The following is a 72089-nucleotide window of genomic DNA, read 5'->3' on the forward strand; positions in this document are numbered from 1 at the left end:
TATTTTACTCTTATTATTGTTGACATTAAATTGTCAATGATAACTAATTGTTTTTATTAAATAATTTTAATTCGTCGAAGAACTAAAATAATTTCTATAATGACTTAATCACACAAAATAAAAGTACAAGCAAGACTAAAAATTTATGAGGTATAAATTCAGAACCTATTCGAAGATAACTTTCTTTCACCTCGCTTTAGTGAGGTGAAAAGTTGTGTGTTTTGCTCAGCAGCAAAGTTACTTAGCGTCTCGTGCCTTGAAACCCTCACTACGCTCAGGAATCTTAGCCTCCTTCGCTTGCTCAGGTGTCAATACAAGCACTCGCGTCAAACAACAACTTTGCAGCGTTGCATAACAAGTAACTATTGTTTACCTCGACGTTTAGGACGTATTGCAACGTATATCGAAGGGATTCCCTAAACAAAAGTTTCTTATACACGATTAAGTCCCGAATTTAAAATCAAATAGAATCTCTGTGGTGTTAGTTAATATATCGAAAACGAACTCCATTGTGAGATCTTAATTAACTATGAATACAGATTGTTGATCTCGGTACCAATATTTTAAACTATTATACACATATTATTGTATATTGTGTTGTGAGTTTTTGAACGTTTTTTCGAATAAGGAATGTAGTTATTTGATTATTCCTTTCATATTCAAAATAGGCAAAAGCTTTTAACCTTTAAAAAGGGTGTTCAAATTTGTTACATAGGCATCTTCTTGCTAAGCATGTCCCAACTCGACTTCACCTCGTTACATTCCATCTGGTGAGATTGTTGTCAAGGGTTTTCCTAAATAAAAATGGAATAGTATTTTAAGTATATAAAATTAATAGTTCAAAATATCATGTTTTAGCCTCGTTATTATTACTAACCTTGAACTACATTTATATGCTAACTAAATTAGTTATATTATATTGGATGTTGATATTTAGTATTGGATGATCGATACTATAAACTTAGAATATACACTTACACCAGTTGTTGTTTAGAATAAGGCTGCATGGACGACCTAGATGTAAGTACACATGTTACTCTTATTTCAAACGAACATGTGTTGGAATAAATAAGTTTTCTTTCGGATTTCGTTTGTAATTGTGCATCTATAATTATATATTTTTTATAAAAGCAAACCGACCTCGAAAGGTGTGGAATTACATCTATGTGCCAAGTTTTATTGCAATTGGTTAACGGGGCAAATACGATGAATCGGATTCGTTCTGTAGTTGCCACCCTTACAGGTGGAATATTTTATTCAAATGTAAATGGGATCAATACTGAGGTACCATATTTCAAAACAAAAAAAAAATCATCAAGATTGGTTCACAAATGTCTACTATCGCGAACATACAAAAAAATACAGTCAAATTGAGTCCTCCTCGTTTTTTTCTAGTCGGTTAAACGTGGTAACACTTTTGAACTTAAGAATCACTTAAGAGTCGATACAACCTCAAATGGCTTTGGTTGATTCCTCAAAGCCATGAATGTGTTAAATGAATCACTAAAAAAATATATGTAGTAAAATTGAGGGTATTCACTGATTACTCTATATATACAGGGTGTAAATTTGAGTAAAAACGGTACTAGAAGAGTATCCATGTCTAGAACTTACTCAAGTCCTTCTTCAGGATGGGCTTAGTGAAACAGATGATCCAATAGAAATAAATTAAACTTCATCTCCGCCACCCACATCATCATCGCAACCAGCACGTGCAACGTATGCCAGCTTTGCTGCAGGAAAACGTATCTGCTCCACTACAACTGTTGAAGTTGGACACAGTCAACGGTCAACCAAGACTATTAGAACTCCTACCAGGCCATCTAGAAGAATGGTAGTTTTTTCTGATAAAATAGGCGAAGGACTAGGCCACCACCTAAGTAACCACTTAACCGCTCACGCGATACATGCAGCCGTAGACGCATACCACACCTAGAGGTGCCGGTGATGATTTTATACCGATTTATCGGATATCGAAGTTATAACAGGTAAAAGAACTAATATTAATTGCTATTTCGGTAACTACTCTAGCAAATCATAAAGTTTTTAATGCCTGGGTCTGTCATTTAAAAAGAATAAACAACTTCAAAAATACGTCACGACAATCGTGTGTGTTATTATTGTTTGGGCTGGTGATTTAGGTGTTTATTTATTAAAAACATACCGTAAGTAGCGTTTTTTAAGTTTACCCTGAAAATAAATGTTTATAAACTATACTTTAAGGAGTAATTCCATGGTAAACGTTAGAACCACTCAAACGGAATATTATCATATTTATCCAAGTACACCAAAAATTTAATTAGTGCTTTTTAAGTGCAGGATTTGCGGTGTATTACTGCATTTTATTTGAGATGTTTTTGTTGGTAGTACGGAGGGTATTTATTTAGCAATGCAGAATAATAATTTTTATTTATAAAAACTTGTATTTAAACTGAATGCTTTTCTAATTTACGAAACCAAATAGTCGCCATTTTGTGGTAGGAGAAGGGCATCGCGTGAGCGGATAAAACAAAGGGTAGTCACTTATTACTATCCAGGAGCTACTTTTCGTCAAATTATTACACTGTTAAGTGATTGCAACTTTGATAAATATATCACAGTAATTCTTATAATAGGTGATAGTAACAACATAAGTAAAAAAGAAGTAAATAGTAGCATTGACGTGTTGTTGAGAATTCGTGAGAAGTGTGGTTGTAAATTCATACTAAGTGCATTCCCTTACTGCTCTAACCTAGGCATCGCTCATAATAAGTATACAGGGTGGAAATTTGTAATGCCACCTGGAGGGAAAGTGCTCTAAATATTGGAGATAGAAATTTTTGCTTAAAGGAAACATTCCTTTATTTTTTTAAAGAAATAAAACTGCATTCATATATTTTCGAAAATTTCTAGCAACACGCGGCTGTCGAACCCGCTTTAATCTGAAAAAAATGCACCCTGCACTTTTATTGCAACGATCGATAGGAATAATTATAAGAATAAAATCTCTGTCACAAAATTGGTTAATTAAATGAAAAAAGAACCATGAAATCTTAACGTATTTTAATAAAACGAAAAAAATGGTAATCTAACTAATTAGTTGCTCGAAATGAGGAGCTCGGAATACGATTTGTAATACAATTCATCACAACACGTTATTAAAAGTTACTCAAAATGAATTCGTTAAAAGATTAAATTTGTGTATCCAAGAAAATGGAGCTCATTTCTAGCAACAGATTAGTTAGATTACCATTTTTTTGTTTTCTTAAAATACATTAAGATTTCATGGTTTTTTTTTTATTTAATTAACCAATTTTGTGAGGGAGATTTTATTCTTTTTAGCGATAGGTTTCTATTTAGCGATAGGTTAGCGCTACTAAAACACATCTTTGATGCTTGGGGAAAACCCCAGAACGCTATTGGTGTTTTCTGTGGCCTCTCATAGGCATTTGATTGCGTTGACCATATTACTCTTATTAGGAAGCTGGAACATTACGGTGTAAATGGCAAGGCGTCGGAACTTGTCTCGTCATATCTCAACGGTAGAATTCAGAAAGTAGACATAAATGGAGTGACTTCTTGGGTTCTCCGGTAAAAATGGGTGTTCTGCAGGGCTCAATACTTGGACATTTCTTATTTCTGACTTATATGATTGATCTGCCATTCTTTGTTAAGGACCATTGCGAAATAGTATTGTTTGCTGATGACACATCCTTGACTTTTAAAACAGACAGACATGACATTAAGTATGACCATATTAATGATACCCTCTCTAAGGTAGTTTATTGGTTTAATCTTAGAATAATAACGCATAGAAACCTAGCCCGCACACGCTAAGTGAGGCAAGTTAGAGGGTTCCAAACGCGTCCCAGGAGCGCGCGGGCTGTTAGTGCTCAAGGTCATATTGCACCGCGAACAGCTCCAAAATTTTTTGCTAAAAATGACGAAATGTGCGGTAAATGGGTGTAAAAATACAACAGACAAACAAAATAGACACTAACATTGCATTCCACAAGTAAGTAATGCGTTTCAACTCATATTTTTATGTAAATATTCACTAAAACAGAAAAATAATTTCGCGGCAACAAGATACGAAAGTGTTGCAAAGTAACGAATTTTTTTTCTCCCCATTTTGCTATTCTGTATCAAAATAATTATATTACGTAAATTTTAGTGGTGCCTGTAATTTCGATTTATTTGCGCATTTTGAACTAATATTTACTCGAATAAACATTAAATGTTTTCGTTAACTCCTGTAAGTGATTGGGACACTTAATTATTTTATAATACTTTTAACGGCTCTGCGTTCATGCTTTATTGAATAATTATTTATTTTAATTTTATTTGAATTGGAGCACATATTGCAACAAATTTACAGTATATATTTGTTTCTACTATAGTGTTGGCACCACCAGTACAACTTTGATAGCTTAATATATGTCTTTCTTTTCGTAACTCAAGCGAAATATTTTATATTAAAATATTTTATTTTCTTAAAAGGGGAGCATTCTTAAGCGATTTTTTAATCTATTTTAACAGTTATTTTCTTTAATGTTTGCTTATGGCATTTTCGGTTTTAGGTTTCGAATATGGCACTTATTTCTAAATCCAAGATGGCGGGCGCGATTTTTCGAATAATGGCAAGTTGGGTATCGTTTTCGAGATGTTTGGGAATGTTCAATACAAATATGGGACTCATTTCTAAATCCAAGATGGCAAACACGACAGTTCAAATAAAAGCAATATTCGTAATGAGCACCCCCAAATACCTCGAAAACGATACCCAACTTGCCATTATTTGAAAAATCGTGCCCGCCATCTTGGATTTACAAATAGTGCCATATTCGCATTGTGCATCCCCAAATACCTCGAAAATGATACCCACATAGCATTTTTTTGAAAAAATCGTGCCCGCCATCTTGGATTTAGGAATGAGTGCCATATTCGTAATGAGCACCCCCAAGTACCTCGAAAATGATACCCATATTGCATTTTTTTGAAAAATCGTGCCCGCCATCTTGGATGTAGAAATGAGTGCCATATTCGTAATGAGCACCCCCAAGTACCTCGAAAATGATACCCATATTGCATTTATTTCAAAACTCGTGTCCGCCATCTTGGATTTAGAAATGAGTGCCATATTCGTAATGAGCATCCCCAAATACCTCGAAAAGGATACCCATATAGCATATTTTGAAAAATCGTGTCCGCCATCTTGGATTTACAAATAAGTGCTATATTCGTTTTTCATCGACAAAACCGAGCATATCTGTAGGCACCTGATCGACAATGTCGGGCAAATCTGTAGGCACCTTTAACTTAATGATGAGTTAAGCAAGATACAATTTCCCCACTTTTGAGGGAAATGTTATTCCATGGCATCATTATTTGTATATTTGTGTGCGTGCCGACGAGCGTAGTTACAAGTTGCTTACGCCTACATGAATTTGGTTTTTGCCTCACTTGTGACAGTTCGTTTGATATGAAACTATCATTCTATGCGTTATTATTCTAAGGGTTTAATGCTAACCTAAAAATTTATTGCTCAATGTCAAGAAAACAAAATGTGTTAAATTTGAATTACCTAACGTAAAATCGACTACTAGTTTACTTTAGTTACTTCCATAGTATAATGTCCTACGGGATTCTCATGTGGAGTAAAGCGGCAGATATTCAAACTATATTTGTATTGCAAAAACGAGCATTTCGTTCTGTGTACCGTCTAGGCTCTCGGGTTTCTCTCTGAGAAAAGTTTAAGGAGACTGGTATCATGACTGTGGCATCACAGTACATTTACTCAAATATTTTATATGCCTGTAAAAATATACATAATTTCAATAAGAAGGAAGATATCCATAATATTAACCTTAGAGCTAAGTCCAAACTCATGGTACCACGATTTCGTTTTACCAAGGTAAACGACTCTTTTATGGGGAACTGTATATGCTTTTACAATAAGATTCCGGAGCATATATTAAGTTTATCATTTCCTAAGTTTAAAAACTACATTAAAAATATTTTAAAATTTGAAAGTGACAATTCTCTATTAACAAAACAAAACAAGGCTGTTCCAAATTTAAAAATAGTGATATGATTCTAAATTAGTTTTACTTAAGTGTTATTTGTAGAGTAGTGGCCAGTTTCGTTTCTAACAAAAACTTTTGATTTAAAATGTGTGGTAAAAGATTTTTAGCGATTTCTGACATTTAGAGTACTCTTACCTCAGTTGATCCCATAGAGACTATTGGTCCTTATCAGAGACCGAATTGAATGGCATAAAAAAAAGTTTTGTAAAAATTGCCTTTTATCTTGCTGACTGTACCATTTTTTCAGAATCAGTGAATGCAATTGGCATTCAAAATATAAAAGTGTCTTCAAAATTCATGGATAGTCTTCTAGAAGCGTTTTCCTGTAACTACAACGATTAAGGAAGCTGGCCTTGCTGCCCCGTCTCAAATTTACACCATGCATACGGTGTGAAAATACAATTCTTAAAAATTGTCACGATAGAAAAAAAAAACAGAAAAACTTGTCTCGAAATTTTACAAGAATACCGCTGCATTGAACAGGTACTTTACATATACAAATGATTTTTTTTTTATATCAACTTAACTAAATGCAACACGTATAGTATATGACATACATCTTTCAAATGGCTTCAATTTGATTTGTAAAACAAAAACTGAAATAAAGCCACTGGTCCTGCCACTCGACTCGAGCAAAATGAACCGTATTAATACGGGAAAAAATTGAATTCGAGCTGAGGTAGTATCGACTCTTAAACATTATCACTCGGCTTTCAAAGATCATGAAAAACAAGAGTATAACTTCAGGTTACTTGAATTAAAACTGACAGAGATGATGAATTGTCAATAATAGCGTATCTCGTAACCTACGTTTTTATATACGGAGACCTATCGAGTTGTTAAGTGTTCGGGATTGTTACATATCGGAAATGAAACAATTTTTTCGGATCTAAATCCGATACACTTGTTTTTTGATCAGCCGTGACCATGGGACCTGTGAAAAGCACGAAACGTTAGTTTTGTTTGAAAAACAAATATGGATACGTGAAAGAATACGGAGACATTTCGTAACGAAAGGCAGTCAATTAAACGAATTAAAGCATTCTTGTTATGGATTAAAACATCAATTTCAATTTCTTTAAATTTAATGTTACACAACTTGATACACTTAACTAATTAGCGAGTATGGGATCAATTTATACATTTCGCCTACAATGGCACACACTCTTTGCAGATAAGTTTCAATTACCCGAAAGAGTGTTCAATTATACTATATTTCACATTTCGTATTAACTAGTGACATGTTGACGAGTATTATTCGATTTCAATAAATTGACCGATGATTTTCAAGAAATAAGTGCGGCACGATATCAATATCACAATTAAATAAAATGAGTGTTATTGCGGCGTCCACTTATTGAAGCGTATCGAAATTGACGTCTTCGCGAAAGCATTTCATGTATTGCTGAACGCAATACTGAAATTATCAGTCAGTCTTTAATAAATAACCCACTTTATGAACAATGGAAATCCTACGTACCTTAACATTAAAATGAGCAAATAGGTTTAGGATCGACAAGTCAAATTTGAGTTTACTTCAGTTGTAGGAACTTCATAAGGGCATCGTATATGAGACGAGGGCTAGCGTCGCTGTCAGCTGTATATCTTACACCTCTCAACGCCCCATCTTCATTTCTTACAACGCCGTACTCTCCTACTATATAACCATCAGATGTTCTTTCTTCCACTCTGTACTTCCTGTACTGACGACCTTCAACAACGTAACCAACTTTACAATTATCTTGCTTACAGCTTTCATTACTGGATTCCTGTACTCCGTGGCTACGCCCATCGGTCAGAACACTTATTTTCTCGTCTATTTCGTAATTCTTTTCCGGTTGATGCTCTGCAATGTGCTGTGTGGTAGGCACTATTGAAGGATTGGTTATCATTGTGACTGGCGTGGTGTTCACAACTGTGCCTGTGAATAAAGGTCTTTGAGATGGATGGTGCCATGATGTGTAATCTGAGTTGCCGTTAGGAGACAGATGCAACGAAGCAGGTTGACTGTAAAACTTTGCTGGTTCGCTGTAAATTTTCGCAGGTTCACTATATATTTTGGCTGGCTCGCTGTATATTTTGGAAGGTTCGCTGTATATTTTAGCCGGTTCACTGTAAAATTTGGCAGGTTCGCTGTACACTTGCGCTGGCTGACTATACACTTTAGCTGGTTCGTTATAGAACTTAGGTGGTTCGTTATAGAACTTCTGAGTACTAGGTTGTGCTTGAGTCGGGTTTACATACGCATCTCCAGGTTCATTGAAATTAGTATCCATTGTGGGGGTGTCATGTAGTATGTTGAAATTTACAGTTGTTAGTCTTTGATTGTTCCCCCTTTGGCTAAACGATTTATGTGTTAGACCTGGAATGTAATTTTTTGACGACGGTGATAGTGGGACTGAGCGTGCCATTGGAATATTGTCATCTGGAGTTTCAATGTTTTTATTATCTATTTCCAGAATTGATGTCATAGACTCTGCTTTGGAATCATGGCTTTCATTGGAGTATTTATTTTCAACATGTGATGGAAACGTAGGAATGACTTCTAAGTTTTGGAGACCTCTTGCTTCCTTACGGGAATTTAGTTGTTTGATGAATTCTATATTAGCACCTGCTAGATTGGGAAGTTCTGTTGTGCCTTTCTCCTCATTTGTAACATCAAGTGTCTTTGTAACAGCAAAGGTCTGTGGAGTTTCGCTTACAGTGGTTCCGTATTTATTTTCTAAAACTTTATTGGGTCTGGATTTTCCTCTACCAACGGCGACGGATGAAGTTATTCTTACAGATATGACTTGTTCGTGGTCGGAGCTGGAAGTGTCTTGTTGCTTTGGTAAGTTGTGAGCGTAGTTGAAGGCAGCAGCTTCACGTGTGTCATCGCCGCCTTTAAGATGAGGCTGCACTGGCTTTCCCGACACCAACATGCATGGCACCATCTGCGGAGAAGTTACCGGTGTAAGCAATATCGTCTTAAACGCAATATACGAGAAAGTGGATACAGTAAACTGCTAAAACAAACATCTGGTAACGGATCGGTCTACTATCAGCTAACATCAGATCATGCGAATGCAAAGTGGTCAATTTTTAAAAGGTTCAGATTGCTTGAAATGAGGTGCACCAAAGTAGCCTCCACATGACGTACCATTCCTTTCCTGTACATCTGGCGCACTCTGGGCAACAATCGGCGAATACCTTACGCCAGTTGGCAAATAGGCGATTGCATCGATGCAAACGCGCGACTGCATCGATACAATCGCATATAAATCACAAGTGTAGCGATGCAATCGTGCGTTTGTATCTATGCATACACGCGTTTGCATCGCTGCTTAAAGTCGCGCGTGTGTGTAAAGGTACTGCATCCTTAACTTACTGCATACATAAACAATGTTTGTTACGTTATCTAATAAATAACTAAAGTAATACCTATACGACATTACTTAGTTATAATAACGATAGCCTCAATATTTTTTTATACCAACGTCATATAATTACTTTCGATTAAAGTGTAAGGTTATATGAGAATAAAGAAACATGGAAGTTACGATCAAAGATCGAGAAATATGTATCTAATAACATTGTAAACTGTTTCCAGGTAAATATTTGTTTTTTTGTTTTAAAGTAGTTCAGTGTCTACGTTTATTATTAGTACCGCGATTAGTATGATTTAGTATCTACGTAACATTCCGCAACTAGTACATACGTGAGTAATTTATAGATACCGTCTTGACAGGTTCCGGCTCGGGCGCACACTTCAACTGTCAATGTAAAAAGTTAATACGCCTGTTTGACCTATGAAACATGTGGAACTGGTCGATTAAGTGGACCAGGGTACTATTTACAAACGATAAAAACCTTTGTTCACATGTGAACACTGTTCATTGTTCCGCATACAAAGAATACCAACAATAAGTATTTTTACACCTTAAAATGTAATCCGTCAGATCTCTTTGATGAATCGTGTTTAATTGCAATGAATTGCTTATAATAAGTGTTGATTCCTTTAAAGTGTTACTGAATTAATTAATTTAATTTGTTTGTAATTTATTTAAAAATCTATATTGAATTTAATTACGATTGCTATTTTAACAAACGCGGTAGTCTCTTTAGTAACGTTGTTTACTTACTTTGTTTTCGCTAACGATCATTACACTTAATCTGGCGAATATGTAATGGTTATGTAATTAATTTTGATTTTTTCCTGTGTGGTATTCCTTGTCTTGTAGATGTAGATTATTCGTAATTGATAGTTTGGCTATGATTTATAGAACCGGTAGCTGCACAAACCGCTAATTATGACATTGGCCATTTATTAACCATTGACAAAATATATGAACGCTTGAATTGAATGAGATTGAATTATTAAAATAATTATTATATTTGATGTTGTTTTATTTATGAAGCAATATTAAGTAATTATCTTACAGGTTCGTATATCCTTCTAGGTTTCAAACAAAGATATCTTTGTTTGAAACCTAGAAGGAATTGATCGGAAGTAGAGCTGATTGCGATAGAAACTAATTAAAGATTAAAATGATCTGGATTAACCGTATCGACACGTCGTCGGTAAATTTTAACCCCTTGAAGCTAAATTGGCCTGGTCTCAAACTAGAAAATTCCATATAGGTAGTATGAGTACCAGAGCAGCGAATCAATTTTCAGAACACCTAGACCAGAACCAATTTATTCATAAAAGTTCATTTCCCAATTTATTCCTACCGGGAATCGAACCCAGGACCTATTCGCCAAGCGTCCACAGTATAGACCTTTGGGATACCGAACTTGAAGTCTTGTGAAGAACTGTGTGTCTGTCTGTAGCCTCGGAGCTCCCGAGGGTGGAAAGATCCAAGAGCGTTTTTTAGGAAATAGAGCTTATAAAAATTATCCCCCCTCTATTGCCGATATAACTACGTCACTAATGTTTACGAAAAACGATGGCATGATTTGAAACTCATTAATGCTCGTCGCATAAAACAATTATAAAATCGGGTAAACTTTTCTCATGGTCGGTTTTTGAGTAACATCCAACTTTGGAATATATTGTTATCAGATAAACATAACTTTAGTGCAAGAATGAATCCTCTTAAAATTCAACCACGAGGCACTTGTACACATGTACAAGTGCCTCGTAAGTGCCTCAATATAGACACATTTCCAATTAGGTACGTGTTCCAGACTTCGGTCAGAAGAAACAATCATTTAATGCAAATCATTTTAAAAATGATTTGCATTAATTTTCTTGTCACAATTGCTTGTATGCCATTAAAAACAAAGATTTACATAAAGTTGTATCTCTTGCTGACATCTTTTGATCGCGCTGATGCTCTACCCATTAATCAGATGAGTACCCTACAACAAGTAAAAATAATTCGACTGTGCACTTCTCGGCGCCCAGTGAGTCACCATTTTTCAATTACACCGTTTAAAGTTGGTTTAAAGTACCGGCATTTTGCAATTAATAATTACAGCGTGTTAAAACCTTACTACTCCCGGCAAATAAGCACTCGTCGTCGTCAGGTTTAAAAGAAAAAGAGTGCCATAAGGCAATTGCAATTTTTTTGTGCATATGTATTAAAATACGATATACTTGTATTACTTAGTCATTTCTTATTTAAAATTAATCGAGGTAGTTTATATATATGATTTTTATTAAAATTAAATATATGTATCTGCAATAAATATCTATATTATTTTACGATAATACATAGAATAAACTTTCTAAATAACACTAAATAATTACAACATAAATAAAATAATGGATTCACACACACACACACACACACACACAAACAACGCATACACACACTTACTTCCATTTCGTCTCATATTTTACTTTTACCTTATATTTTATTTGTATGTTATTTCACTTCGTTGTACTTGACATTAATTTTCTATTTACAATCTCAATCTTGTAAAACTGTAATATTGAAAGTGACATATTTACTTTGTAATGCTGCCTTTCTAAACATCGTAATTATCCGGATGGGTGAGAGCCTGGAGATCCGTCACACAAGTTAATTCCTAGTATGGACTGCAGTCTCTTAGAAAGGTATCTAAATATTTAGGCACTTCATGTACATTGACGGCAATTATGTCGCGGTATCCTTAAACATGCCACAGTGTCCTTAAGCATGCCAGGGCATCTCTAGGTATGCTGAAGCATACCGTCGCTACATCGTTGCATGACGTTTATAGAATGCTATAGTTGCATGGCGTCAAGCTAATGGTGACCAATGGCGACGCGGAGCGTGCGTCTTGAAACCTATCGATGCATCCTTAAGACTGCCGAGGCATTCATAATTCTGCCGAGGCCTCCATAAGGCTGCCGAGGATCTATAAGGCTGCTGAGGCATCCTAAAACTGGCGAGGCATCCCTAAGTTTACCGAGGTATACGTGAGGCTGCTGAGGCATTCCGGAGGTTGCCTAGGCATTCCGGAGGTTGCCTAGGCATTCCGGAGGCTGAAGGCTCGGCATGCCTAAGCATATAGCAGTTTCATTTTGCAGCTACGATAATTATCACTAAAATTGCAACTATAAAGTCATAATCATACATTACTATTACATTACTATTCGTCACCTAAAAATCCCTTGTCGTCCCGTCCCCTCAGTAGGTACTGGGACTAACTTTATTACGTAGAGGCATTGCCTTACAAAGTCAATGCGTAGAGGAGTTTCTTTTATAATTAAAACGGCTTTTTAATAACATCTTGCTTAGCTGGTGAAAATGAAAAAGGCTTACTTTTTTATTAGGTCAAATGCCAACAAAAAAGCTCAGTAAGTAGTGACCTTATAGTAGTTAGTGTTTTGTAAATTACATTTTATTTAAATTGTTAAACTGTTTTCAATGTTATAAAGCTGAATATTTCATCATTATTTTACTATGGACCATGATAGACTAACAAGGCCATTGCCTTTAGTACTTCAAGAGTAAAAATTGGATAATATGAAAATGTCACAACATCGTAACTTATTTTGCATTTTCCCAAAAAGTAAACAGATTGTGTTGACCACTTTCATTCTAAAGATGCGAGTAAAGTGTTAAGTAAATAATATTAATTATAAAAACTATTATTAGACATAATGGTACCCATGTGACCTGATATTAAAAACCGAATAGAAGACTGTGTTAGCGTTCCAAAAAAAAATTAATAATATAGAAATAGGAAATGAAACTATTTTTCCGGATTTAAATCGCGTATATTTGTTTTTTCAAACAAACCGACGTTTCGGGCCCTTTACAGGTCCCATGGTCACGGTTGACTGTCACGGTCATATATATGTGTAACAATCGCGAAAACCTAAGAACTCGATAATAATATAGAATTTACATAATTGAATATACCTATGTGGCGGCTTTAGACGCCGTCTATTATCACCGGCTGGCTGTGGCAGTCTCTTTGGACGAGAGTCGCCAAGGAGAGTGTCACACTTGCCGTAAATGTTTGACAGTTTTTAGTTACGTAAATGGTCATGTCAGCGATTGCAAATTGTTTGCCCGGTTGGATAAAAAAGCTATTTGTAAAAACCAGGAAACATTATAATTATATCGTCATTCACAAAGTTCACGAGGCCGTTTTATTGTTCGTTAGGGGAGCGATAAATTCCCCAAACTTAATACTTTAAAAAGCTTAAAATTTAATCAATATCTAGCTGTTTACGTAAATAAAGATAATTAAGTTAAAAATACGTTTTATTCTACAGTAAACCTTCTAAACTAAATGCCTCATTAAAATTAATCTAAAATGTCATTACCATGGACTTGTGTTACTTCCATGGAGGCGTGTTTTCTTATTTCCTTTTTTTCATGAAAACTACAGTGATAATAGCTAGGTTCTTAAACACATTGTAGGATACGGTACCTTTCATTTGAGACTACTTTGAATCATATAAAAAAACATAGTTTTTTTATTATTTTAAGTCCGTTTTAGAGAAAGGCCGTTTTATGCATTAACCTACCAACAAATGGACGTCGGGATCGCGCTTAAAATTGTTCGAACCAGAAGGGCATCCATCACAAAAACAGCGTGAATAGTGCTTTCATTGTGTTTCGCTAGGTTTTTTTATTACAAAACTAACCTACGCTAACTTAATCTTTTCCTTGTGACAAGCATCCGAAATTGTCTGCAAGTGTATTATTCTGAGTCTGTATTTGTATGCATATATATTTGCACAACCTTTACTATTTCTTTCAGAAAATTTATACAATATGTAAAAATTAATTAATATTGACAGTAAATTATTCTATTCCATTATTCTTGTCTTCAAGTAGTTTTCACTAGACGCTAAATAAGGTGCATTTTGTTAAGTTTCCAGTAGCAGCTGAGTATGGTGAATTTTTGGGCCTTCCAATTGTTGCAAACAAAACTAAACAGCACCGCAAATTACTTTGCAATTCAAATTAAATGTGTCAGTTTTTTATATTCCTTCGCATGTCACTACGTTATCTCCGGACATTTTTTGAGGTTTTTGTTTCAGTTATGATTATTACATGATAATAACTCACGCGTATAATTTAAGTAGTATTTTATAAAGGTGTCCATATAAATAATTTTTGAATGGTAATTATAACATTGAGCGCTCGGCAGAGCATTCATAAGTCAGCGGAAGCGGGTTTGTTTACTGTACAGGGTCGATGTTAGGTGCTAATTTTTTGACATGTCAAAATAGAGCTTACCTTTTCTAGATTCATTGCTTTAATATTATGTAGATAATAAAGGTAATATAATAGAATGCGATAGTCGACAACTTTAATCCTAAAATGTAATTTAATGGATTTTTTTATTCGACCTGGTGTTGACTATGTGTTCGATTTAGAGGAATTATTTCACAAAAAATCTCCAATATATTTGATCAAAAAGCGACATCTATATCAGTTGAGGCATCTGTAAAGATACCGGGTGCGGTGAGGTTTTTCAAAAATCTCTCACTAGATGTCACTAGTGGCGACTAATGCCGAAACCCAAATTAATCATGTTAGCAGACTGTCCTCTCTCTATGGCTGTTTTTTTATGATAACACGACACGGGGCGAACAAGCCGTGGACCTGGTGGTAAGCGACAGGTCTATCCATAACAGTTGTAGTGCCAAACCTTTAAATTGCAAACATCTGCATACTGCCCATGTACCCGTCACCTTTAGACAAAAAGTTGACAAGTCCAGTGTGCCTATAGTTACACCAGCACTTACACACTTCAAAACAGGAACGCAGCAATGGTCAATGGACATAAGTATGTTGGCAGTACTTCCCTGGTCGAACTCTTTTACAAAGAATTATTTTACTGCTACTAAATATTAATATGTTGGACGAGGTACCTGCTCCAGGGGTCTCCCAGAATGGGTTTAAAAGTATATATATATCTCCACGTAACGATTTATGCTATTTTGAGAAATAAATAAAGGTGCTCAAATGTCAACTTAAACGCACTGAAAAAAAAAACTAAAATGCATAGAACAAAACCATTGGTAAAGCAGCTTGAGACTTAAAACAATTTGCTACTTTTTCCTATAATAAATTGAATTCATCTTGTATACTTTACATTACTAATGACCAAGTAATGGACCCTATAGAACATTTGCTACATAAGTTTTGAATGATTATATATTACACTTATTGTTTCTTGGTACTTACAAAGTCTCTTGAAGGCTGAGACTTAATAATGTTCAAGAAGAATATAAAGGTCCGATTGCAAACTGAGTACCAGTCGCTATGTTATTCATTTAAAAAAAAGATGTTCTGCATATTTTTTTATATTCGGGGATAAACTTTAGACGTTATTTCCAAAGAGAACGATAATCATAAACTTAAGGAAGAAAAGAGAAATCTATTGTGTTTATTAATTTGAACTGTATATTTAACATATATTATTATCCTTTGATTTTATTTATTTTAATACTAATAATGATGTGACACCCAAACATGCCTTGTCTCCGACTAGGGAATTTTCTGGGCATCCGGAACACCCAGATCAGAACCAATTGAGAAAACATAACTATTTTTCGGATCTAAATCGCGTATACTTTTGTATACTTAGTCTTCATACTCTTAACAACTCGCTAGGGCTGTCTCATGAATGTGCTTGCATAGGGAACTATGTGGAAATCCTGTTTAAAAAATATCACCAAATTACTTATATCACCAATATGCCTTCCCTTACTAACCTATATCTGTTTTTGAAAAACAAGCCAACGTAATGGGCCCTTTACAGGTTATGGTTACGGGTGGTTGAGACGGTAAAGTCATCAACCAGTCATTCTCGGACAAGTGTTCACTACCCAATTTCCGTGGCAATTTTTATTATTTAAATATTCAAGTATATTGTCGTGTAATTATTAAATAATATTGTAACAATCGCGAAAACCTGAGAACTCGATACAATTTAGAAAAGTTAATTTCGCAAATCGATCCTACCGGGTTTCGAACCCAGGACCTCCTCATCCAGCGCCCACACTGCGAAGCATTGTGTCACCGAGGTTGTCAATAACTTACTACTAGACATGGTTCTCTGTGGACAGAGTTTACCACGCTGACTTAATGCACGTTGACTCCTGTGTTTTACAACAACGTGTATTTTAATGAATAATTATAAGAGCCCAAAAGTGGCCCTGGCAAAAGCCGCCATCGTCGTTCTGTCAGTGACCGGAGCGGCCTTGCGCCTGTGCCGCCTGCTGCCTAAGCACTCGTGTCTTTATTACGCGAGAGCGCAATAAGCGGAACTAATATATATATATGCGATACCTCCAATGAATAATATGCTAGCTTTATTTTTTGGACATTTACTGTTATTTTTGTAAACAGCCATATTTATTTACTAATATTATGTTCCCCGAATTTTGAGAAAAAAAAATAAAGAAACAAAATTCGAAGAAAAAAAACAAAATAAACGAATTTTGTGAAAAAATAAATGTTCGTTGAAGGTATTGAATTATTGTAGTTTGGATGTTTTTGTTAATTATTGGTACTGAGATGTTTTATTGTCTCTCTGCTTTACCTTTTACTTTTGGCGCACCTGATATTTTAAAGTATTCCTAATATCCATCTAATATCAGACATTTTTGCGAACATGCGCATAATAACTTACGAAAGTTTTATAGCAATTGAATGATTAATTAATCGAAAGCCTACGGACAAATATACAAACAAATATTTATTTTCATATGTCGTAACCCTAGGCCACATGAAGCCACAATGTACTTGTACGTCAAAAGTGGTTATATCACATGAAACTCATAAAAATATTACGAACTCCATGAAACAAATTTTTTAATCTAATTTTCATTTCATTTCTAAACAATTTGTTTGCCTTACGCTGTAAGTTCACTGTTAACTTTAAAATAAATAAATAAAATGAAATTTTATAACTCTCCTATTTAATCATAAAAAAGTTATCGTCTAATTAAGTTTGTAGAATCTTTAAATTTTTAAAAAGTTTTCTGAAAAGTTATCATTTTACAGATGAGGCCTTATTTACATGAAGGGTGTGCGTGTGGCGTACTATAAGTTTCCGGAATGAATAAGAAAAAAATACTGTAAATGGTCAGAAATGAATTCATTGTTTCTCAAAATATTATCCGTTAGCGTTAATGCACTTTTTCATACGAATGAACCAATTTTGAAAACATTTATGCCACTCCTCCGTGACAATCTCTGAAACATATTTTTCACACTCTTCGACAGCCTCTTCAGGTGATAAAATCGTTGATCGCGTAACTGGTTCTTAATTTTTGGAAATCAACGAAAGTCACAAGGTGCCAGGTCGGAACTGTACGCGGGATGGCTCATAAGGTCAACGTTCACCTTCGAAAATTCATTTGTCTGTCTGGCAGTGTGAGAACTGACATTATCGCGGTGCAAGATGATACGGCGATTACGGTTATTTTTACGGAGTTTCTCAATAACTTCCGGCAAACAAATGGTCGTGTACCAATCACTATTCAGGGTACAACGGTTCTCCAAGGCAACAGTAGCCACGTGTTCAGTTTTATTAAAAATAGAAGCAATCATTCGCTTAGATGCACTTTGCATGCGCGCCACTTTCGTTGGTTTTGGCTCATCTCGAAAGATCCATACGCTCGATTGCTGCTTTGTCTTGGGATAGTAACTATAAATCCATGTTTCGTCACCTGTTACTATGTCCCACACCAAATTTGACGCCCCTTCGTTGAATCTGGTAAGCATGGCATTGCACCAAGTAACTCGATCCGTTTTTTGAGCCTCAGTCAAATTGTGTGGGATCCACCGAGAGCATAGCTTTTTCACACCCAAATATTTGTGTAGTATTGATTATATTTTACTCATACCTATGCCTAAAGATGCCCCAATCTCATGGTATGTCACATGCCTGTCTGTTTTGATCATACGGCGCATAGCATCGATGTTTTTGTTGTTCACAGCAATGGACGGGCGACCATCACGAAACTGGTCACCGAGATTCACACGACGCGTTTGAATTCTGCAAACCAGCTATAAATAGTCGTCTTGCATTGTGCTTCATCGCCAGAAGCAGTTTGAAGCCGAGCGAAGCTCCGCTGAGCTGTTTAATTACACTTAAAGTCGAAGAAAATCATACTACCACAATTTTCACGAGTTAAATCCATGGTGATGTAGACAACCAATTTCTAAAATGACGCCACAATGTAAAAACAAGTGACAGTCAGATGAAACAAACTGTACACTTCTACAGCCAAAGAGTTTCATTTTCAAATGTTGTAATTACTTTTTAAATATTGTTTATGTAAGTGGCCAGTTCCGGAAACTTATAGTGCACCCTATGTAATATTACATTCGTTTATCGTTTTATTCGTATTTATTTATTTTTATCATATTTATACGTTTATTTATACATATGATAATAAACGAATGTAATATTACACCCTTGATGTATTACAGGGATTAAAATTTGAAATGGGAACATATAAGGAATATAAAGATCGCACTTCAGTCTATCTAGCTTTTGGCTGCCGGTAATAACCATAAGTCTAGACTTAAATTGTAATAACGTTTGTTTTCCTCATTTTTCACTCAGTCTAACTGACTGATTGACGACCTCGAATCAACGGTGTGCATTGTAGTCGTGGGATGAGGAAGTCCCTGGTTTAATTCCTGGTACGACCAATTTTAAAAATAAGCTTTTCTAAATTGGGTCAGCAGGTTGATTTTGATTGCCTCTCCCGATCGGAAACTGCGTCTTTTCCGAGTCGAGGCGCATAATTGCGATTCACAATTGGCCGATCGGAAACTTTGACATTTCAAATCGGAATAATAGTTGATTTAACTCACAAATTAGAAAGATATAGAAACCCATCTGATTTGGAGACTACCCGATCCGTTCGATTCCGGTTTTAATCAAAATCAGCTTGCTGGTCTGGGTGTTATGAGTAGTGAATTCCTTTAGTAGTTAACTATAAGGTTGTGAATTCCCCGGAGTGAATTCCATAACTCTGGTACTCATCAGATCATTAGTCACCAATCAATACTGGGAATTGTAGTTTGAGACCAGATAATTCATGTGGTTGTCTGGCACATTATTATTATTATAATTGCTCTTGAAATTAGTAGATCATTGTGTGACGTTATCATAAATTGTAATATAGTACAGACCCTGTACCTCTCGTTCTCCGTCCGGCAACTGTTCGAAACAATTACCGTCAAATAAGCAATACTCGATGAAATTAAAAAACGCATGATGCGAATGAAGCTTTATACTTGACATTGTTCTGTAATTTGATTAAGTATTACTTAATTAAATTTTTATTGAATTGATATTCAATTATTTTTTGTGAAATTACTCCACTAGTTTGTTACAATTATTAATACAAAGATCGAACACTCAGAAAAAATTCCTTCGATCCGGTCGGATGTCAAATAAGTACCTATTACTTATTTGACAGTAACTTTTCGTCCAGGGTAGTACTGCCACCTTACCTATTTCTGCCGCCTAGCAGTAATGTCAGCATTAATGTGTTCCGGTGTCGAAGGGTAAGGGTGCTGGCGAAATTATAGGTACATGGGACTTGTCAACTCATGTCTCAGGGTGACCCTGGGCAATGCCCCTCAGATATTTGTGAGTTAAAGCTCTGAGTGACACTATAACCGTTATGGATAGGATTGTAGGTGTATCTTACCAAGAGGCGAATGACTTGTTCTTCTCGTCTCTTAATATTATTTTAAAAAATTGTTTCGGGCTGTTATGAACATCAGAACATAACGTCATTTTATTCTCAAAGGCAAAAAACTACATTTTGTATAATTATTAATTATTGATTTGTTTTTATTTTTGTGAAATGATTATATAGTAATATCACATATAATAGTTTGCTATAATTATTAAATACAAAGATCAAACACAAATGAAAAACAGGCCAAGCGGGTGATTCACGTACTCAAACCGTTACGATATCGTAGCGATTTAGTCGTTGAACTGCTTTTTCGTATTCACGTGTGACAGCGAAGTCAACGAGGCCAATTTTAAAGTCATTCGATCCAAATGTCGTCAAAGCGTATTCTGGTATATGAGTCGAACTTAAATCGACTCTAAACGACAAGTCATACGTGTTCTGCTAAAATTTTGTCAGTTCTTTCAATACACTTTCAACGACTAAATGTTAAATTTCATAATCCAAGATGTCGTTCATTAGTAGTAACGTTTCGATTCTACTCGTATCAACATTCGTTCAAGTGATACGTGAATACCCATTTTGGATAGGAGTTCGATCGAACGACTACGTAACTTCAACGATATTTTAATAGCTTGAACTTACGTAAATCGCACTACTGGACTCGAACCTGCGACCACGGGATTCCGCGCCTATCACTCTTCCAACTGAGTTACAGATCGAGTTAACCGAGTGGACGAAATTCTTCTATATGTCTGTTATAGACATATAGATAAGAGTCCTGTCGGATCACTAGGATTTTTCTTTGTGCTCGATCTTTATATTTAATAATTATAGTAAACTATTGAAGTTATTTCACAAAAATAAAACCAAATCAATAATAGGTGCATTTTGTATACTTTAATGTGGGCCGTGTATCTACGTTTCATTATTAAACTATAAATGTGTTACTGCTGGGTCGGTCTCCTCTATAAAGAGGGTTTAAGGAGTGAATTATCACAGTTTACGTCTTTTTTATTTACTAAAAATTCGATTAACGTCGTCGTAATGGTACTAAAGTTGAACGGAGATCTATAAAAACAATATCAACCAATAGTAATTTGTTGATTTGTCTTGATATCTTCACTCATCGTGATATTCAATAAACTTAATATTACAATTATTGACATCTCTAGTCAGCCGCTGGTAGCTTGACTGAATGAAATACGTGTAAACATTTCTCACAGATGGCGCTACGGAAAATTAAGTCATTAAATATCAAAAACAAATTTCTTTCATTTCTCGAGGAGAAGCAACCATCCTCCCCCTGGGCTACCACTCTCCTGAACTGTTTTCTTTTTACGCTATGGCATGGAATTCTTAAAAAATTGAGTCAAATGGTTCTCAAAGGCTGGCAACGCATAGGCAACCCATCTGTAGTGGCAAATATCTATGAGCAACGAGAACCACCTCGCAAGAAGTAGCTCGTCTGCTCGTCTGCTTTACATTGTTGTAAAGTAGATTGCAGTTATTGTAGTTTACATTAACAAACGCTTTAAATATTATTTTTTTATAACTTTAAATATAAAATCGACAACAGTTCGTGGAATTACATCTCTTTGTCAAGTTTTATTGAAATAGGTTACCGGAAAGTACACGAAACCGGATTCATGCCTGCATGGATGAATAAATGCAAAAAATATAGACGAATTGAGAACCTCCTCCTTTTAGAAGTCGGTTAAAATTGTGTGGATAATGTCAGCTGTCTGTGCATAAATCGAGTAACAATTGGTCCTCGGTTTTTTTATTAGGGGTTTAATAATTGAATATCAATTCAATAAAAATTTAAAATACAGTGAATAGCAACATCCCTCGCCAGGGCTGGCAACTGTAAAGATATATAAAACTTTAATAGATTTCTCATAGACGGCGCTACGACTAAAAAGTCGTTGAAAAAACCAAATACAATGATACGACGCAAGCACATAGAAGAATTCGTGATGTCCGCAGGTTCGTTCCGTGGCTTAGTTGATATAGCGTCTGCCACGGTAAGCTAGAAAGACGTCGGTTCGAAGGAATTTTTTCTGAGTGTTCGATCTTTGTTAATAATTATAAACAAAATTTGGAATTTTTTATTTTTTACAACTATAATACTTAATATACAGAAAGCCTCTTTACTTGATGTTTAGTATACAATCCGTTTGCTCGTCTGATGGCACACAAACAAAATAGTCAAATCAAATGAAAAATAAAGAAACCACCGCTTGCTGTTTACACCACCATTGCATGGTCTCCGGCCGGATTCAAACCGACGTCTTCTAGCATACCGTGCCAGACGCTATACCAACTAAACCACGGAACGAACCAGCGGACCTTACGGATTTTTCTATGTGCTTGTCGTCGTGTCTATGTATTTGGGTTCTCAACGACTTTTTAGCCGTAGCGCCATCTATGAGAAATCCATGGAAGCATTTCGTCACCCAGTTAGATACCTTTTAGCTACCTGCCCCGGCTAGAGGTGTCGCTATCACTTTATTTAAATTTTATTGAATTGATATTCAATTATTTTTCACGTGGAATGTTTCAATGTTCAAGTGTCAATGTTCTTTTTCTGAGTGTTTGATCTTTGTATTGATAATTATAACAAACTAGTGGAGTAATTTACTTTAATAAATTAGGTAATACATTATTCGTAAAAGGAAATTATTGCTATCAGTGACTGCGTATCAATTATTCAAAATGCAAATAACGAACATTAACATAGCAATAATTACAATGAAGTGGTCTAATGTTAATGTATACTGTTATTATATGAGCACGTCAATGTTACAGGACTTAAGTTTTTGTTATGTTTTCAAATGCCGAATACATACGAATAAAAATGATCTATATAAATTTAACTGGAATTTTGTGTAAGTAAAACATGAGTATTTGGTATTTCTAGTATTAAAATAAAATAATAAGTATATAATAAGTATTAGAATAAAAAAAATTGTGCAAGCACTTCGACGGGATTGTATCCAAGATCTGCAAGCATAGGGCCCCCCATTGAGTCTTTATGACCATTGAGTGTTTTCGAATCTTGTCCGGTTGGAATCACAAATTATCACTAGTATTAGACAAAGGTGGGTCCTTAACGTACATTACCAACTTCCAAAGAATGAATTGAGATGAGAGTTCCAAATTACGTATTTAAGAAATTTTTTGACTCTCCTATTCAAGCATAAAAAGTTGTAGATAATTTAATTCGCAGAATAATGATTCTCTTAATAAAACTGATTTTGCAGATGTGGCCTTGTTACACTAAAGATGCGACATATGTACAAAATATAGTTCTACGCTCAATACATTCTATTTTTCGAGCGTATTTTTGTGTTGAAGTGAAATACAATTACAAGACACAAATGTGAAATATTACTTAATTTGTTTTAAATTGTCATGGATTAATTGTCATTTAAAACAATTTGGCCCTAATTGACCGATGTTAAGTGGAATTTTCAATAAAATCTGCCAATTGGTGTATACAGGTAGCCGCCCAGAATTGCTCGATTTTTGGACGATCGAGACGTGTGATCAAACAAAACGAGTAAATTTTTAAGCAACAAACAGTCGACATCGTATTTTTTGTCGATCAATATGTGTCTTCAGAGTCTGTCCGACTTCAAAAAGGAGGAGGTTCTCGTTCTGTTTTTCTGTGTATGTTACATGATTATTCCGATATTTGTAAACCGATTTCGAATATTCTTTTTCTGTTAGAAAGGGGGTATCTCAGTAGTGGTTTCATTAAAATTTTAAGAAAATATTTCATCTATAAGGATGGCAAATGGTAATTCCAATGAAAGTAAAACACAGCGAAAACGAATAAACTAACGTTTCAGGTTGCTTGTTGTTTTTTTAAGTTATAATTTTAAATTTTTCATTGAGCAAATGTATAGGCACTTTAAGGCCATATAAAGATTTATTTTTTTGTGGCCCCTCTGCACTAATAATTTAGGATAGGCACATACGATTACGGATATGTAAGACGTAGTGGGAGTAAATTTGTAACTGCGGAAGCAGACACAATTCCGCTGTGAAGAAACCGTGTGACCTTATAATTTAAAAACAGCATACTCACAAATTGATTGTTGACATAGAGGACCGTGTATAGTTATTGGTGATCGAAACGCGTAGGCTATTATTAATAAATGCTGTTCGATAAAATGTCGTAGGTACAGAAACAAGTATATGCGCTCGCGCTCGTTGATGTCTTTTGTACGAAAGTATTGCGGCATGCGTATGCGCAAATACATATGTGCAAATAGTAATAAACTACGTATTTTTGTTATTATAAAAACTATCGCTCAGTTGCATAAACATCTAGTAATTTTAATGCTTCATTAAGCAACAAGTTTTGATCAAGCAATAAGTTTTGCATTGATTTTGCAAGGGACAGTCTTATAATTTTTTTTTTCATAACTCCATTATATTTTTAAGGACATACAATTTAAAGAACCTTTGTGCATCTATATACTTAACTAATAAATAGTATTAATTAGTAAGTAAGTTAACTTATTAAGTCAGCTAAACAATAAAATTAATACGACGCTACGGTACAGCTTAGTTACAGAGTGTACTGTCGTGCTCCGTCCGAAGTCCGAAACAATTACTGTGAAAGAAGTAATACTCTATCAGATTAAAATACACATAATACGAATGAAGCATAATACTTGAAATTGTATTTAAATTTGCTCGAGAATTACTTATTTGACAATAATTGTTTCGGATGGATGTCGGACAGAAAACACCTACAGACTAGACCTTCAGGTTCAGGTCCTGTTAGGTCGAAGGAATTTTTCTTTGATCTTCGATCTTTGTATTAATAATAATAACAAACTAGTGGAGTTATTCCACAAAAAATATATGAATGACACGGTGGTAAAACGTCATGAAATTCATGAAAAAAATTAATAATATCGAAGATTCAGCAATAATAAATAAATAAATACGTCTCTATTTATTCTTATCGTATGATAAAATCTGCAGACAAGAACTGACTTAATCGTCAACGTAATAAGTAGAAGCCATACTGAGGCGCGGCAGCCCGTGGACCGGTGGGCGCCACACGCCATGCGCGCGCGCCGTGACAGTGAAAACCGCCAAGGTCGCAACGTTTTTGTTACGCTCTAACTGTAGCATCGAGCTTGTTAATATTCATCAACTGCCACACAAATTGATGTCTGCCAACTTTATGTTACTAACATTATTTATGACTAGCTACAAATCAATGTTCAATATATTTTGCTTTTTACACTATACCATTAATCAACATAACACTTCCAAAGTTAATGCAAACTTTACTGGTACCACTTATTTCACGAGAAAGCTGATACTTTTCTATAAAGTTCACAGATGGAATAAGATTAAAAAAAAATGTATTTTATTATAAATCAGGCTATATTTTATTATAAGACAGGCTTTGTGTAGCATGGCAGTCAGTTTCTTGTAAGTGGTATTTATATAACAAGTTTCCTCGACATCCTTTTATGTTTATTACCTTAGCCACGAGTTTACAGTGACAATGTGTAAGTAGCGACCACGAATAAATATATAACTTTAAAAAAAACAGATCCCAAGAGTTTGCTTATCTGCTTTCGCTGTGTTCATTACCTACATCTATTTGCCAACTTTTATTGAAATTGGTTAACGGAAGCACAATCACATATGTCGGAGTAATCGCGTAACATACACACAAAAAAATACAGTCGAATTATGCACCTCCCCTTTCTTGAAGTTGGTTAAAATAGTAAACAATTATTTTTACATGTAATTTTTATTTTGTATTAGAAAAAAAATGCAATGCAGATCTGAAAAAATATGTTCATTTCGAATTTTTCGAAAATGAGCACGCAAGCGTACATTAAAATGTTCCTCGGTAAATTAAAAATAAATTATTTAAATTAAAAACTTTTCTAACATAGTTCAAAATCAAAAAACCGCTCTGGTTTGTGCAAATTTTAGACGTAACTGATTGATGACTTTACCATCTCATTAGTTAGCCGTGACCGTGGTGCCAGCAAAGAGCCCGGAACATGGCTTCTTTGAAAAAACAAATATACTCGATTTAGATCCAAAAACAATTATTCATTTTCCACAAGAACTAACATTTTGTGCACAAATAATATGGAACAGTAAACAATTCGAATTTATTAATATTATTTCAAATTTATTTATTTTCATTATAATTTATTACACAGGTACATACCAAAACCTATACTACGGAGAAATCAACTTGAATAATCTTCGTTACATAATTTGCTCAAAAACATTGCTCTATTATACAATTTGTTAAAAAAGAAACAAACTTGAACTGCCGATATATCTAGGGTATTTGCAATTAATCACAACTATCTCCCACTAGGATAGCCAGAGGTTATGGACATGTACTTGCTTGCTACGTAGCGTTATTAGCAGTATGTTAGGGAACATACCTTTCGCTACCTCCACTCGCATTAATCTTTTATATTATGTTATGTTTTATTCTTGTTACTTTCGAACTGGCCTTCCATTTTATTTTATATAATATCTATGTCCCTCAAGAGTGATGGTAATAGAAATAACAACTGTATATGTATTGAAGTACGGGTCAAGACCTATTGTGCAAATGACATATAACCATTATTACATTGTTGTGTTAGCGTAGGATGGCGACTGTTAACGTGGGTCCTACTGGATCCGGCTCTCATAATTGCTATACCTAATCTGTAATACAAGTTCATAGTTTTCATAATCTATAATAAAAAGTATAGAAAAGTATAATATCATTAAACAAGCTAGCTATACTTAATGTCAAAGACTGAATTTATGCAGTAATACCACAGTCTAACCCCTTTACACTGTGGTAATTCTTTGAACTGTGGCCCATTCTTACTTTTTTTCATTACACCAAGTGGCAGGACAAACAAGTTGTACGCATGGTGGTAAGCGACACAATTGTCCATAACTGTTGCAGTGCCACTAAAAATTACTGTTTGGCGGCAGAAATAGGTAAGGTGGCAGTACGTTCCCGGACAAAGTCTTTCCTAAGGAGCTCTACTGCTTCTAATAAAATTATTATAAACAGTATAGAGTTGAATTCAAGTCTCAAGTAAAAAGTTGAGTGTGTTATCGTGATCTTGTTCTACTCTGTCACTATAGCCTAAGAAGGTCACATAATAAAGGAGACGTTAGCCAAAGGAAAGGCCCATTCGACTACTTCCTGTACATTATTATTATTATTTAATTGTAATTATATGTACAGAGAAAACTAATTGGCTAACGAGCGGTAGTTTCGAGAATATCTCAAATATAAAACGACGGAAAATTAACTGATACTTACAGGATATTGAGGTACGTACTTATGACAACAATTCGCTATTTCTGAATTAAATGTTAAGAAAAGCATAATTGTTCAGTGTGCAATTTTCCAAGACAGAATAAAGTGTATGTAACTTTCCATTTCAATTTTGTTATTTGCTTCAACGACTTTTGCGTCATATGACAACCAACACGTTGAGGTCTTGAAATAACATTAACGTTCTTATTTTATTAGTAAATATATATGTACTTTAGGTTTGTTAAGCCATAATTATCTTAGTTTTGTACGTTTTTACAATTGCGTCGTTTTTACACCGCATAAGCGATACATATAATTGGAATAACTTATTGACTTATGGACGCTTGGAATAACTTCAGTATCAAAATGTTTACAAAAACTTGAAACCAGATTACACTACCCAAAGTAATTGACTTAATACAGTATACATACAACTAGACTTTGTAGATAATTTTTTTATAATATGAAATTAAACGAGAAATGGGCTGCAATAGGAGAATATTTCTGAATGTAATTATATGGATAAAATGCCGTGTCTGTCCTATTTTAGTATTAAGAAATACCGATAATTATATAATTATAATTCACAATTATATAATTATCACATATTGGACGAGATTTTTTTATGACATCAAGTGACCGACGAACAAGACCTGCGCCTGGTGATAGCGACACGTCTGTCCACAGCGTTGTAGTGCCAACCCAGAGCTTTCAATCGCAAAAATCTGAGGAACACTGCCGCTGCACCCGTCACCCAGAGACAACACTGTCTAGTACCATGTGCCTGTAACTTCAAAAGTGGTGAATTTGTTGAGGTATTACTTTATTTTAATTCCACACTTCCACATTTAAACTTTAATTCCACAATTAAAATACGTGATCGGACCGAAGCCCCTAAAGATATATCAAGATTTAATAAAGGTTTATATATACATTGATAAATATCATATGTGCACAAAAAGTTAGGGCGTAAACACCGTTTGATAAAATATTGAAGGTCGCCCGCTCGCCGAGCGTGCAGTAGAGATATAGGTTGGTCAGCAACAATTGCCACATTCGCCCCTGCAATGACATAACCCACGTAATATTACAGCTGCTATTCATACTTGAGTGATGACAGTATCGATTTAAACGTGGATTTAAAATGTTTGTCAATGCAGGTATAGTTGGCGAAATATTATTTGCACCAATTCGTCTCATCGCTTCATGTTGGGGTAAAAGAGTGAACCGTCTCGGTAAAGCACGATAACTTTTACGACGACGTAAAAGTGTTTACACTAAACTGGTAGTGCAAACAACTAGTTTAAATACTTTTACGCATTGACACTTAGTTTTAAACTTAATAATTCTTATGCGGAAATAACTTTGTTGAATTAGTAAAAAAGGAGTCGGTAGTCGGTATTTTACGAAGTACTTACAGATTTAAAAAAAACGGCCTGATGATTAAAGAAATAATTTAAAACTAAAATTCAGAAAAATAATTTAGCGCACCCATGACTCATACGATGAACCAAGATCATCACGTCCATGTACGCTTTGAGTAAAAGAAGTGTTAATGGTTTTATTGCGTATTGTAATAGAAAGGATAAGGCGTTCCAAGAGATAACGTTTATCGGTGCAAATAATATTTCTTGAAATACACTAGATATTTTTGTTGTTTCATGTCTTAAGTTTAATTGGAGTAAATGTATACCTTGACCCTCTTTACATCGCGGAAGGGCAATGCTCCCGGCTTCCTTACTGATATCTCTGATACTCGTAGTTTACTCATACATGCAATTACATAGTTTGAAACTAAATGTATTTATCTGGTAGATTATAAAATAAGTGGAGTGTGCATATTGAATTGGACTCGTAGTCTGCTGTTTATTTTGTTTAATTATTTCCATAACAATTGTGATTGTGCCGGCAGAAAGACAACCAAATACAAATAAGGGGCCGAACATAACTCATAATTTTAACATGCCAGTAATAAAAACGAAAATAATAATAATAATTAATAAATACAATGTCAAATTATATTTCTCTAAAATGTCACTGAACCACGTATAACGATGTAACTTTTTTATAAAAAGAACCGATCCCAAATGTTTGCTTTACCTGCTTTCGACGTGTTCGTTACATCTAAGATTTGCCAAGTTTTATTAAAATCGGTTAACGCAAAGTGTGCGAAATCTAATAAACCGGACTCATCCCCTAATTTATCACCCTTAGGGGTACAATATTTTCTTCACATTTGAATGGAACCACAACCGAGGTAGGTACCCTCTTTACAACAAAAAAAGAATAATGGAAATCGGTTCACAAAATTAATTGTCGGAGTTATCGCGTATCATACACACAAAAAAATACAGTCGGATTGAGAACCTTCTCCTTTTTTGAAGTCGGTTAAAAATGAATGTCAAGTGTTCAACATGCACAAAATGGAAAATGCTGTAAATTTCATTATGTTTCTTTTTCTATTAATTTATACTTGCGTCTGATTTTTTCCTTATGTCATACCAGTACAATAATAAATGTATGCTTTCAGTATTACGTAAAAATGGTACAACTGTGTATAAAAAAAGTACTTTTTCACTTCTCATGCTCTTAAAGTTCGTATTTAAGCTGGGTGTAAGCTGCATAAAATAGGATTTTATGCTCTAGTGCATAAAATACGATTTTATGATCTAGTGCATAAAATAAAAAAAAACCATCACATTAAGTATGTCTAATTGTTGTAATTTTACATTCAATTTTAATTAAATAATCGTTTATTTGTAATATTGCTGTTTAATTTCCTCGCAATCGAAGTGAAAAGCAGAGTATATCACTCTTGCCTGCGGCTCGTGTGGATATAATCGTCTCGGGTAAAATGACGCGTTTTATGCACTTGTTGTACAATCAACTAAAATTATCCTTATTGATCTTACTTATTTCTAAAAATGTTACAAAACATTTCAATTCTTTTTAAAGTGTTATAAACACTAACTTCCTCTCATAATTCCTCGCATCCTGCCTTTAAGTTTTTACTTACGAAAACTAACCATTGATAATAGCGTGTAACTGGCAACCTTGGCTGGAATGAATGATAGTAGAAATTGTTACCTGTAACAGTTACAAGGTTCTGCTACTGATAACGCGAATATGCTATAAGCATATTTAATTGCATGGCCGGTGCTAATTAATATTCAAAGTTTTAAAATTTTCATTCGATTATATTATTACTTTGTTATTTCAATGGTTACGACTTTTATTTTTGGGCAGTAAGCATTAATTTATGTGGTCTACGGACTGATAACAATAGATTCCCATATATCACGCTAATTTGGTTGCCACGGCATTTACGCGGATTTGAATTGGCCACTAAATTACAGAAATGAAAACTCATAATCCATTGCTAGTTACGCGTAATTGCACTGTCCTCGACGATATGTATCCTAGGACATTAGCATATTAAAACATTTAATATAAAAAGTTTTTATTTAATATACGCATCCACAGCTGTAATAAGGCCATATTATCTGTTTTTTTTTTTTCAATTATATCAAGTGACAGAACCAACATGTCGTGCACCTGATGGTGAGCTACACGCCTGTCCATAACAGCTGTAGTGCTACTCAGAGCTTTAAATCGCAAAGATCTGAGGGGCACTGCCGCTGCGCCCGTCATCCTGAGACATAAGTTCACAATGCCTGTAATTTCACCAGCACCCTTACCCTTCAAAGCCGGAACACAGTAATGCAATAGGAAAGGTGGCAGTACTAGCCTGGATGGACTCTTTCACAAGGAGCTGTACTGCTAATAAATATATACGCATCCACAGCTGTAATAAGGCCATATTGTCTTATAGATACGCATCCACAACTGTAATAAGGCCATATTATCTTATAAATACGCATCCACAACTGTAATAAGGCCATATTGTTTTATAAATACGCATGCACAAATGTAATAAGGCCATATCATCTGATAAATACGCATCCATAGTTGTAATAAGGCCATATTTGCAAAATGACAACATTTCAGTAGAAAGGTTTAGAGGTTCTACGAACGAAGTTAGTCCATAACTTTTTATGCATAAGTAGGAGAGTTATAAAATTTATGTCATATAGTTCGTTATTATTTTCATGACTTTCATGTGATAAAATCAATTTTGACGTATCATCACATTTGACTTTATTGTAACCAAGGGGGATAATATATCATAATTACAAGGTTGTGGTCAATGGCATGCATACTTGTACTTTGCTGAGGTTTTTAAGTTATTAACAGAGTATTTTAAGCTATCATGTTAAGTTTACCATTGCCTTCTTATGTGTTCTGTTGAGGGATACAATCTTTTATTTAATTTTAGAATTATTTTTAATTAACTGTGCAGATGGAGATTCAAATTCAAATCTTATTTATTAAGATCACAAAGAATCCATTAGTGTTAGTTTGTACTTAAAAGAAACAACAAACAAAATCTATATTAGTAACAATATAACAGACACATTATAGAAAACAGTAACAATAACAAACACAAAAATAATTAATTAATAAATCAAACACGTTCAGAGTGAGAATTTATCAGAGCCCAAATGCCCACACCCCATGCCTTTGTAAAGCACTGTCCGGTCTCTCGGCTAGCGTCCTCAATATGCCGCTGTACATATAACACGTAAGCATATCCGCATGTATAGCGGTTGGGAATCACTTCCCACTAGCGGCATCATTTCAGAATACAATCATTTAATGTACTCTGAAATGATGTTAGTTCAGTTATCGCTACGCTTACTTACGCTGAAATTAAAATTCAACTGTATACACTTATAACAAAAATGGTTTAAAGCTCAAAGTATAATCAGAATCTGATGGCATTGCCACCATGAAATATACACATAATGCTTTATTAAATTCATAAAATGACAACACGATATAAGACAGATTCGTCACGTACCTATGTACCTACTAGTGTACATTTTGATATACGGTTAAAAATCTACTGTAGCAAACCTCAGCAGTCGTTACAAATCTATTTATATTTCAAATCATTCTACTTCAATTAAAAAGCTGTACCTAGATGTTTTCAGCATTGGTCTAAGAGTATTTATTTGTTATTCAGTCATTATTAATACAAAGATCAAACAGTCAGAAAAAATTCCTTCGATGTCTAGTTGGTATATCGTCTGGCACGGCGTGCTAGAAGATGTCGTTTGGAATCCGGGCGGATAGAAGGAATTTTTTCTGAGGGTTCGGTCTTTGTATTAATAATTATAACAAACTGGTGGAGTAGTTTCACATATTTATCAATTATTTTATAATTGAATATCAAATCAATAAAAATTTAAATACAATGAATAGCGACATCTCTAGCCGGGGCTGGTTGCTGTAAAGGTATCTAACTGGGTGGCGAAAAAATAATAAATTTCTCATAGATGGCACTATGGCTAAAAAGTCGTTGAAAAATTAAATACAAAGATACAACGCAAGTACGTAGAAAAATTCGTGAGGTCCGCTGGTTCGTTCCGTTGCTTAGTTGATATTAAAAAAAATCGGAAACAACAACGGTATCACAAACACTAATTAATTTTTGTACGAAAAGTAATTTTGTACAATGTTCACGACACAAAAATTACTTTTCTACGTTGACACGGCCGGAGATCGCACTCGGGACCTCAGAAATGGCGACACCACTCTTCCGTGGTGGTAATATTGAACACATGTTTATCGTTTTTTGTAATATTATAGTCACTTCTTCTAATATCTCAATAGCTTATTTTACAGAGACAAATTTTTCACAAATTTCGGAGCGGAACATTCAGGTCCGCTTTATGGCGAATTGGTCCGGTTTTTGAGGCAAATTGTTCCGCTTAGATTTTGACAATATGTTGTCAGGACAACAAAAGTTTTCTTAAAAAAAACAACCATTTTTATAATTATATATGTAATGTTTATACTATGCACAACTAAACTTAAATATACAACTTAATTCTTATTCATCAGAAGGTAATATTCTTCAACACTCATTTCTTCATCTGAGTCACAGTTGGGACACACATATGTGATTTGTATGAAACAGCATGTAACACAGTCAATTTATATTGAGATAAAGCCACGGTACATTGGAATGCATTGTATTAAGGCAAACCTACGTTAAATGTTAATATATCTCTTATGGTCCTTATTATAAGTAGCAAATAAAAAATAAATGTCAGCCACTTGATCCTTGGACATCCTGGTGCAAATTAATAATTCCGGATTATGCACTGTCCCTGTAAAAGGTATAAAAGACTTTCGTCATATTTTTTTTATGGAAAATACATAGTATCATCTTTGTCTAAACATTTGGCATAAGCCCTTAGTGTAGTTTCGCATCCTTAAAAAAAGAAAATGGTCGTAAGAATTTTAGAGACTACAATTGCAGGTCAATCGAGGAAATTTGTTCCTGGAAACAACGAGCCCCTCTATAGGTACTTATATCGATAATCGAATTTATAGCCCCAAATTACGATTCATTTACGAAGACTGACAAAGTAATAAAATCAATTTAAAAAATACGCAAACAATAAGATAATTTAATCGGTCCATAATAAACAAAGACAGACCAAAAAGTTTAAACAAAAAATAAATTACTTACTTACGGAGTGTTTTGACAGTACTCGCACGCCACTCATCCATCGTCGCCGAAGTAACTGAAATGGCTGCCGACGAAACGCGTCACCTGACGCTTTAACCACTCACCTTTCATGTATGGCTATTTTTTCCTTGCAATGTTATTGCTGTCGGAACAACTTACCCCGGGAACTTCCAGCCCCGGCCTCCCCTAGTGACAAACGTAGAGAAATAATATACATGAGAAGTAATAATAAAAGAGAGATGCTTAGATGGTTCGGACATGACATGTATAGAGAATGAATTATAGAAAATCGATGAAACAGATTTACATGGCGAGTGTGAACAGGCAAGTTGGTAAGAGCGGAACAAGACGAGCATATCGTGATCAAATTGAGGAGGTCCTAAAGAAGGGCCAGATTGGGAGTACCTTTAACAGACGAGCTTGTGTGAAAACATTGATGCGTGTTGATGAGGCGAAAGATGTGTGTCAGGATCATAGCAAGTGGAAGGCTGTTGTCTCTGCATACCTCAATGGGAAAAGGGCGTGAAGTCCGCTATATAATTCATTATTTACATATTACATATTCACCTACGTATTTTACATAAAAAATATGACGAAAGTCTTTTATACCTTTTATAAGGACAGTACATAATTCGAATTATTAATTTGCATCAGGATGTCCAAAGATCATGTGGCTGACATTTATTTTTTATTTACTACTTATAATAAGGACTACAAGAGATATATTAACCTTTAATGTAGGTTTGCCTTAATATAACGCATTCCAATGTACCGTGGTTTTATCTCAATATAAATGACTGTGTTACATGCTGTTTTTTTACAAATGATTTATATTATGTACTTTCTTGTGTGCTTAAAGCTGATGCTTTTAACAAGTTCCTAATTCTGAGTTCAGTTCACAGCTCTACTGATAATGTTCTTAAGTCTACAAAATCCCGTTCAAAAATATTTTTGGACGTAAATCCTAAAACTCCGTTAGTTCGGACAAATCGAAAGGATGCCACCTCATTTCGTCGCTGTTTTGTAGAAAGGGCGAAAGTGCCATTTCGAAATATTTTTCACGGGAGCGAATTTAGTTTTTCTCGACCGCTTACAATATTAAGTCCCGTTTTAAATTCAATTTTAAAACTTAAAGTTAATTAAGACCGAAATTGTATTTCAAAACAGGACATACATATTTAAATATTCGTAAAACTTAAAAAAATTTTCTCCTAAAAATTTTCCGAAACGGTGCTTTCGCCTTTCTACAAAGTACCAACGACGATATGGAGACGAAGTGGAGATAGAACTCCGCGCCCTGCTCGCAGAGTGGGAGGAGATCGCACAAGATGTGCGTCCTACTGGCCTCAACTCGTGTCGGAGACCAAGACGCACTTCGGGCAAATCACATAATAATCAGCAAAGTACATATTTCATTTCATATTCATTTTTCAGCCATTACTGTCCCACCGCAGGACAAAGGCCTCCCTACCCTTTTTCCACTCTTCGCGATTTAACGCCGCTAAAGGTCGCTATGCTAAATGACATTAAAGGTTAAAGTGCGTGAGCAGCAGCATGCACTTTTTGACACAGTTTATACTATTTTATTCTTAATTTTTTGTAATAATTAATAAATATAATTCTTAATTTGTCGTTGTACAAAACTACATTAATATCCGTTCAAGTTACGGTCCTAAAGTTTTTTAATTCCTTTCTCTTTTTCTTTCTCTTTTAAAGACTCTTGGCAAGTCCCGTGAACAGGTAATGTCAGGAAATGTAAAACTCTTCTAAAGGGAGACTATCTAGATTTGTAGTATTTTTCGAACAGTACTACATCTATAGTACTTACTTATTTTTTTTAAATTTTTTATAAATTGTGATATTTATGCTCTAGAAATATGTAGTTAATTTAAGTATCGAGCCTGTCAACTCGGGGCTAGGTGGTTATATCACTAAGTTATTTGCCTAGCGATAAAGAAGAGTTGGTTATGTATTTCGTTTTTAAATTTAATAAATAATAAAAAACACGCGTGGTAGATTCAAAGCTTTTTTGAAATGTGCAATCATATAGGCATATATATATTATTTGTAAATAACTTACAACCTCGCAGTAGTTACTACATTCCTAACATCATAAACAACAGTTTTGTTCCACGACTTTTTACATAACAATCAATACAGAGTATTTACCGACCTTAAAAGTCATTCATCCCCTAGTTTGCCACCTTTAGAGGTGGGATATTTTCTTCAGATTTAAATGGGGCCACTTTTGATAGGTACCTCTTTAAAAAAAAAAGAATCAATTCGTGGTTACCATGCCGGACTGCCACGCAGAGATTCCAGCTTCGATTCCCGGGCCCGGAGAAATATTTGTATGGCCTACATTCATTTATCTCGTGAGTTTAGGTGTAATTTGTGGTTGTCTATGTGTGTGTCCATGGCACCCGCGACAAAGGGAGGGAAACCCTTGAAAGTCCGCACTTTATGTTATATGTATATGTGTATATTTATGGGCTATTTATGTGTATATTTATGGGCTATGTTGTGCGTTATTATATTATAATCATCGAAATCGGTTCACAAATTACGAGTTATCGTGTAACAAACATACAAAAAAAAAAAAGATTCGAATAGAGAACATGCTCCTTCCGCGTGCTGTCATTCATAAAAATAATTTTGGTGGTGGGTGCTTTCTTTTGCTACCGCACAGAGTTGTTACTTACCATTGAGAGCGATCTATTTAAATATTTTTATTTTTGTACTAAAGTAAAATCTGATGAATTATTAAAAGTCATGGAACAAAAGTTGTTGTTTATGATGTTTGTAATATAGTCCTGCTTGGTTTTTAGTATTTTACAAAATACTCTGTATAAATAATACCTATATATATAAAAAATAATAAATAAATAATACTGTAAAGTCAATGACGTGTGATGAAACTTTTATAGCTTTTAAATGTTTTATTTATCTAGAATCAATTCATACTCAAGTAGATCTGCAACATTGTTTTTTGTTGTACCGTGGAATATTTTGTAATCGGCCCTTTGTCTTTATAAAGCTAATGTAAACTTTATAAGGCGCTCATTGAAGCTGGATGGTGCGGGGCCGATAAACCAGTTTTGATTTACCAGATCGTGCGGAATTTTAAACACGAATGTATCCCGTGATAAAGAACTTGAAATCACGCAGGGAAGATGGTGTTACATTGCGAATGCATCCTTGTACATTGTAGAATCATTGATTAAAAAAAGGAATTTTTAGTCTGTGCTTAACGAATGCGGTATTTTATTTGGTTATGAACCCAGCACGCTTTCACTGCGCTACTGCTAAAAATCTCCCATAAGTACATAACGTCAACTTGAATTGGATTTATTTAAATTTTTCTAGACTTAATGGAATATCATGACTGTACGTATTTGTCTAAAATCGAATTATTAATCCATTCTTTCGATAGGACTTCTTTAAATAATCTACATTCGGTCAATGGTATTTGCACGTTGAAACCAGTAAAGTAATTAAATGAAAATCGACTTTTTGAAATATAAACTTATTTTCAGAAACATTAACGTTGGTTTCCCGAGAGTGCACTATGTTTAATGTTTATTATTTAAAAAATAAAAGAAAACTTTATAAAAATTTGCAAATTATGACGTTTTCTACGTCTTGTGTTTTTTAAACATTTTCCATACAGGCGATAAACGCTGATACAGGTTTGTATGGGCAGCCATACATTTTTTATCCGAACTTTCGAAGCTCATAGAATAAAAGATATTTGTTACAATGACAGGAAAGATATGTTAAAACGTTTTAAAATGACCTTGTAAGTAAAAGTTTTATTCAGATTTATTTCATATTTTTTAAGGCGAGATTCGAGCGTATTCGTAGGATGCAGGCTTGTGCAGCAGATACTCGATTTATTATAATATTACAACTACCAGGTCTTGGTTTGATGATGTCACCACGGTCACTTTATGAACGCACCTAGACATTGATCTGGTTTTCTTAAACTCAAACTCAATAATCTTTATTACCTAAGTAAGCAAATTACACTTGAAATTGTCACAATGATTAAACTCTACTGCTCAATCGTAAGGCAGATTACCCTGATAAAACTTAGTAAGAAACTGGAAACCATGGAGTTGCTTTTTTAAATACATATTGTAAACATGGTGTACATTTGTCATTTACAATATTCATTTCAATTATGATAGATCAACACGAACTGCACGAGCTAACCGAGTCACTATTATGGATTTTTGTCATCCAAGTAGAAGCTGTTAATATCGTACACATTTCTGTGGCACTATAGTTATAAACCTCGTGAAAGGCAAATTTTGAATATCAACCGGAATCTTATTATAGAAGCGTATACATTGGCCCCTAAATTAATTTGTGACTTTTGTGAAGAAAATTGTCAAGAACAGCCAGTTTACTTTTATTCCTCGTATTTATGTTGTTTATCACTATTTTTCATAACAATACTTATCTTCTAAAATACTTTAAATTACATTTTCACAAATATACCATGACGCCAATGTAATAATGTTAATTTCTTTAAAATTCTCTATCTTAAAGGCTGTCTGGGGCCGAGATTGTAATTTTTCTTAATCCAGGATAGGATAATGTTATCAACATATGAATTACCGACAAATTGGTTCTGTAATGGGGTTTTCTCATGGCCCGTGATGTCAAACGCGCCGATTTGTATGGGCGAGCTCGCGAAAAGGGCGAGTACGGGCGGCCTCGGGCCGACGCGCATGGCGGCCCATATTCGGATTTATATCGAGAGCATAGGCTGCATGCGCTTTCACGCCGGCGCCTCTTGAAGTTGCCGACCAGGGCGGATCCGAACAGGCCTCCACGGGCGAGCACGGGCGCGTCTGGCCACAGCGCGTTTTCAAGAAACGTAGCACGGGCCTTGGGAAGCCGCCTTTAGTATATCTGAAAGCAACCTACATATGCCTAACCTTTTCGTAAGGAAGTGGACCAGTTTCGTCCTCATATAGAGCAAAATTTGTTCGCGATCCAGTTTATTAAATATCACACTGACATTTATTATGCGTTCTGATGTCTATACTTTTTAATCGGTGCCCGCCCATTATACTACATTTTATTGTATGAACGATGCGATGTTGTTTTATGATCGGCCAAATAAAAATGTTCTTACCACGGGTCTGGTCGCTCCTCAAGGATGGAATCCAAACGAATGTCTCAGAGTTCGTTTTGTTTTTGAGAAACGTGTTAATTAAGAGCAATGAACCCATAAGTCTATAAAAGGAAACAATTGTGCGTGTAAATAACTAAAATGTTTAGTGTTCTTAGATGTGCATTTAATACCATAGCAACGGAATTTACTTTCGGGCCCTACTTAAAACAATCAGATTGGAAACAATAAAAAAGTCATTTCCGAAATGGATCCCACCGTGAATCGAACCCCACCTCCTCATTTAGCGCCTGCAGTACTAACCGCTGCCCATTGAGGTCGTCAACATTTTATTAACCGAAATTTTTTTTAAATTCAAAAAAGGAGGAGGTTCTCAATTCGACGGTATGTTTTTTTTATGTATGTTACGGAATAACTCCGGGTTTTGTGAACCGATTTTATGATTCTTTTTTTTGTTGGAAAGAGAGTACCTCGGTAGTGGTCAAATTTAAATTTGAATAATTCCACCTTTAAGGGTGGCAAACTAGGGGATAAATGACTTTTCAAGAAGGTTTGAAGTTTATCAGGCAACGGTTCTGATTTCTATCTGGTATTCGGCGACGTTTTAATGGCACTGATAGCACAGTACTTACGTGTATATCTGAATCTTAGAATAATAACGCATAGAATGCTAGTTTCATAAAAAACGAACTGTCACAAGTGAGGCAAAAATCAAATTCATGTAGGCGTAAGCAACTTGTATTTACGCTCGTCGGCACGCACACAAATATAGTATAAATAATGATGCCATGGAATAACATTTCCCTCAAAAGTGGGGAAATTGTATCTTGCTTAACTCATCGTTAAGTTAGAGGTGCCTACAGATATGCTCGATTTTGTCGATCGTTACTGTTGATCGACAACGTCAAGTGACAGGAATTTTCAAAAATTTATTTTTGGTAACCCTTATGGAAATGGCATTTATATCTGAATACACGAAGGAGGACACGACTTTTCTCATTTCTAAATCCAAGATGGCGGACACGTCTTTTCGAATAAATGCAATATGGGAATCGTTTTCGAGGTATTCGAGGTGCTCATCACGAATATGGCATTTATTTCTAAATCCAAGATGGCGGACACGACTTTTGAAATAAATGCAATATGGGTATCATTTTCGAGGTATTGGGGGTACTCATTAGGAATATAGCACTTATTTCTAAATCCAAGATAGCGAACATGGCTTTTCATATAATAGCAAGTTGGGTGTCGTTTTCGAGGTATTTGGGGGTGCTCATTAAGAACATGGCACTAATTTCTAAATCCAAGATGGCGGGCACGATTTTTCGAATAATGGCAAGTTGGGTGTCGTTTTCAAGGTATTAGGGGCTGCTCATTCCGAATATAGCACATATTTCTAAATCCAAGATGGCAAAGAATTAGAAGAAGAATTAGAAGTCTTGTCCCCATCTTGTTTTCAGATATACATGCCATTTCCTTATGGTTTACCAAAAATACGTTTTTGAAAATTGTTGTCAACCATCTTGGATTTAGAAATTAATGCTACATTCGTAATAAGCACTCTAAAACTCCTCGAAAACGTCTATAATTCTCAATCGTTACTGTCGATCGACAATGTCGAGCAAATCTGTAGGCACCTTATTAAATACTACTCAATTTTTATTTAACTCATATATGAACAAAAACCTACAAGCGAGTTTAAGTGCGACTATCGAATTTGAATATATAAATAGCCTGATATTATCTTTGGGTATGTTTACATGAAAAGTACACGATAACAATAAGAACCTGAACCTGAAAGTTATTTATACACGATTTTGGAGAACTGCCGATGATTTTTAGTCAGTGTTAGTTTCCTGAAATAATTTTAGTTAAGAACTTTTGAGTCTGGGCAAGACAATTTTTTTAAATGATTGTATGATGAACAAGAATAATGATTTTTCACATGAAACTAATGAAGGCAAACACTAAATATATTTCGTAAAAATAGCTAACGTAAATTCCCTACAATGTTGTTGCGGCGGTTTACATTTGTAGAAATTTTGCAACCATCGCGATATTGCCTATTCTCAAAAAATTACGTAATATAATTATTTTGAAACAGAATAGCAAAATGGGGAGAAAAAAACCCGGTACTTTGCAACATTTTTGTATCTTGTTGCAACGAAATTAATTTTCTGTTTTAGTGAATATTTACATAAAAATACAAGTTGAAACGCGTTACTTCCTTGTGGAATGTGATGTTAGTGTCTATTTTATATTTGTCTGATCTATTTTTAAACCCAATTACCGCACATTTCGTCATTTTTAGCAATAATTTTTGAGCTGCTCGCGGTTGAACTTGAGCTTGAGCACTGACAGCCCGCTCGCTCGTGTAAGCCCATAGGGCGTCCTACAATTTGCCTCACTTAGCGTGCGCGGGCTAGGTTTCTATGCGTTATTATTCTAAGATCTGAATAATGCAGATACACGCAATAAAGGATTCGTGAGCAAAAATAAAAATCATAAAAAATCCACCGTCTAATTAAATATTCACATTTAAGTCTAACGTTTTAACTAAACTAAAACTGAACATGTATGTACATATAACCGGGCTCATGAAATTTGAATTTTGTATATTTCTCAAAAGATTCACATGACATCTCTATCACGAAGACCCGCAGATGTTAACTATGACGTAGTTTTTCGACAACAAAACGACTCCGTAGGTGTTACATATCACACAATATTATAAATTCGAAAATATGCGTCCTACCGACATACGTGCGTCACGATTTTGGAAAAAAAATGTAATTTTTTTCTAAATATAAATATCTAATAATATATTATGATCAAATAATAAGTCGGTAGGTTTTAGAATTAAATTCTTGGGCAGGAAATTGGTCAAGTATACAGCAGCGGCTTGATATATTCCAACCCTGCCTATTTCGAAGTCTTTTTAACAGGATAGAAGGTACATTACCTACTCGATTACCTACTTGTTTTAAGCGATTCCGGTTTGAGTACGTACTAATTATAATATTATTTTTACACTTACAGAAAGCATTACTGAATTAAGTTTTGAATGAAGGCTGAAGCAATGTTTATTACCAACTGGGTTTTTTTAAAGATAATATTATCTGTACTTTTACCGTTTCTGGTGGAATTCTCTCCCTGAATCGATTCGACGTTCCCCTACTCTTGATTCCTTAGAACAACATGTCAAGGATCACATCCTCAAATCCAAAATGTTGTCTCTTCTCTACTATCCTTTCATATATTTATACTTCATTTTTCTTTTTCCTTTAAAAGTATATAAGCATTTTATATCAATCATTATTTATTTATTGTTATATATGTATTAATATTATTTCTATGTATGTGTATACATAATATCTATATATGTATATATTTTTATTATTACTTATTATGTAGTGTACAGTCAAGAGCACGTCAAACTTGACACTGTGCTTTGGACCGTACTTATCGTAAACGGCATTTGGATTTAAGTCTTAAGTGTCAAACTTGACGTGCTCATGACCCTGTACTTCTGATGATATTCTTTGGTTGCACCCCTTTTGCATATCCCAAATGCTATCTATTCTGAGGTTGCCTGGAAGAAATTGCTACTTAGCGATAAGGCTGCCTGTTTCAAATTAACTTCTACTACTATTATACTTAAGCTATTGTGTTGTATTTTAACTGTCACTGTATGTGCAGTAAAGAATATTTCATTCATTCATTCATTCTGTATAAATATGGTATTCTGACATGGGCGACATTTAAATGTTATAATCTAGGTACACTAACTAGGTATACTAGCTAACTTCATTATAACATCATGTTACAACATCCTGGCCTACTTATCGACTGGCTTAAATAATAATAAATAAATATTAGATACCATTACATACGTTGTTCTGATCCCAAAGTAACTAAAGCACTTGTGTTTTGGAAATCGGAAATAATGACGGCAACACAAACACCCAGACCAGAGACAATACAGAAAAGTTAGTTTCTACATTGACCTGGTCGGGGATCGAACCCGGGACCTCAGAGTTAGCGACACCATGAAAACCGGTGTGCAAGCCACTCGACCACGGAGGTCGTCATAGGTTAATAAACCCTTTTTTAAACCGCTTAAAGTAATTTAGTAGAGTAATTCTGTTATTATAGGAGTTACAATGATCTTCCACATCATTTTCTTTGTCAATATCTTTGCGGAACAGTTTTAACAGGGATCGGGATTGTTAAAATTATTATGGAAAATAGTCTTCTTATACATAGAGGTAAGTACCTACTTGTATTGAAAACTACAGATAAAAAGAATTTTCTATATGCACTAGTTTGCAGCAGAAATAAAGAGGTATTATCACGTATGAAAGAAACAACAAAATAAAATTATCGCTCAAGTACTATTACGCAAGAAAACTCGCTCAAAGTTATTGACGGATTAGATTTTTTAATAATGCTATAAAAATGATTATGCCAATAAACAAGTCAATTACTTTGTTTTTATTTGTAGTTAGCATGCTGAACTAGGTATCTAATTATAGTAATTAATGGCAGCACCGATGTAAATGGAAAAGAACATTAGAAGTCTAGAAAAGATATTAACGAAATAAGTTGCAATATACAAAAAAATGGAGACATTGTGTACTGTGTACATCATTGTCTATTTGAAGGAGACCTGTGTCCAGCAGTGTGTCGTACGTATGGGTTTATGACAATAGAGATAAAATAATACGTACCAAAAACAAAATCCATACACGATTATTCCTCATTTCGTCGGATACTGGATCACGCAAACAATAATGCTACTGTATTAATAAGTACATGACCACAGTTTCTCAGAACGTAATTTTAGAAAATTATTTTATGTTTATTGTTAATTTTATTACAAACTTTAGCGCCCCTAAACACAAGTGTAAAACTAAGCGAGAACTTCTTAGCGTAAAGCGATTCGCTTCTAGTACACGTGCGAAGTGCGCGCACGCAGCGGTCAACTACGCCACTCAACAGTTCATAGTGACCTTCCCAATTAAGATTTTATTATATTAATGCACTTTCTTGTTACGTTTGTTAGTGCATAGCACAAAAGACTTGATCTATTTCAATGATACTTTTATTAATTTGTTATTATCATTCTACAAAAAAAAGAGGATTTGTTATAAAATAATGTTTAATGCGTTGTATATATATTTATAAATTAATAACAATTAAAAAAACATGGAAAATTATTTGTTGCATATTTCAACTCTTTTTCTTTAAACAAAAGAATGTAGAGAGAGTACTTATTTGATATTTTAGAGACTAAAAAATAATTTTGGTATATACTGTAGGCATTACAGGGGTAGTACAAGATTTAGTGTCCATAGTAAGGATCATGAGCGTATTGTGGCTGAGGGGCCTGGGGTACCGCGTACTGTGGGGTCTGGGGTACTGCGTACTGTGGGGCGGGGTACTGTGGCTCGTACTGTTGCTGTGGGTACGCTGGTGCCTGTAATATGTACAGAAACATATCATGTGTCAGTTACAAAAGTACTTGCCCATTTTATTTTGGTAAGTTATTACCTTAACCTTAATTAGGTACTAGAGAAAGGTAGTTATAGTTATTTATATTTCATTATAATTATTTATATTTAATTTATTCAGATTGTTAAATATCACAATATTGTTTTACTCTTTTTGTTACTATTTGTGACGCGCTCTGTCTATGTGTACGTTTATTTGTATTACTTATATCCTGTATAAACAAAATTTGTTTTCTACTTACACATATTCTTATAGATTATGTGTGTATAAATATTACGAATAGAGCTACACTCGAACAAACCCTTTAGGTTTAAAATTGCCAAGTACTTAGATAATAAATTATTGTAAGATGAGTGAATAAATATATAAAAATAAAAAAAAATCTGAAGGAACAATGCGAACCCATTGTATAAGTTGTTCGTATTGGTAAGTGAAACCTTGGATATTACGTATTATTTCTCTATGCAAAAGTAAGTGTTGAGTACTGAGAAATAAACATTAATAGCATTAATTAGTAAACCTAAAGAACATGTTTCTGGTTCACAGCAAGGTTAAGTACTGATATCTTAGCTGATATACTATATAATATATAGTAACTATACAATAGTGAGTTATACAATTTATTTAAACATGATTAAATAAACAAACCTCTCGTCGCGAAAAAAAAAACCTATATAAAGTCTTATTTTATAATTTTTGTATTAATTTTTTTAACTTTTAAAGTTATATTACTTTACAAATTTGAAGAAAATATTTCACTTCTAAGGGTGGAAAATTAGAAGATGAATCCGGTTTATTGAATTTCACCCCGTTATCCGATTTCATGTAAACTTGGCACATAGATGTAATTCCAACGACAAAAAAACACAGCGAAAACTGATAAGCAAACTTTTGAGGTCGGATTTTTTAGTATTGTAAATTATATAATTTTATGCAAATAATAATTTAAAACTCACGGTACGAATACTATCAAGACATGTTAATTAGTAGATTTTAAGATATTTACATATTTAACATTACTGTAAAAATATCAATAGGTACGAGAGAAAAAGATAAGGATAGGAGTCTGTGTGCAGTCGAACACTTAAGTGTAAATGGACCCTCGTTAACTGTCCTTGTGATTTGAATTTGCAACCTCTATATCCGTGGTTGAACCACTAGGCCAAGGAGGTAGTCGACTCAATGTCGATACACATAAAAGTGGTCTGAGAGCGTTTTAACACTATCCGATTCGATTTCGGTGCAACAAACATTGTGACATAATAAGGCGAGGCCATAACTCGCTTAGAACCCATCTGTGCTCAACTCTCATCTGGGTTCTAGATCTTCTAAATGTATCGATGGCATACACTTGCTTGTCATCATTGACGTTTACTCGCTGATTGTTGTCCAGGGTGCACCAGACGTACAGAATTTCGTGCACCCCTGCGTTCTAGATGAAACTTCAGTAACAGTAGAGCTCCTTGAGAAAGAGTTTGTTCTGGGAAGTACTGTAACCACCGCCAAGCAGTAATGTGAGAATTACAGGCAGATGGGACTTGTCAACTTATGCCATAGGGTGACGGGTGCAGTGGCATTGCCCATGTGCCATGCCAGTGATCTTTGCGAGTTAAAACTCTGAGTGGCACTGTTCATGGATAGGCGTATCGCATACCACCAGGCGCACGCTGGTTCGTCCCATCACGTGATATTATAAAAAAATGAAAATATTTTATAATAATCTCAGTACAAAGTACTAAAAACACCGACCTCAAAAGTTCGTGGAATTATAACTATTTGCCAAGTTTTATTGAAGTCGGTTACCGGACAGTGCGCGCAACCGGACTCATCCCCTAGTTCGTCACCCTTAGAGGTGGAATATTTTCTTCAAATTTAAACGGGACCACTACTGAGGTACCTACCCTCTTTCCAACAAATAAAGAACCATCAAAATCGGTTCACAAAGGAGTTATCGCGTAACATTCATACAAAAAAATACAGTCGAATTGAAATCCTCCTCCTTTTTTTGAAGGCGGTTAAAAATAGTAGCATTTACACATACGTCAACGAAACACAAAAACATACGAAAACTGTAAAGGCGACAACTAAAGATACACAATATCGAAATTCTTTGTCGAGAATAGTATCCTACTTCATTTAAATGTATAGCGTTATAATTTGAAGTGAAAATTTGTATAGCATAATCAAGTGTGCAATTACAACGAAATAACCACAGAACATGCGAGACTATTTGCAACGTTTAGATAATTCGATATCGGATCGTATAGTGTAAAAATGCTTTTAAAAAGTCAATCATAATCACGTCGCATTCGTGTGAAGCAAATCAATACAATTTAACTTGTTTCCACGACAACTATACCAAAACAGTTAACTATTTTAACCTCTAGTAATGAATAAGAAGTCTATAAAAATGTAAGCGATAATAAGCGGTCTAATAAGTACATGCTGTAGGGTTAAAGATACCTTCACTTGCGTTTGTAATCATGTTTTTTTTTTAATATAAATAAATTCATCTTTATGTTTTGTGATTACTGTCTACCGTGATCTCGATAAGAACCGTAATGCGGAAGAAAGAGGGCAAAGCAAGTTTTCAAGTTAAATTCTGCACGTTACAATTAATATCTCTAAGTGCTTTAGATATTATTTATTAATTTAGTTTACCTACCTACCTAAGTACTTAATTTATTAGTTTATAGTGCAATAAATGCATTGTACAACTAGATAATTTAGCACGTAGATACATAAACACGTCAACAACATAATAGATATTTATTAATAGATAAAAAAATAGGGTAAACAAAAGGAGTTTCCCCTCACAGCGACCATTCTTTTCTTATAAGTCTGGCGCTTTCTGGGCAATAATCGGCGAGTATTTTAAGTCGATTGGCAAATCCATGGCAAATCCTTTCACCATGGTGGCAAACATTACAGTGTATGGTTATACAGAAAAAGAATAGATAAAAATACGTAAAGAATCGATACCTGATAACTTGGTGCCTGGTAATTGTAACTGGGCTTTTCGTAATGAGGTTTCTTCGCAACTACCAACTGTTTCTTGAGCAATTCCTTCAGTTTTAATTTAGTAGCTAACATATTTGCTGCTAAGGCTTTGTCGAAAGCTTTTAACTCCTTGACCTTAGCCTTTAGCATCCATAGACCATCCTTAACGAGATCTAATTTCCCAATTGAAAGGTCTTCTTCTCCATACTCCTGTTGATTGTAAGATGGCGCGTCGTAAGCAGCTCGGAATAGGTGTTGCTCGTCTTCATCCAATTCCTCGAAACGCGGTAAAGTTCTCGATAAAACTGTTAAATTGAACAATCGTAAGTTTATTTTGTCACTGCAGAGAATGGGGCGTAAAAAATCTCACCTGATAATATATTTTGTAAATATAATTTGAACCATTCATGTTTCCATTTTGTGATATTGTTGTAAGCACAAAATTGAATAAAACCTTGAAAGTAAATTTCGATAATTTTCGTTTTATAGCTCACTGGACTAGCTCAATGTAGAAAGTGGCAGAATCCACAAACAATAAAGCACAATGAGAAACAAAATTATAGAATAATACGCCTTGTAAGATCCGAAATATTTTAATAGCATTTAAACTAAACTTAATTGCATTTTTATTACAATCGTTCTGCGAAACCGCATGGTCGTATTTTTTCAAATTAGCGGTTCGACATGTTAATTGTACGATCTTTTAAAAAATTCCAATATAGTAGCTTTAATAAACGTAAATTTACCTGGACTGAGAAGTAATATAAAATAAATTACATCTGGAGACATTTTTAATCACAATTAAAACTATTCGTCGCGAAGCACTGGAATAAATGGCGACCACACTAGCGCTCTGGCGATTTCTCGTTCGATAAATATCATAAATGTACCCTCTTTGTAAATAAATATTTAAGCCTCGTTTAATGCGATCCGTCACGCATACATCTTACTGGATGAATCATGGTTACACTACTTGTTAAGATATTGTTCTTCTTTATCTCTGTCGATGTAGGTTTCTTATTCCGAAATTTTAATAGTACAATGATAGGTACCAGATGTTTGCTAGAAACTTCGGATTTTTCAGTAACAAATTAAAGTCGGATTCTCTCTCTCACGAGGCAGCGGAGCCAGAAAGCACCCGAACAACTAGATTCTTGTCGTAAATCGAGTTTTACTACAGAATTGCAAGGTGGGGATATTTTACTTTTTATTTTGAAGATTGTTATCCTGTGTTGAAAAAATCCAGACGACACTGTTCGACCGAAGTCGGTAATCCTGTGGTGACGGAGTGATGCAGAATTTTAAGACGGTTAGCATTAGACACAGAAACAGAGCAAACTGGTAGACGCAAAAAAAACATGCATAGTGAAAAGCGTGCCCTGTTTAACTCTATTTACCGTACCGCGGCACGGTATGGAAGTTAATTTTTGTAACAAAATTGTGCACAGTATAATGAACTTTACGTCAATATCGTAACGCACGTACTAGATACGACACGGTAACTGCGGGAACTTCCGAGACTGCGCGAGAATTCTCCTAGAGAATTGCTACCTTCCGAGAGGCGAAGAAGTTCGTAATTGGACTGTATTTTTTTATGTATGTTACGTGATAACTCCGCGGCATTTGTAAGCCGATTTTGATGATTCTTTTTTTGTTGGAAAGAGGGTACCTCAGATGTGGTCCATTTAAATTTAAAGAAAGTATTTCACCTCTAAGGGTGGCAAACTAGGGAAGGAATTTTTGAGATCGGTTTTTTTAGTTCTCTGTACTGATAATATTTATAAAAAAACTTATACATTACACAATCGACATAAAGTTCTTAATGCTATGGTTCTCATAAATCGCTTCCATACCCTTCCACGGCATTGGAAATTGAGCCTTAGTGTAAAGTTGAACAGCGTTAGTCGCATTGCTTTCTGTAGTTAAATGAGTATTTTAATTCGAGGTTAATACAAATGAAATAAATCGTGTCGGCTAAAGAGAAACAGCGTTGATATTTATTAAATAATTTATTTTATGCCATTATGCTAATTAATATGTATATTTAAATCTTTTATTCTTTAATTAATTTTTTGTAAATTTATTTATGAGTATAGAACATCGATTATAAGTACACTCGAGGACGTATTTACACGACGCTAAAAAAAGGATAAATAATGATAACTCAGTAATTTTCAGGTAAGTTTTTTGTAGGTATGTACTCAATTTTGGTGACAATTTTTATTATTTAATTACTCGAATATATCATCGTGAAATATTAAAGAATATTTCAGGTTACCACACTCGGATATTAAATAATACTTCATGATGATATTCCACAAATATTTAAATAAAAAGAAATTGTCACCAAAATTGAGTACAAAAAACTTACCTGAAAATGACCCAACCTTGTTAGTGCCTTGACTCAAAAGATTATTGAAGTAACGTTCTGGTATATGAATGTGGTCCGTGGTTCATATGAAGGTTGTTATGAATTAAATCTTTGTTGCGTTCCTCTAAATATATTCATATCTATACAGGGTGTAACAGAAAGGTGTGGTCATATTTGAAGGTCGGATTCAGTTAATGGTATGAAACTAGTTAGCAAAGTTGTTTTAGTACACACTACGTTATTTGTGGAAATTTCGCCATGAACAGTTTCGATCAGCTGATGTCATTTAACGAAAATAAATAGTCACATCACATCTCTATTGAGTATCATAATACAACCAAATTACGTAACTTGAAAAAATTGTGAAATTCAGGCATATTATTGTAAATGATAAAGTACTTAATGCCATATTCTTATTACTATGTTATAATTTACTAAATTTATTATTATTTTATTCATGTAATATGCGTGTGAACATTTAATGAAAAATAAATATTATCGATTACTTTGCCAAAATACACTACTTCATAATAAAACTATTATTTAAAACTTAGTACATAATAACGTAATATGGTTTCGTTATCTTCATATCTTCAAACATACAAAATACACAAATTTCCATTTAATATCCATTAATAAAACTAATGTCCTCTAAAAAACACATATTTAAAGTTATCTCTGTTTCTTTTTACCATATCATATGTAATAATACGCATTCATCTATTGTATTTTAATGAATGAAATTTGTCTCTTTCTATCCGCCGCGCCGGTACTGTTCTAACGCATAGCAGCTAGCGAATCAGTCGGTATGTTTCTTCTAACGCATGACGCAATATGACGCAATTATCCGACTAATACTTCGCACCCTTACAATGAAAGTGACCCAAATCAAAAAATTTAAAAATGAGTTTATACCGTAAAACCATCTTAAAAAAATATTTTGTTACATTAGTCACACTGTGGTGAAGATGAAATTGTGCAATTAAAGCTCGAATAGCACTGATTCATAAAGGTCCCTTTCATTTTGTTCTTTCAGTTTAAAAATTCTACTCCCGCGTCGAGATATTAACGCCGCATTTATTGTTGAATCTGCATTTGCAAAGACAACACGCTGCCACTGACGGATTAGCATTTGAGCCATTTTCGTTCCGAAAATCATATTCAAAAATCGTCGAAAAAAAATCTAGTAGCAGTAGAGCTCCTTGTGAGTTCGTCCAGGGTAGTACTGCCACTTTACCGTGTTACAGTTTTGAAGGGTAAGGGTGCTGGTGAAATTACAGGCACATGGGACTTGTCAACTATGTCTCAGAGAGATGAACGCCGTAGCAGTAGCCTTCGAGCGGCAGTGCTACTGTTATGGACAGGCGTGACGCTTTCCACCGGGTACACGACTTGTTCGACCCGTCGCTTAATATTTAAAAAAAATATATTTTTTTAGTAACTTACTTTTTAAAGGGACTGACTTTTTTGTTTCGTGGACTTTCTTCTTTTTTAATTGTGAAACAGGGATCACAAAACAATATCAAGGGTTATGACATCTTGCTTAGCTGATGAACATTAAAAAGACTTAATTCTTAATACGTTGAATGATAACAAAAAAATCGTTAAAAAAAGACCTATTGGCGACTAGTTTTTGTAAATTATGTTTTTAAATTGTTGAACATTAAAATGATCAGAAACAATTTTCAGTTGTAAAGTTCCATTTTTCCTCATTATTTTCAAAGACTAATAAGGCCATCACCTTTAGTACTTCAAGAGTAATAAATAAAATAATATGAAAATGTCACAACTTGAATCTTATTTTGCGTATTCCCAAAAAGTTGAAATTTTGTATTGGGACACTTTCATCGTAAAGCTGCAACCTGAAGGTCGGCAAACGTCAAGAAATTAGTTTTGATCGTTGACTACGAATTAATTATTATAATTTTCATCACTTGCTTGGAAATGAAAATATCGTGAGAAAACTTGGATTTCGGAGATAATTGCCGAAATCTTCAAAGATGCGAGAATGTCAAGTCTCCAACCATTACTTACTATGCAAGTGTAGTGGACTAAACCTTGTGCAAAAAATAGTACTTTACTAACTTACATACGTCTATTGCTGAGCACACGTTTCTAACAACAGGTTTACGCTTAATTTGACTTATCTACACACGACAACTTTCTGTGTATGGGTTTATTACATGGTGAAATTGAAATAATTAACATCCGTTGAACCTATTAAGGTTCTTACTTCCTAATAATATCTACTCATCTAAAGAAATATTTTAGAATAGTTTAAATTAGCAATAGTGTAAAACCATAAAAAATCTTACCTAAATAAACAAAGTATCAAGATTAGTCGCCTTGCGTACGCGATACGTAATCGTAGCGAAGTCACAAGCCTTTGGCGGCAACTTTGGCGGCAAAAATATCACCTTTGATTTTCGCCGCCAGCATTTGATTTTATACATCGTGATGTGGAGTAGTGAATTAATGTTAGACTCGTTTCGGAGGTCGTGGATTCGAATGTCATAGTTGACTGGCTCTATGGTGTAGGTTAGAGTGTTAGGCTTTCGTTTCGGCGGTCGTGGATTTGATTCCCATAGTTGACTGCCTCCATGGTGTAGTGGTTAGTGTGTTAGGCTTTCGTTTCGGATGTCGTGGGTTTCCGATGGGTGACTGCCTCCTTAGTGCAGTATATCCGTAATCACCCAGTCAGTTCTTGCGTTGTGTGGAAGTGGTACGGGTGATGGTCAGAGTTATGTTTACAAAAGTTGAAGGTCGTAGATACGTAGGATATAGGTATTCGTTTAATGTGTATGTAATGATGTAATTTGTATCATGAGAAGGGTCTTATTTTAAAAGGATGGTAATAATTTTAATTTCATCCTGTAGGTACATTATGAAAACGTTACCCTATATTCCAAAATTTGCGTTTCAGTCGGCGTCCTTTGATGTGCCGCCGCTAAGGCAGAGGCACTATTTTTTTATTTTTTGTAACAGTCTGTAATTGCCGTTTGCGTTGTGAGGACTAAATAGGTGTCATCGTTTTGTTTGTGTCTCGTTTTTGTGTTTATTTAAACTATGTCACGCTTAAGCAATAGTGATTACTATGAGATGATGTTGTGCGTAGGCGCAGCCGATGGGAGCTTGCGCCAGGCTCGCCAAATGTATTGGGCAAAGTTTATTGATGGCGTCCCAGAAAATCGACGTCGACCATTTCCTACTCTGGAATGCTTCAGGAAGATGGTTATGAGACTTCATAATAGTGGATCGTTCCGTGGTTCCAGTTCTGAAGGCCGGCCGAGTTCACGAGACCCAGAATTCGAGGCAGATGTTTTGGAACATTTTCTCGGCAATCCAAAGACAAGTACTCGTCGTGCTGCGGCAGCCTTTGGTGGTGTGAACCATATGAGTGTGTGGCGTGTGCTACGGGATGATGGCCAGCACCCATACCATTTTCAAAGAACGCAGGAGCTGTTACAAGCGGACTATGATCCACGTTTGGCATTTTGCCGCTGGTACCGCGACCAGATTGGGAGGTCTCCCGACTTCGCTTCGTCGGTACTGTGGACAGACGAGGCGTCATTTACGCGTGCGGGCATTATCAATATGCATAATGAACATTTTTGGACTCATTTGAATCCCCGCGTATCAAGGGAATCAAATTTTCAACACCAGTGGCGGATTAACGTGTGGGCTGGTATAATAGGTTGTGCCGTCATCGGTCCAGTGTTTTTGCCGGCAAGTCTGAATGGGGCCAATTATTTAAGATTCCTAACAGAAGACTTGGATGACGTTCTGATGGCCCTGCCAGTGACACAATACGTGAGACTCGTGATGGAACACAGGATGACTTTCCAGCACGATGGAGCACCCGCACATTTTGCTCGAAATGTACGTTCCCATCTGAACGACCGTTTCCCGCAGTGGATTGGGCGGGGAGGTCCTGTACCCTGGCCAGCGCGGTCCCCAGACTTGACACCGCTCGATTTTTTTTTATGGGGTCATATAAAAAATATTGTTTATGCGGAGTCCTGTGAAAGCGCAGAAGAAATGAGGCAGCGGATCGAAATGGCATTTAGTCAAATCACTCGGCAGATGCTTCAAAGAGTAGAGCAGTCTCTGTACCGACGCACGGAAATATGCATATTGCATGGAGGTCGGCATTTTGAACCTTACCTGTAAATGTGTGAAATGTTCCAGCAGTGCGTGCATTGATTGTACTTATTATTCAAAATTATCGTAAACAAGTCAATATTTCGTACATTGTACAACAGTGAATTACAATTCGTAGGAAATTCATTAAAACGTGTATGAATTGAACAGTAGGTAAGTACCAATTAAAAAAGTATCCACTATTGTAAAATTGTCGTAAATAAATGTATTAATACTAAACTATGTAGAATGTGTATACGATGAAGGCGTGCGTAACTACGGGCTTAATAAGTAAATAAATATTTTTTAAATTGTATGTAAATAAGTACGTACGCGTACCTAGGTATGGCATAAAATAATATTATTAGAAATAATTCGATTTTTTCTAGGTATTTAAAGATTTTGTTACTTAATATTAACGTATTATCAACATATTGAAATCATGTTTTTACAATGGCATTTCAATTGTAGTCAGCTGTTCTTTCGCCCCGCCCAGGTTTCATGAATGAATTTGTGAAGTCGTAGTAACGTAGCTAGCAATAGAGTTGTGACGCAGTGGTTGTTTCGGACAATCACTATTTATACAAACATAATTAAACTTATATCAACATTAAAAGTCACTTATTTTTATTTGATATTTTGCACACAGGGTCTAAATCAAGTGTACATTTGGGTCCTTTAATATGACCACACCTTTCTGTTACACCCGGTATAGAGAGTGGCGCTAACTAAGTACGATGGGAAAAATAAAATTTGTTTGGTGCGTTTTTCGTTGCACGTTTTCTGCCATCAATGCGTTCTGCGTACTTTATTTTTTATAATATCAAGTGACGGGACGAACAAGTGCACCTGATGGTAAGCTACACGCCTGTCCATAACAGTTGCAGTGCCACTCAGAGCTTTAAATAGCAAAGATCTAAGAAGCACTGCCACTGCGCCCGTCACTATGAAACAGAAGTTAACAAGTCCCATGTGCCTGTAATTTCACCAGCACCCTTACTCTTCAAAACCGGAACACAGTAATACTGCAATTAATGCTTGGCGGTAGAAATAGATAAGGTGGCAGTACTTCCCTGGACGAACTCTTTCACAAGGAGCTCTACTGCTACTAAAACTATTTTGTAACATGTAGTTTGTGTCGACGTGACATAAACTGCAGACGTTCCCTCCGCATCGGTCACTGTATGGTATTCAACAGAAAGGAGTGGAGGCAACGCCGGCGCTAGCTCATGTAGCACTCGGTGTGCATCCGACATCTGTCCGAAACAATTACCGCCAAATAAGCAATACTCGACCAAATTATAATAGACATAATAATTAAATGAATTTATTTATTTTCCACATTTCTTACAAAAATTACAATTACAAATTAAAAGACGCATGATGCGAATGAAGCTTCATACTTGACATTGTCTTTTAAACTGAGTGAACGCGAGAATACTAATAGGTACGCTTGATCGCCGCCACTTTACTAAATACTAAAGTACAATCTGTCAGTTTTGACTTGTCTGTTAACATTCGTCAGGTACAGTGACATAATGATCTATACTGATAAAAATTATTCTTACAATTAGTTTAAAGAGTTTTTTTTTTCAAATGTTGTTAGATGTCAACCAAAGCACGCGAGACGTTAATTTGCAGGTAGATTGTCATCAATGTCGTCGGACAGGTGATATTTTTGACGCTGACCGTGTTTGAGCTAGATTTACATTTGTCTGACGTGTCGTGTCGTGACGCGTCAGAACGGTATTGGTTTCATACTTTTAATATGGTTATATTTATATTGTGTGTCGCGATTTGACGTGACGGCTTGTGTTGTGTATGAAACCAATACCGTTTTGACGCATCACTACACGACAGGTCAGACAAATGTAAATAATAATAATAATAATAACTATATTGATAGCCATTACAAATAGTATAGCAATAATACATTAATTATTAGTTATTGATTGATTGCCAACCAGACAGGCAACATCCAGACTCCACAAAAGGATTTAACCTGTGTTAGCAGACAGTACCGTTGACGCCACGGCGGGCAAGCATCAATCGAATTTTTATCAGCAAATGGCTTACAGGTAAACTAAAAGGAACTCTGTAGTCCCAAAACCAGTACAAAAAACTGTTCATTTGGGACCTAGAAAAGAATAAAATATGAGAAAGATGTTCAAAGAATTAGTATAGTTTATAGAAGACTTAAACTATGTTAGATAAATAAGTCGCAGTGTGTATCAAGAAAGTGGAGAGTAAGTGTAGAGTGTTGTGAGTGATACTGATTCAACAATCAGTGTATGTGTGTGACATATCTGAGGGTGCGTTATAATTGTTGCTTCTGGATGCATATAAGGTCTTAACATTAGGAGAGTCGGATACCAAAAAAGTTTAGATGGAGGTACACAACCTAATTGTTTCATTATTCACTTAAATAAAATTTGTGAGATTACAATAACATCGCCTCTGTGGCATCATAATCATGGCATTTTAACAAAGTTGTCAATTTTTTCTTGACTTCGTAACGGGAAAGAGAATATATATTTATTTTACTGTTAATGAAGTTACATAGACGAGCACTGAGAACATGGAAGTGCCTTCCAGCCAAAGTAGTCCTATGATGCCTGTAAGGGCATACATAATTGCATATACGTATGCGAAGGTATGTAGGGTCATATTTTAATAGCATATGTTTCTGTAAGATCAACTGTAGTACGTATAGCTGCCTTACTGATAGAACTGAGGAGTCGTCGTATAATAGAGAAGTTGGGTACCGATAAGGCTTTTTAAACATAACCTTTAAGACTGACCTCTGAGCTCTTTCCAGTTTAAGCATAATAGTTTTTGCCGCACCACCCCAAACCGTAAGACAGTAAGTAAGCAAGGACACACATAGGGCAGAATAAGTCATGTGGAGGGTGTCAGCATCAACTACTTGCCGGAGGTTTTTAAAAACAGATCAGTTTACGAAGTCGTGTAGTCAAAGAATTTATGTGATTGCGCCAACTGAGGGTTTGATCAATAGTTACACCGAGATATTTAACTTCCTTAGTGGCTGTAGTGTAAGGACAGGTACAATTATGACTTGGAGTTACGCAAGTATGGGCCTTTATAAAAAATGCATTAGGGGGTGGGACTGAAGTTTGTTTGAGCACGAATGGAAGAAAAAAGGTTTTTGACAAGTTGATGGTGAGTAAATTGGAGGACAGCCATCTCATTACCGCAGTTAGAGCGTTCTCTGCCAGTACACGCACCTCTTCCCATGTATTAATAAGGCTGTGTCATCAGCATAGGTGATGATCCTGCAGTTTGGAAGCTGTAGTTGGCATAGGTCATTAATGTATGCGATGAAAAGGGTAGAACCAAGAATATCATATAATATAATTATCAAACATAATCAAACAAATAAAACAAAACAAATAAAAGACAAATATACGTTTTATTGCTATAAGACTGTTTAGGCCATATTACATTACCTTCCCGATTGTTACATGTCTAAGAAATGATACGTGAACCTTTTCTAAAATCTGAATTTCCTCATGGTGTTTGCTTTCATAGTTAAAACAAGTAAGTAAACTATCCCCCGATGGAAATCGAACCCTGAACCTCCTATATAGGAGGCAAGCACGCTACCAACGAGGTCATCATCATCAAGTACTAAAAATGAATTAATTATGATATACGACTACATATTTATCGCTATCGCTACAATTTTGTACTGTAAGTGCATATTTACGTTTTTTTGTTTCAGTCACATTTGTACATTTAAATTTGAGATCATTCTAGGAGCTAATGCTTACTACATTTAATGTATGTATATTATATAATAAAAAAACAGCCTGATAAAAATATCACAAAAAAAATATTATACATAAAAGGAAGACGTTTGAACAGAAAAAATTGCTATTATAAAAATAAGCAAATAAATTAAAGCTTGTCTATTATATTACAACAAGGCATCGCTAGTTTATTTTTTGTGCTGTTATTAATATCAAAACAGTACAGTAAACTTTTTTATTATAATATATGAACACCATTTTCCGCTTTTGATTTTTTAATATAAATTATACTTCGTAATCAACAGCCGCTTTCCAACTTTATTCCAACGTAATTATCAATAAAATTTATTTGAAAACGGTCCATAAATAATTTATTTTAATCACTACTACTATCATAACTTTGGTTATAGATAAAAGTGGCTATTTGACATAATTAGAATTACTTCATACACGTAGCGACAATTGAACGTAGTAGTTAGAGCTACTTTGAAAGAATGCTAAAGGCCCGTCTACATGGAGAGTACTTTCAGTGGACTTCGGCCATGCAGTCGGTCCTTTAGAGACACAGGTCTGTGACTACTTCAAAATATTTTAAAGTAGTTACAGACAGTAGTATTTTTTTATACACTTCTTTTGATATATGTAGTGCCATTCATCTGATCTTTCGAATACCGCTAAAAATATCTCAATATTTGAAAAGAAAAGAAAACGCTGTTTCAGCGTAAAAACATCATTTTCAATGAAACAAAAAATAGGCGTAAAAATTTTTTGGGATAAAGTTGAGTTTTTAATATTCAATTATTTTTAGTAGTTTCGAACGTTGAGTCGATCAATTACTATATACATCAGAGTACGAATGCAGATTCAAAATAATATAATAAATACAACTATTTATTGTGGAGGAAGTTTTTGGCGTATTTGTTTTAGAACTCTCGTCACAGAACGAATTCTGCAGTAATAGGACGAGATGAGTGCTTATAGGCAAGAGTTTATTGTTGGTCTAGAAGCGGGCGCGGCGTCGAGACTGTCACATGCCAGTCCGGGGCTTGTACAAATCGTCCTCCAAGTCGAACGCGGGGTCTGCGTACCCGGAGTCGTCATAACGAAGAGAGCTGTATGCAATACAATTTATGTGCTCAATTTCAGACATAGTTCATAATATTTATTATAACAATAAAACTATATTAAATACTAGTTGTAACGGACATAAACTGGGATTCGGGTGTTAAAAGGAGTCAGCAAGAACAAAGAATATTATAGGAACGAACAGGTCGTAGGCCTGGTGGTAAGCGACACACCTGTCGTTAACAGTTGTAGTGCCACTTAGTGCTTTAAAACTAAGTTGACAAGTTCCATGTGCCTGTAATTTCACCAACAACCTTACCCTTCAAAACCGGAACGCAGTAATGGTCACATTACTGTTTGGCAGAAATAGGTATGGTGCCAGTGCTTCCTGGATTAACTCTTTCACAAGGAGCTCTTTCGGTGCTAAAAATGTTTTAGATATAATTTTATAGAAAGAAATACGGGCGGAACTTGCAAGTTCATAAATAAACTTATTTAAGTATTACCGATCAGGAGTTCTAGTTCTGCATCTCGAAGGCGGTGGCGATCTGGAAGATGCCCGGAGGAGGGCAGGATCATCATATCGGCGGGAGACCGTCGTGAAATCGTGATGTGCGTCGATTAACTTCTGCAGTCGTGATACCATCTCGAAGTCAGAGACCGACGCAGGCACTAGGATGCCCAACAGTTTTGCTATCGAGTTTCTGAACAAATAAAGAAAGTTGCTAAATATAAGTATAAAGATAACTATTATTTACATTTGACATTTCGTCGCCTTATTTTCCCAAACTCTCGCTTTACTTTCTCAAACTCGTATCTTAAAGCACAAAGTAACTGAAAAGCAAAATATGCAAGCTTGTTTCGCATCACATTTTCACACTTCATATTCACACACTGGCTTTTACCTATTCTTAAAGCAATGCATCCAAATTAACACCCTTGGTAAGAAATTTAAAATAAAGAAAAATTTTTGCTATGTCCTGAATAATCACTCTAAGATACGTGGTTGAGAAAGTAAGACATCGATTGTTTCATTAAAATTTCATTATATTTGTTTATAGTTTATATTTTATACATTCATTTTACTATAGGACTTATAATTTACTAACGTATAAATATATACATAATTGTATATGTATCCGTGTATACATTTGATATAATAAATTTGTCTGTGTATTATGTAGCATTTAATTAATTAATTTTTTTTATTGCCGACTTAGGAACTCAATTATTCAAAGGTTAGTTGGAAGGATTCCCTGTATGGGATAAGCTCGCCCACGTACACTATTAATTATTGATTTTTAACCGATTTACGATCGCTATTTAGCCGATAATATGTATGTATTACATAGTAACGGTTAAATAAGTAACAAGTCAACATTATAAACTGATGTTTCCCTAAAATTAATAAGCAAAAGACAGTGTATCTACACTTAAAACTGAATTCTGATTACAATAGCTACTAATGCATATATTTTTAATTAAATATCCATTAAAATACACGTAGTATGATCAACGAAGGATTCTGATTTTTTGTACATGTATTATTAGCATGCTTCAAATGAGTTATGTACATAAATGAGTGTCACTTCTGTGACTTAACTCGAACACCACATTTGTTTAATTGGCTGTAGTAATATAATATTTTAAGAAAACTCTTTAGTGCCCTATGAACTTTCAACGGGGCTTAGGCAAATATTCCCTTCCTGTACGTCCGGCGTACGATTGGCAAATCCTGTCACCATGATGGCCAACATTATAGCGCGTGCCATCGATACGATAAGAAGGTAAAAACTCATGAACAAAAAAAATGTTTCTAATTATAATATACCAAATGGTTAGACTTGGCAATATTTATTAATGCTATTAAAATTAATTTATTATACCACGGATATGCTCTAAAGGCTTTTAAAGAAAACTTAAACCAAAAATAGCCTGCGGCTTCCAGTCGTAAACTCTCGCCCGAGTATGTTTTATTTCTCTCCGCGACACGATGAAGATATAAATCGCAACTGTTTTATGTACGAATGAATTGTTTGCAAAAATTGAACCTTCTCATAGCGTTGATTATAAATTCGCAATTTAACAATCGCAGATGCATTTGGCATAAGTTAGGGTTGTAACAAACGGTCAACGATCTAATGAAGACGTTAAATTGTATAAGAATGGTACGCAGCTAATAAAAGTATTTTTTTTTTATATTATAACTCATAGCAAGTATGTAAATACCTGTATGAAATAGATACCGGGGTTAGAGCGGTTACACACGGTAGACTTTTAGCAGCGATGCAGTCGCTAATCGTCTACTCAAGCGCGCGATTTTAAACAGCGACGCAAACGCGATGCAAGCCCGCGAGTGCATCGATACAAACGCGCGATTGCAGCGCTACACTTGGGATTTATAGGCGATTGCATCTATGATATACGCGTTTGAATCTATGCAGTCGCGCGTTTGCATCGATGCCATCGCCTATAAATCGCAAGTGTAACGATGCGATCGCGCGCTTGCATCGCTGCTAAAAGTAGCTACGTGTAACCACTCTTAGGTAAGGCAGAGCAGAAGAATTACCCATATGTCAAATTTGAATTCCTAAATGATAACTTTGATACTGACAGCATTGAGAAGGTTAATGGTAGAAGACATTAGTTCTTAAAAATCCTATATGTCTGGGATCAAAATTTGAAATAACACTGAATAAAGGTGCCTACGGATTAGCCCGATTTTTGACGATCGACACGGGTGATCAGACAAATTTGAGTAAATGTGTAAGCCACAGACAATCGACAAGGTATTTTTTGTCGATCGACACTGAGGAATTGAAATTAGGCGCAGGTGCCTAGTAATTTGTTGGAATTTAGCCTTGATATTTACCGATCAACAGGTGTAACGAACGTTAAAAATCGAGCAAATATGTAAGCATCTTAAGTTGAAATTATTTGATTAACACTGGCCTATTTTGAAGGTAGATTTCCCTCAAAGAAACAAAGTGCAAATCCGCGTATGGAGTATTGGTAAAAAGCGCGATTCTGCACCAAACCAAATTTCACACGAGAGAGGTAACATTATTACTTTGTTATGTCAATGGCTAAGACTTTCATTTTTGCACAGTAAGCATTAATTTATGTTGTCTACGGACTAATGACAATAGATTCCGGTAAATCACCGAAATGGAGACCCATAATCAAATGCTAGTTACGCGTAATTGCACTATCCCCGACGATATTCTTCATATATATACTTAAGTCAAATAACTGAAGTCTTTTGAATAATTAAAATCCAATGTTCGTAATAACCCTACAACGCAATAGGTGCAATAGGGAAGGATGATAATCAATAAGGCGCCGTGGTGGTGTACCTTTGACTCGTACTTATTTCGATCATCGATCAACCGTGTCAGCGCGATGCGAGATTCGCATCAAGCTATCCATTGTTCGGTTCCATCGTCCGACTGATTTGCCGTATTCATCTTTCAACCCTTGAGTGACAGGACAGACGTAAAAAGATAAAGATTTTTGCTTATTTCCCACTCGTTGATTGTATTGCTATACATGGTAAACAACATAAAGATGTTCGTTGGTATTCATAGGGTTGACCTCGCGAATGAATTTGATTTTGAGTAAATTGCATCATGATTAGTAACTCCATTTATCAACTTAGGTGTTTAACGATTACAATTTTGAAGAAGTGATTTTGTGCCAATTTCCTTACTACGCGTATACGTAAGAAACCTTCGCACTTTAATTACGAGGAGTGATCAGAGTGACTTGTGGGTAACCTCGTGATGATTCATCAAAATTTTTTTTTATTTATTAGTCCACTTACATATATTGTTGGATAAATACGCTAATATATTATGGAAATTAAAACCGTACGTAATAAAACTCAAAATTTTATAAATAAAAAACTGGAAAACAACACATCGACACACTGTGACGACGTTTTAATTTGTTACCGAAAAAAGTTTTAAGCGCACCTAACTTGATTAATATAGAATTTGAGAGCTTAGGACGCCAAAAAAAGTAAGCGGAACACGTGATTGCTAAGGCTAGGCGCACGTGTTCAAACCACGCGTCTGGATATTCATACGTTTTACGTACATTCGTACATATGTACCTACACCACGTGTTAGCGTCCAGTACCGCCGCGTTCAGAAAAAATACTCCAAAACGCGCGTTTAGATTTATAGGCACTGGCGGTGTACCTGTTCAGATAATCGCGCGTTATAGTCCTCTGCAAGTACTTGCGCGCACCGCGCGTTACCTGTCGTCATCTGAAAGAAGCCTTAAAATGCGCCTGCACGGTCGAGTATAATGGCGTGTTTACACAGGCTCAACTACCGCCTTCGGCAGACTACTTCCCCTTGCCGAAGCACGCCCAGTCGACTCATTTACACCGAATCGCCTTTTATACATAACAAACCGTTTGGAACGTTCAACAATCTGATCGAGTTGGTAGATTTTCCCCGGCGCATTGTTGTGAAACGCAGCCGCTGACACATTGAAACTTATTTGGTCGGCCGTTGCTTGTGGAAGGGGACCGAATCACCTGACCGTGATTACACCTAGTTGACTCGGTCAATTACAGCAATGAAACGACTCAGTGTGTACACTGTGTAGGTTGCCGCCTTCAGCGAGCAAAATACCGACCTGTCGATCTAGTGTAAGCGCGCCATAACGCAAATTTATTTCCGGTTAAGTTAGACCATGTAAACGGTCCTTTAGTTAATATAAAGTTGGTATGTATTAGGTACCTAAAACTTGTAAGTTGTGCCTCCCTTCTCTGAAACTCCGCCAAAGTCTCCTTCGTCCTGGCAAGATCGTCACGTAGCATTACGATTTGATGCTCACTGCTGTTTCGTTCTTGCTCAAACGTCTCTCCGGTCGCCCGTACTTGATCCTTCAATAGCTGTACTTTGCGATTGTACCGCGATCGTAATAATTCTGCCTCGTCTAATTTCTTTTGAAGTTCTTCTACTTTACGTGCTCGTTCTAATGACGTTATCTGTAGGAGAAAAAAGGATAGGAATAAGAGACAAGCACAATGTTTAGTTTTGATTTTAAATTAAGGTGAAATGTAACAAAAGTTAATTAAATGTAACAAAAGTTGTGTCATAACGTTACCGTTTTCTACTAAAGATATATGTGAATTGTACCGAAGTTGTCCGTGACAGGTATCGCTAGTGATCCATAAAATATTTGTATACAAAATGGTACTTCATCTTGTGACCGCTAGAGGCGCTGTACAAAATGCATTCATTTACAATATTATGTATTTTAACCGGTGTCGGGTACCGAAATTTTTATGAGTATACATTGTAAATTCATACATTGTAAATTCAACCTTATACGAACGCTTGACGTGCTAAAATGCACAGCTCTGAAACCCATATAACGGTTATCTATCGGTCACTGTAGAAATGCATAGATTTCTTAGTTACTAAAGTTTTACTATTCCTTCATCAATACTCAGTAAAATTATAAACATAATAACTTTGCAAAAAAGTGATGTCGTGGAAATACGATAAGTATTTAACTTATTCGCTTCATATTTTCTGGTTTCTATATATCGCACTTCACAACTAACATAGTATTATATAAAAAATTGGGTTATATTATATTTTACCTCAAAATTGCGTTATATTAATAATTTATCTCCAAAATTTCGCTATAATGACGTGTCATTCATATACGATTTAATTTCAAAGTGATAGGCCAACACTGTCGCTTTAAAACTAAATAGGTAATATTAATATAACTTAAAGCCATTTTGAGATAATACTATGTTAGTTGTCACGTGCGATATCTGGACATACTATAACCAGTGTAATAAGACGTTTTTATCACCGTTGAGTTATCCGATTCTTTAAAATTGTTAGCCTCTACATAATGGAAATGATTTACGTTATTGATGAATTGTAATGGGAGATTTGATGTGATTGTTTATAAATAAATGCAACTTTCTCATGATATTATCTATTATTTTATATATAATTTAAGTAACCAGTTAATATTTTATACAACACGAAACTATGTTCTAGGATCTAAATCCGTGGACAAAGAATATCCGAATAAAAAAAAAACCGTGACTATGAGACCAGCAGGTCGATTCAGAACCTTACGATAACTGTGTTGTCGACCGATTCGATTAGATATTTTATATTACATTATTAGATATCGTATGATTTCTTTTCATTTTAATTCACAACACCTGAATCGAACGTCTACTTGTTGTATTCGAAACCGAACCGAAATGACGTCACACCCGTACCATTACTCGTACTTCTCGACCGGCAAAGGTTTCAAACGTTATTTAGAACACAGTTATCGAATGAAAGTTACCGAACTTCCTATTGTTTACAAAGCAAGAATGTAATATGGAATCTCTTTATTTTAAATAATGTCTGGATTTTGTTCAATTTTATTAATTTATTTTAATGAAGACCAATGCATTCCTATATTTTAGACCTTTAAAGTCTTAAAAATGTATATAAAAGGATAAGGATTTCCATTTTCCTTATAATATATTTCACTGGTAAAGGGCCCGAAACGTCGGTTTGTTTGAAAAAACAAATATACGCGATTTAAATCCGGAAAAATAGTTTCATTTCCTAAAAAATTTAAAGTCATTTTGAGGAAACGAGTAAAGAAGTTTCTTTACTCGTTATGTGAATATTTATCTCATTTTACCTACCTAAAGCGTATTTAACATTCAGCTAATTAACCTATACACAAAGTTATCATATCTGTAAGCTCTACTCAAATACCTACATGCGTTAGTTACGATTAACCTCGATAGATATTTAAATGTTGCCATATTGCATTCGTACTCATTTATTATTGTTTTTTTTTTTATAATACCAAGTGACGGGATGAACAAATCGTGCGCCTAGTGGCAAGCGACACGCCTATCTATAACAGTTGCAATGCTACTCAGAAATTTAAAATGAAAAGATCTTAGGGGCACTGCCACTGAGCCCTTCACCCTGAGACATAAGTTGGCAAGTCCCATGTGTCTATAATTTCACCAGCACCCTTGCCCTTCCAAACCGAAATGCAGTAATGCTCGCATTACTGCTTGGCGGCAGAAATAGGTTAGGTACTTCCCTGGACCGTTCGTTTAACCGTAAATTCAGTTGAATTTACTACAAAAACAAAAAACATTAGAAAAGGAAGTTAATAACTTAGTAAGAGACATTCCAAAACAATATTGCATTATTGATTGATACGATTATGCAAAGTGAAATTTGAGTAAATTACTAATTTTATATTTTTTATTATATTTTATATTTTTTGATGTTTTTAAGATGTTACCTACATTTTTTATTTTGAATAAACTAGACTGATGGCTACTTTTATGATTATCTTTCTTTTCATCAATTTATATTTCTACGTAGTTTATGCCATATCAGTTGAATAAAAGAGATTGAATGGCATTCTTTTATGAGTTTCACTGTCTTATAGTTATTTATTATAATGGGTACTTTGCATATTTTGACAATGCAAAGACCTAAAGCTTATTCATTTCTTGTTCCACTATGAGATCACGCCATCAGGTATGAGACTAATCGTTTCAACCTTGCGCGTAAATTATTCCAGTAAATCTACTTTGTACAGCAGAATAAATAAATGGACATTTATTTATAAATCTCCATTTCATTGTACTAGTATCTAATGCATATACAGTATGTTGATTTGCATTCTCGCCATATTTAAGAAATTAATAATAGAAATAATGCTAAATAATTTAATTTTAAAATATTAAAAAAATTTCTGATCAATATTCTGGCTAATTGTATCTAGGAAAGTTTTGTAAAATTATCCCCAAGTGTTATTCACCGCGGAGGACAGTGACCCGCCTCACCGAGCGATACGTAATCTTTCTCGATCGCTTATTTACCTATTTTTATGTACTAGTATTGTTATAATTTATTAATTATTTACATTAGTTAGGAATGTTGACGGAAAAAAGATTTATTGTAACTCACATTTGGTACTTACCAACTTTAGGTTAAGTACATGAAAGTATTGTTAGAAGTACCTAGCTGCACAGCTTTTTTTGCACGAACTCTTGTTTACATACCAAAGCACGTGACATTTTGCGAGAAACTAGAACGTATGCGCGATGTTAGCGTAAAGTAGACGCAATAGGCAGGTCGACTGATGATCTACCAATCACGCGCTCGATTCCTGTCCCTACCACCAAATAGATCTAAAATGCATATTTTCTGCGCATAGTTCATTGTCCAAATGGTTGCTGGTACCTGTGACGTGTAGTGCAAGACAATGACCTTTGGATCAAGCATGGTTACCGCAATGAAAAAAAAATAAGAATTTAGGAATAGGAATTTATTTTTTTCGTGATTCGGGTTCAGTTTCTGATATAGAATGACCTATGTAAATATGGCAAGAATCAACACATTGTATTATGGTTATGCATGTGTATTTTATTTATTTCCAATGTTACTTGGAAGATTTTGTTTCTAAAACACATAAAATTGATTAATGTAATTGACATGGTGTAGTCCCTATATCCATTGAGATAGTGCCCCAATTCGCGTAATTCAAATCATCTCAGTTGTGTGTCGATAGTGGCAATGGCTGGATTTTGTACGTTTCATATTCTGTTAAAAGATGTGGCTTGTTAGCGGTTAGCCATCGAGCTACTATTCAACTGTCATTGCAATTTTTTGGTATTCTGCTCTTTAATGGCGAGTAGAAGGCACGTCGGTGATGTAGTCTACTAATATTATATAATATGGTTGCCTGTCAGAAGTCCGAAATGTCATTTTTCAGAAATAACGTTTGCTCGAATTTGCATAACCTCGAAACTAATTTTGAAAGCAAAATGTTTTTTCTTTTAAACCTAACTTAACCTAATCTAACCGAACCTAATCGTGTCTTTGCGATAAACATCCAACACATCCTGAAAGAACAACGATTTCGTTATAATTTGGTTTTCGGGGTAATGGAAATTCCAACAAACGTTATTTCGGAAAAAATAAATTCGAGTTTGTGATAGGTTACCACATATTATATTTAATTTGAAGACTAAATTTCTCTTTAAACGAGATAAAAATTAAGCTATGTATAGTAATTTCCATGATAGTTTTAGGAATTTCCATCGATCGTTACTGATTGAATGAATGAATGCCATCACTGCTACTGATTCTCAACTGCCATTGCAAAATATATGCCATTGACAAATATTATCATAATTGCAATAGAATCTCAGTGGAGTTTCAATGGCATTACAATGACCAGAATCATATTATAAATTTTAAAACAATTTTCAAACAAGACAAAAAACGCAATTTATCTATTTAAAATAGTGTTCTATGGACGTCTTCATAGAACACTGTCAAATACATCAGTAATTTGCAGGTAAGTTTTTGTGTTTATTATTATATTTTGTAATGTGTAAAGTAATGTAAACCTAAAAAAGTAGCGACTACGTGCCATACCCCTACAGGGTGTCATAGCAATAAGTACTTGCTTAGGTAGTGGAACATGTATAGTTGTGACTTGCATTATAAATAAATCAATACTTTGAAATGTTCAAGCAACCTATTTGAATTGTACGAAAATAAAAAATAGAGAAAGAGCCCCTAAAGTATCATTTCACAATAAAAAATACCTTTTTTCGAAGCCTAAACAAAGACGAAAAAAAAAATTAATCTCATCCATTGTCTATTTGTTTACAAGATCAATTTACTTGATACTAGTGTTTCTGATGACGCAGTAACTTTCCATTGACATGCTCAAAACGCGGTTTTGATGACTGAGCGTTATTTACCCACCGCTTTGTTATGACTTGGCATTTTTAACAAGAACATTTCACCATACAAGCGTATGATGAAATGTTCTGATATGTACTAGAACTTATCTAGAGTAATGGCTATTAAATTACATTATAAACACCACGACGTCAGGTTATAACAAAACGGTTTTACCATATATCAGCTGATCGTACATATGATAACAAAAAATTTGAGCATAATCCATTGACTTACAATTATAGGCATAACCCATTGACTTACAAATAAATGGACGACGGGTCTAATACAAAAACCACGAAAAAAATGTCTCAAGTCAACCTATTCGAAATTTAAATTGTTATGTCATCGCAGTATCGCGCTGTCCGTAGAACAAATGAAGACTAAAGCGGAGTGTCGCGCTCTGTATACGATTTTAGCGCCTTACAAGTGCGGACACTTTTTAGCGCGGACCCGACGTCCATATAATTGTAAGTCAATGGCATAACCCATAACTCTGTAACTCCGTCTGTTACGTTTGCACACCTAAACCGCTAAACCAAATTTTATGAATTTAGTATAGATATAAAATATGGGATCTAGGACAAAGACATAATATACTATTTTTGTCACAAAAGTAAATCTTAATGCGCAAGACACCCTGCGAAGCTACCGCGGAATTCTTGCGCATGCTCGAGAATGCTCGCGTAAGACTTTGGGTCGTATCTAGTTTGTACGTTACACAATTGATCATAAAGTTCATTAAGCTATGTACAATATCGTTATAAAAATTCGCTTCCATTCCTTTCCGCCGCAATATAAATTGAACCTTAGCGTAACTCACGCAGCGGGGTCATCTTTTTTCATAGTTCGGTTCACACCGCGAACTAAGCTAACCGAGCTAACTAAACTGACCCAACGATCCCGCTGGCTATGTTAAATATGTCGCCCTTCTCCCCTCAGTCACTACTTACTGCGTATTTTCTTAGCATAACTTTGCATGCAACTACGTGAGCTAAGCTACGTTAGCTAGCTTCGTTCGCGGTGTGGCCTGCGGGTGAAAAAGGGGATTAAAGTTTGTATGGAGAACCAATCATTTCTCAAGTATGTAGTACATTAGGCTACTCGAAGTTACTTGTTCTACGACGACGAAGTCGCGGGTACCGGTTAGTATAGCTATAAATTCAATACTAATGTGTAAGGGAAGGGACAGGAAACCATAAATTTATCTTGCGTATTTGACAGGAGATTGCTTAACAAGGTAAAACGATATTTAGACACATGAGTAACGGGAGGCGTGTATAATTCGTGTATTGTCAAGCGTTTTATGTATTATTAAAAAAATGTCAATTGAAGAAAAAAATACCAAGACACGACTTTCGCGCCATTGTAGTTCACTTTTTAATTTAATTTGTATTCATGTACAGAAAACAAAAAGCACAGGAATTTCAGGAAATTCATCAAGCAACGATGCTTTCGAGATTTGTAAATGAATAAGTATGTTAATTTAGGCGCAATATTTAATACAAATAATGGTCTTTTTCTACATGTGTTTTGATACATATTTTCCTAGAAACACTAAATTGTGGAGTTTGTAAAGTTGCCATAATAAAAAAAAATACTACTATAAAATAAGCGCGTAGTGTTTACTAATACTACTTTAGTGTAGGCCAGACGAGCGTAATTTTGTGAGATGTGAGTCGCGTAGTTGGAGTTGCGTAGTTTGTACGTAAAAGTACGCAAAGTACGGTTTGTTTCACACGACGACGTAAAATGAGTTATTTGCCGACTCACTGGCGTAATGACGACTGATTTTCGGTCGCATCGTGCGACGGGCTGGCGCGGGTGGAGGTAGGGGTGAGAAGGGGTCACTTTGGTATAGGTTGCGCGCGAGTATAGACGTTTCTTGCGAAAATGTTTTGTACGGAGATTAAAATATAAATAGCTCAACAACTTACTTGATTATTATTATTAGTCTTTCCTCTGCTCTGGGCTGATAGCTTGTCTAATATTTGTATCTGACTTAGTAATAAAAGGTTTTACTAGGCTTAATAATTCTTGAAAAACTTTTATTGGCCTGTGATAGTACTTAACAAATTGATCTGGATGTTCACATAAACTTGTATATAATATATGAAACTGCCCATACTTTAATCGTTTCATATTGTGTGGATGTACCTAGCGTCCTTTTCTAACATCGTCTTCTAATGCTTTATAAGTGCATACTATTTTTAATGGATCCATTATACTATTACGACACAAACACCCCGTATAAACGCTTAAAAGCAACTGAATAAAATACGTTCGCCTGGCGCTCCAACCGAATTTCGGTCGAGCGCAAACTGCGCAAGTCAAAAAACGCAACTCACAACTCACTAAATTACGCTCGTCTAGCCTCACCCTTAGTCGAATAGTTGATATACATTAGTGATGTAACGTTGAAACTAACGATAATGAAAATACCGAAAAAAACATTTTTTTTTGCTGAAGTTGTTTATAACCATCAATAAAAACAGCTATCTAAGCTGCTATGCAGTCGCATCTATTTGGAACACTACCCAGCTTTGTTTAGTAAGTTATCTTTCTGTAGGGTATAGGCCGCACTGCTTATTTAATATTTTGTGTTATCGTTGTCAAATTTCTGTTAAGCCGAGGTTTCCTCGTTCTCTCCTATTGGGTCTTTTCGGCAAAGCGGCAGTTAAAAAACGTTCTAAATTTAAGATACCTTATAATCCGCTGCGTCAGCGAGTTGAGCATTGAGCTCGCGTATCTGCGCCCGCGCGTCGCTAAGCTGCGCGGCAAGTTTGTCGCATTGTCGTGCTAGCTTCTTGCTGCGCGCGACCGCTTCGTCGCGCTCAGCTTGCAGTACAGCACGTACGCGGGAACTCTCCTCCTATTTTACGAAACTTATAGATTAACCTCATGTTTTTTCTTAATCTTTCCATAACTGATTAGCTGTGATAAATCCTTGCAAGCACAAGATTCTAAGTTCTTTTCCGCCAATGATGGCCTGAGTCTTCCAATCCTTTGATACCAAAAGAAGGTGACGATTTAGGTACTAAAATAATTTTAAGAATACAACGGCTAGATTTGTATTAATGCAAAACGAGGTGAACCACAGTTAAAGGTATACGAACTTTGAAAATGCTTTGTCGAAAATTGTACCCTCATGCACGTTATTCACACAACGTCCAAATTTGCTGTTAAGTGAGATATGGCATGGCTTAT

General features: G+C 35.1%; 3 protein-coding genes across 3 annotated transcripts in view; all 3 read right to left on the bottom strand.

Moving 5' to 3' along the window:
* Positions 1–7094: 7094 nt before the first annotated feature.
* On the bottom strand, positions 7095–44221 carry LOC113226840. The gene is made up of 2 exons (XM_026459615.1): positions 43980–44221; positions 7095–8998 (listed from the first exon to the last, which is right to left on the bottom strand). The coding sequence occupies exons 1-2, from the start codon at positions 44010–44012 to the stop codon at positions 7598–7600; spliced, it is 1434 nt and encodes a 477-aa protein (XP_026315400.1). The 5' UTR covers positions 44013–44221; the 3' UTR covers positions 7095–7597.
* A 172-nt stretch (positions 44222–44393) lies between these two features.
* On the bottom strand, positions 44394–48655 carry LOC113227140. Its single transcript, XM_026460017.1, has 3 exons — positions 48510–48655; positions 47746–48068; positions 44394–44728 (listed from the first exon to the last, which is right to left on the bottom strand). The coding sequence occupies exons 1-3, from the start codon at positions 48550–48552 to the stop codon at positions 44594–44596; spliced, it is 501 nt and encodes a 166-aa protein (XP_026315802.1). The 5' UTR covers positions 48553–48655; the 3' UTR covers positions 44394–44593.
* A 10162-nt stretch (positions 48656–58817) lies between these two features.
* Positions 58818–72089, bottom strand: part of LOC113227098 (coiled-coil domain-containing protein 170) — a 19603-nt gene continuing 6331 nt past the window's right edge. Inside the window, exons 7-10 of the mRNA XM_026459970.1 lie at positions 71587–71754; positions 63861–64111; positions 59616–59813; positions 58818–59156 (exon numbers count right to left, since the gene is read on the bottom strand). Of these exons, the coding sequence (XP_026315755.1) occupies positions 59072–59156; positions 59616–59813; positions 63861–64111; positions 71587–71754 (702 nt within the window). The 3' untranslated portion in view covers positions 58818–59071. The remainder of the gene's footprint in view (positions 59157–59615; positions 59814–63860; positions 64112–71586; positions 71755–72089) is intronic.

This window comes from Hyposmocoma kahamanoa, unplaced genomic scaffold (genome assembly GCF_003589595.1).
Source record: "Hyposmocoma kahamanoa isolate Upper Pololo Valley unplaced genomic scaffold, ASM358959v1 202, whole genome shotgun sequence".
In the NCBI taxonomy this organism is placed as follows: Eukaryota; Metazoa; Arthropoda; class Insecta; order Lepidoptera; family Cosmopterigidae; genus Hyposmocoma; species Hyposmocoma kahamanoa.

What these genes read in the sequence shown, in the direction of transcription:
- LOC113226840 (XM_026459615.1), bottom strand. Translation starts at nt 44,012, where the DNA reads ATGAGGAATAATCGTGTATGGATTTTGTTTTTG. An exon ending in GTGTATGGATTTTGTTTTTG is followed by an intron (nt 8,999 to 43,979) that starts GTACGTATTATT and finishes ACTTCTCCGCAG; the next exon opens with ATGGTGCCATGCATGTTGGT.
- LOC113227140 (XM_026460017.1), bottom strand. Translation starts at nt 48,552, where the DNA reads ATGTCTCCAGATGTAATTTATTTTATATTACTTCTCAGTCCAG. An exon ending in TATATTACTTCTCAGTCCAG is followed by an intron (nt 48,069 to 48,509) that starts GTAAATTTACGT and finishes TCAATTTAACAG; the next exon opens with TTTTATCGAGAACTTTACCG. An exon ending in ACCAGGCACCAAGTTATCAG is followed by an intron (nt 44,729 to 47,745) that starts GTATCGATTCTT and finishes TACATATTACAG; the next exon opens with GCACCAGCGTACCCACAGCA.